This window comes from Chiloscyllium plagiosum, unplaced genomic scaffold (genome assembly GCF_037043375.1).
Source record: "Chiloscyllium plagiosum isolate Xiang-an unplaced genomic scaffold, Cpla_swu_hap1 HiC_scaffold_8, whole genome shotgun sequence".
Taxonomy (NCBI): domain Eukaryota; kingdom Metazoa; phylum Chordata; class Chondrichthyes; order Orectolobiformes; family Hemiscylliidae; genus Chiloscyllium; species Chiloscyllium plagiosum.
In genome coordinates this window covers 45,783,166-45,855,254 of record NW_028270146.1, presented here as the reverse complement: position 1 = coordinate 45,855,254, position 72,089 = coordinate 45,783,166, and the positions used below count along the sequence as shown (strand labels likewise).

At 40.0% G+C, this 72,089-nt stretch overlaps 2 protein-coding genes across 2 annotated transcripts in view; one reads left to right on the top strand and one right to left on the bottom strand.

The window, feature by feature from the left end:
• The window catches only part of yy1a (YY1 transcription factor a), a 48,317-nt gene extending 42,731 nt beyond the window's left edge, over positions 1-5,586 (top strand). Inside the window, exons 4-5 of the mRNA XM_043697421.2 lie at positions 2,805-2,963; positions 4,476-5,586. Of these exons, the coding sequence (XP_043553356.1) occupies positions 2,805-2,963; positions 4,476-4,658 (342 nt within the window). The 3' untranslated portion in view covers positions 4,659-5,586. The remainder of the gene's footprint in view (positions 1-2,804; positions 2,964-4,475) is intronic.
• Positions 5,587-22,560: 16,974 nt separating this feature from the next.
• slc25a29l (solute carrier family 25 member 29-like) lies at positions 22,561-70,495 on the bottom strand. Its single transcript, XM_043697416.2, has 4 exons — positions 70,195-70,495; positions 37,041-37,084; positions 34,496-34,579; positions 22,561-25,696 (listed from the first exon to the last, which is right to left on the bottom strand). Exons 1-4 carry the CDS (start codon positions 70,226-70,228, stop codon positions 24,953-24,955), a joined length of 906 nt encoding a protein of 301 aa, XP_043553351.1. The 5' UTR covers positions 70,229-70,495; the 3' UTR covers positions 22,561-24,952.
• Positions 70,496-72,089: the final 1,594 nt, after the last annotated feature.

Sequence of the window (72,089 nt, the reverse complement as noted above, 5' to 3'; positions counted from 1 at the left end):
AAGCCCACACCGGCCCTCTGAAGAGCAACCCACGCAGTCCCATTTCCCTCTGACTAATGAACCTAACACTATGGGCAATTTAGCACAGCCAATTCACCTGACCTGCACATCTTTGGACTGTGGGAGGAAACCAGAGCACACAGACACTTGGAGAACATGCAAACTCCACACAGTCGCCCAAGGCTGGATTCGAGCCTGGGGCGACAGCAGTGAGGCAGCAGTGTTAACCACTGAGCCACCTTACCTGTTAAAAGTAATAGAAGCTTGTGTTGCCATAAAGAAGAATTTGCATTGTCAACGCATCTATTCATCCTATTGGAACTTTGCAGGTCATCCTGGTTTTCTTTTAAAAGTAGCCTATTTTAGGCCCAAATGAGAGGTCGGATAGGGCACTGATACATTGACACCTGTAAGTCTAGCACTAACGTGAGCTTGGATTATGGCCACGGGTCTCTGAAGTGAGATGTGAAAGCACAACTATCTGATTCAGTAGGAAGAGTGCTGAAATGAAGCAAATCTGGGTCATAATTTTTGTTACTATAAGCATTCTTTGTTTTAGCCGGCACTCTTGATAAACTGACAAATTATAATTCTCATACCGTGAAGTTTACAGTATTATAGTTATTATAGTCTCCAGTTATTATAGTTTTTAAAGTTTAATTACCTCAATGTAAATATACTTGTAATTCAATTGAATATTCACACAAAATATCAACAGTTGATTCAATTTTGAGTCAACTTCTCAAATACTGTGATCTACCACAGGGTCTGGGTAGTCATTTGAGAGTACATGTGAGAAAGATCTCTGCCAGTAACTTTTATTTAAGGCATGGTTGCATTTTATTTGTGATTCATGCTATAAATAAACTATAACAGTGATGTATTACGTTTCCATTACTTAGCATGTCTTTTTACATTGATTATGTGCATCTCTTGATTGTCTAGAACATTTAATCAACTGGCACACTCCTAGTCCTATAGGTGCCAGTTAATTAAAAAGAAGGCAGTACTTTGGAATTATTACAAAAATGAAACAAAAGCATTTAATTTGTATCAAGTCTGAAGAATTTGAGTACAGTATTTTACATGTTTTTCTTGGTTTGAGAAATTCTGTTTACTATTCGCAGCCAGAGTGGAGTGATAGTATTGCAGTACAGTATCTAAGAATTAATATTGGCTTAATCTGCCTCAGATATTTAAAAAAATATATTTTGGGGAGAAGTTGAGAGGAGATGATGCCATAGTAGTAATGTTATAACCTAAAAGTTTAGGCTAATGATATAGGAACACTGATTCAAATCCCACTTTGGCAGCTGATAGAATATGAACTCAGTAAATAAATCTGGGGTACAAAGCTAACCTCAGTAATGATGATCGTGAAAGTATAATTATTGTTAAATTAAAACTATTCATTAATGTCCTTTTTTTGAAAGAGAGAAATTGGTCATTCTTACCTGGTGTAACATTTGTATGATTCCTGACCCAGCAATGTATGACTATTGTGCTTTCTGAAACCACCGAGCAAACCATTAAGCTTAAGGGGAATTATGGATAGGTGGTAAATGCTCACCTTGCCAGTGATGCCCAAATCCCATGAAAAATGGAGTTTAAAAAATGGAATGGACTTGAATGAGTATCATTATTAAGGATGTAATTTGAATCAAGTTACTGACGAGTCAGTTATTTGATGTAAATTAAACTAATATTACATTTGGGGGTAAAAACAGTTTATAATGTTTGCGTCCAATCTTTGAAAATGAACCTCTGGTGAAAGACTTGATTGCAGTAGGCCTACACAGTTGATTTTGCATTATTATGGAGCATCGAGCAAATTACAAGTATATTCAACTGGCCCGTGTATTAAACATCTGTTAAAATCTTTGTGCCATTCACAGCATTGCTTACCTTTTGTAAACTTTCCTCCTGGACTCATACCCCTCTATACTAGGATAAATGACTGCTTCCTGGAACAAACTTGAAGAGAATAGATAATTTAAATTGAGCCTGATAGGTGCTGGACCATTGAATGTCTGCAAGGTCGTAGTTTTCCCATAGCGTGTTACAAATTTCAATAATTCTGATTCAGCAAACTATGATCTTTTATCAGCAAGGAGCAGCACTGTCTTAGTGTGATCTGGAGGCAGAAGAGATGGTGCATGAATCACTTTTTTTAAAAAAATTAGGTGACTGTTGAATGCAAGTTGTTTGAAATTTCTATCAGCCGGTGCTTTTTCTGTTGTCTAGAAACACTGCCTTCTGTCATTGTAGCTTTGCAGGACACAAGTTACAAGTAAAAGCAAGGAGGGCTGGATCATAATGTTTTTATGGCCAACTTGGATCATTTTGTAATTTGTTCCTTTACTCAACTCCATTTAATTCAGTTTTAGAAGATTTATCCTTGCACTATACCTTGAATGTAATAATTTAGATATTGTAAAGTTATCTTGCTGGTAAATGATTATTATTTATCATGGACACACCTTCTTATTGTGATGTTTTTATGCATCACATTGACCAGTATTTTGGTTCTACATTTGTTGAATAATTTTACCCCTAGCACGAATGTACAGTTCTACACAACTAATCAGTTTTAGAATTTCGGGTGGACAATCCAGCTGTTAAGACTTGCTTGCAATATTGTATGTGGTAAATATATAATAGGAGAAAATTCAGTTCACTTGAGAAATAGCATGAGTATTATCAGCTTATTGGAAAACTGATCTCCATAGTCTTAGTACTTTGGTATCTTGGTTTAATTTGTTGTAGCTTATTACCAACAGTTAACAAATATGTTAAATTTTCAGGGTTGCACGAAAATGTTTAGAGATAACTCTGCCATGAGAAAGCATTTGCATACCCACGGCCCCCGAGTACATGTTTGTGCTGAGTGCGGAAAAGCTTTTGTGGAGAGTTCAAAACTGAAGCGACATCAGCTTGTTCATACTGGTGAAAAACCATTCCAGGTAAAACCTCTTAACTATTGTCAGCTTTCTTCTAACTGATAATTTAATTGTCAGTATAGAATTTTATGCATTGGTGGATATAGTGTTTAGAAATTGTGAAGAGATGTTATTCCTGATAATTACAAAAGTAAGCAATTCAACATTGCCTCTGTATTTGAACAACCTGAAGATTTCAAACAAGTAAAAGTTCAAACATATGATTTGTTCTGTTACACTGCGAAAGCTCCTGAAAGTTTTACTGATTTAGCAAATCAATACGTTGACAGAAATTGAACTAGACCATATAAATATTGAGACCACAAGATCAGGGCCGAGGCTCAAACGTCTGCAGTGAGTAACTCTGTTGCTGACTCGCCAAAGCCCATCCAGCATTTGCAAGGCACAAGTCAGGAGCATGATGAGATATTTCCCACTTGCTTGGATGAGTGCAGTTCTAACAGCACTTATGAAGCTTGACACGATCCACTGTCCCTGTACAACCGACGTTCAGTGGTAGCATTGTATGCAGTCTGCAAGATGTACCACAGAAATTCATCAAGGTTCCTTTACAGCATTTTTCAAGTTCATTACCATCGCAATCTAAAAGGACAAGATGTATGGAGCACTACCACCAGCAAGTTTCCCTCCAAGCCACTCAGTGACTTGAAAGTATGTCTGTGTTCCTTCAGTATCACTAATTCCAAACCAGGAAATTATTCCCTCACAGTATTGTTGATGTACATATGGCAAATAAATTGCAATGGTTTAAGAAGGCAGCTCACCGTCATCTTATCGAACAGATGAGCAACAAATGTTAGTCCAGCCAGGACATGAATGAATAAATATCATTTTAAACTTTTTTCAATATAAATCCAGTTCAATTCTAGTGACTTAACTGTAGATCATGCTAAAAAAGTTCTCCTCTGTCACAACTACTGGCTTGATGGACTTTGTGTAGCAAGGGCACTTTTTCTACTTTTAGATATCTTTTTCCCCACGTAGTAACAATATTAAGCTGAAAATGTCATTACCTCAGTATGTCAGAAATTTTAAATTGAATGTTGGATAATGCTGTGTATTTGAAGATCATTTTGTCACATCAAGAGACCTGGACATGGGCCTGTCAAAGATCGATGAGCCCAGTGTCTCTGCTCAGCAAAGGTCCTGTGACATTGACTTGCCCACTTTCAATTAATTTGTTAGTATGTGCAAATGCGTATGGTGGAACTTACAATCTGCTTGTGCAACACTCTGACTTGGGCATCAAATCTCAGAGGATTTGAAATGGCTGTACAGTTATAAGGTATTCTACAAGCATTTGTAACATAAAATAGAGAATTTTCCATTTAGGGTGTTCAACCCATGAAACAGTAATCCATACCTATCCTGTTTCTTCCTAGTCTGTCAAATTTAAGCCTGAGGTATAATTTATTTTTAATTTATGTTCTGTGTGTTTTCTTTTGTTTTAATAGAAACCATGCGAATCTCTTTCTGCCAGTAAAATGTAATTTTTTTTGTTTTCTTTTGAACCAGTGTACGTTTGAAGGATGTGGAAAGCGCTTCTCACTGGACTTCAATTTACGCACTCATGTGCGAATCCATACTGGAGACAGGCCCTATGTTTGTCCTTTTGATGGATGTAACAAGAAGTTTGCCCAGTCAACTAATCTGAAGTCTCACATCTTAACACATGCCAAGGCCAAAAACAACCAATAGATTTCTCCAGGAGGGAAGAACCTTGTCCTTAACAGGGCATTATATGACCATATTTGGGCATAATGTTGACCTTCCCTTTGTATATTTCTAGAGAAGAATTTTAAATAACTCTTGCATAATAAAAAAAAGACTTGTTTTGATAAAGTAGTCAAAAAGTTGGAGATGATGATGCTAGGATGCTCTTCCTGTTTTTGTCCTGTTTTCCTGTTTCAATAACACCTAGGTGTTTTCTAACCAACACATTTACTCGGGGGGGAGAAGATGCCCTGATGAACTTGCATTTATCAAACGTCTACCTGACAGTGCTAAAAATTGGACTTACTTCAGCATTCGTATATATATATATATGAGACACTCTCTCCCAGTGCTTAGAGCAATTCACATTTTTAATTTTGTATTTTCCAGGTGTGCATATTGTACACTCATTTGGATATGCTAGTAATGCAGATGCTATGTGATTTTTTTGAAATTTGAATTTTTTGCTTGCAATAGTTTCTTCAGAATCATAGAGTTGGCAGTAACTGTACTACATGCATATTTCAGAGTTATTTCCTGTATAAAGTTTTGAGATTTTTTTGTTTGCAATCTTAATTTGGTTGTATTCTTTGATGTTAACTCATTTTGTATAATTGTATTGTATACTGTAATGAAATCATGTAGTATAAAAATTATAGTACCGTGATTCAATGGTGTTAATCAACTTAAAACCGTTTTAGTCACACTGTTTATTTTTTGAAATGTACTGCCGGATGCTAAAGTCTAATGTAATTTCTATTAGAGCCTGTTTTCAGTTGTGTTATGCAAAAAAAAAGCAATGCTCGGTTCCATTAGTAGATGTATTGTGCAGGCACTGACCTTTTATTAACACCTGTTAATATGTACATCCCATGTACTAGATAAAGGCCAACAATAAAGTTGTGGTCCTGAAGCAAGCACTTGTTAGAAAGTGATTTGCAGAGCATTGTGATTCTCCTACTTTAAATCTAACATGAGAAGCTGTTTTTCATTAAATAATCTGTAAGAAAATGTAAACAGGACATACCTATAGTAAGAATTTGTGTGTAGAACACTAATGGAGATTATAGTTTCCTGTGCAACTTAATCCTGATCTTACTTAGCTTATCCACTTTGCTGCAAATGTTGGAGTGTTTTTGAAATTCTCAAACACTGGTAACTATATTCGGGTGGAAAAGGTGTGACTCCAGGTGAAACTCCTCTGTGCGGTTGAAATTGTAAGTGCTGTAGGTTGACTTTGAAAATAAATTGTTTCTGTTTTTAAGTGCTCGGGAAGGTTTTGTATTAGATATTAACTACATTTACGTCTTTTTATTAGTCATGATTCCATGTAAAACAAACAAAATTGTTGTAAGGTAACGTGATCAAGAACAACTATTTTCTTAACTTCCCAAGCAATTTGAGATATTGCTCTTTTAAAGAATTACATCCGTATAGAATATAAATTTATTTGGCTTCAGAATTTTTCTTTTAGGTGAAAAGATTATTTTAAAAAGTCACCGACATATTTCCCATCACATTGCTAATGTGGGTTAGTTTCTTTTTTCAAATGAGATGGAGTGTGCATCTTCTCTGAAAGAACTTGGAAGGAAGTTTGTAAGATCTCTTCTAGGGATGATGCACAAAGTCTATTTTAATGAACGAGGGTAAGTTACTAGTTTTAATAAGTCTCTACATAGAGAGGAGCAACTCTACTGTTTAGAAAAGACCAAGAAATAAATAGTGCCCAATATAATACAACTTTTTTCTCCTTTACTGAATCTTTTGCAAAAGTTGTTCTAAAAAAAAAAGTTCAAATTAAATATTTAATCAGAATTTTTATTTAAAATTTCTGTCCATATTTGAATATGGCACTTATTTCCAGGATTGCTACTATGGATAGATTAGCAATGATTAGTACCTTTATATATTATAAGAGCTGTTAATTTAGAAAAAAAAATGAAGAGCTGCTCCTTTCTCATGCTATTTTCATTATTGGTCGTGTCTGTGTGATTTCATTATCTTTGAGTGAATTGCTATGAAATTGACATGTATATAGTATGCATTTTTTACTTGCAGTTGCTTCAAAGAAATTGTTCATGTTCTACCATGAATTTGATATTTAATGTAAAATAAATAGCCATTTGTGCATCCAGGAGCAGACTTTTGTATGCAAGAATTTCCTAATTGATAAAAATAAATACAGGAACTTTTAAAAAGGAAGTCCTGATGAATTGGCCAGATAAGTCATTTAAAGAGCAGAAGGCATGCCTTACAAACCGCTCTGAATCAGCAGGAAAGATCATAAACTCCACTCTTAAGTTTCTTTCTTTGGCACAGGTGTTTGAAACGAGCAATATTCCATTGCATTGGTAAGCTTGATAACTTCTAGGTTTTTATATTCACTGTTACACAATATTTCTTAATGAGCTCTTAGAGAGTCATTCATAGAATTATTTTCAAATAACATTGATTTGATTTGCCTTGAATAAATTTGTACTTTCTTTAATTATTTGTGTTTTGTTCCTATTTGGTGCCTTCTGATTGGTATATTCCAGATGATTTGTTGGGCATGCTGCAGTCCATTTTTGCTCTTTTTGAAAGGTAAATAAGTAACAGGAAAACGATTGCGTTGGATGATTGGCAGAGCTGTTTATTGGAGTCTGCATGACATTACTGCCTCTGTTAAGAACCCTGATATCAGAGACCCCCACCCCCCTGCAATAATGCAGGGATTCGAACAAACAGCTCTGCCAACCATCCAACCCAAACTATGGGTACGTGGATGACACCTTCGTCATCACTAAACAAATTAGAGGAAACCTTCAAGACCATCAATAATACCCTTACTGGCATAAAATTCACTGAAGAGGAAAACGACAACAAACTGCCATTCCTAGATGTCAACAGTAGAGTGAACAGCTAATGGGGAACTTCAAACCAGCGTCTACAGGAAAACAACACATTGAACTACAGAAGCAATCATCCCAACATCCACAAACGAAGCTGCGTCAGAATATTATTTCAACAAGTCAACACACACTGCATTACAGAGGAACTACGCGGAGCAGAGGAAAATCACCTATACCGTGTATTCAAAAGAAATGGGTACCCAATGAACACAGTCTGCCGATTTCTCAGCAACAAACCCAAACAAACAGACAAAACACTTCCAGACACCCTAGCCACTCTTCCCTACATCAAAGACATCTCGGAAATGACTGCCAGACTACTTGGACCCCTTGGCATCATGGTAGCCCACAAACCCACCAACATACTAAAACAGCAGCTAAAGAACTTGAAAAACCCTATACACACAAGCAAACTAATGTCACTTACAAAATACCTTGCAAGAGCTGTAACAAATACTACATTGGACAAACAGACAGAAAACTAGCCACCAGGATACGGGAACACCAACTAGCAACAAAACGACATGACCCCACTCTCACTGGTATCCTTACATACAGATGAGGAAGGACACCACTGACTAGGACAACACCTCAATCCTAGGACAAGCCAAACAGCGAGACACACGAGAATTCCTAGAAGCATGGTATCCAACAAACACATCGAGTTAGACACCATCTACCACCCCCTGAGAAAAAGAACAGGAAATGACATCACCAACCCAAAGAAATCCAAACATTTAAATAGAAAGCAGGAATTATCAGCAGTGCTTCGCCTGGAGGTCCACTGAAGATGGTACCTAGTAGGGTGATGAAACATCTGGAAACGAACCTTCCAGTTCAGTGAGCAAACCTCCATCCACTGTAGTGACTCTTTACTTTCAACGTCTGTATGTTTTGTGCAATTAAAAGTGTATCTACAGTCAGTAGTGGAAAGTACCCACCCAGCAGAATTATGTAAATTGCAATTGATGGCTTTTATTTTACATCAAGGAACCGAGGGACTATTGGGCACAACAACACTAAAACTGAAAAGAATATTGAAAGACTTGATGAATCTAGCCTTTTTACCTTTTAATGATTGTTTCTTTAAAAATCTGACTAAAGATTTGTGGGAGTAAGATTTAAAATGTTGAGTTCCTATGAAAGAATTAGAGCCATAGAGACTATGTAATTACAATAAATAGAATTGTGCATGAGCATAAAGTGCAAATGCATTGACCATATTATTGCTAATAAATCTCTGCACAGAGAGGAGCAACTCTTTACTGTTTAGAAAAGACCAAGAAATAAATAGTGCTCAATATAATGCAACTTTTTTCTCCTTTACTGAATACTTTGCAAAAATTCATTATACAGTATTACATATACAGATAAGTAATACTGTAAGTAATAAGAAATATTTATTTGTTGTTATTTCTGGATAATTACCTATGGGAAGGGATCCCCAACCCCCATCCGTTGTCCAGGAACTGGCAATGCAAGCATTAAGTCAGTGAAAAGGAATTTGAAAACTTTGTGATATGATCTTAAGTTGAGGAATGTAGAATGTTTATCAGGAAGAATGGTTGAAGCAGAAGAATCGTTAAGGTGCAGGTTACTTATGAGATTGAATGAGAAAGCCGGATCCCTGAAGTTGGAGCAGTTCAAGAAATAAGTGGAAATCACTTTAATAAAGTGCGCTATGATAAAATATTGCTAGATGCTGCCATGAGTTTTGATTGTCAAACTACACATATCTCTTGTTACCTTGTTAATTTAACATAAGTATGCCAGACTTTTTGAGCTGGTGATTAGTATGAGATATTAAAATTCTGTACTGTTGAAGAAGGTATTACTAAGAATACATGAGAATTTCCAAGAAATTAAGAAAATACCTGGATTGGAGGTTAAAAAGTCAGGGATAATTTTGAGGAATACATATTGAAGATAGTGGGAAGGATATACTGTAATCAGGCTTGACGATCTTGCTGGGATTCAGAGTGGAAGATGCAATAAAGATTCAACTTGAATATAGACTTGTTCAGTGTAATTGTTGTCATAACAAAGTTAAAAATCACACAACACCAGATTATCGTCCAACAGATTTAATTGGAAGCACATTTCGGAGCAATGCTCCTTCATCTACCACCTGATGAAGGAGCATCGCTCCGAAAGCTAGTGTGCTTCCAATTAAACCTGTTGGACTATAACCTGGTGCTGTGTGATTTTTAACTTTGTACACCCCAGTCCAACACTGGCATCTCCAAATCATGGCTGTCATAACACATTGCATGGAAATATTGGGAAATGATTTTTTTAAACATAAAGCAGAGCAACAGAAAACCAAGTATAAGCTCCCATGTCAAGTTAGTAAGAGAACAGGTTGGGCTTATATAAAACTCTCGAACTCTTTGCTTCAAGGAGCAGTTTTAATTTTTCTTCCCCCTAATCAACCCGTTCAGTGAAGTTATTACACGTTCCTGGAACAGATAGGACTTGAATTGTCTTGGCTCAGTAGTAAACTCTACAGCTGTGCCAAAAGTGCCCCTAATGAGTAATTTAAATTCAGAAGTATTTACTAGTAGTCACTTTTTAATATAGTAACTAATTATTGAACAGCAAGCTTCCACAAACAATGGAACACATGACTATCATTTAGTAAAAATGTTGGCCAAGGCACCAGGAAGATTCCCTTTCTCTTTGAGACAGTGCAATATTCAGTTAATGGTAGCCAAGGGTTTAGTTAATTATGTGAAGAATGACAGTATAGTACTTAATCCATGTTGCAAGTTTAATATGTGCTTAAATCTCTGAAGTGGAACTTGAACATATTAGTTTAGGAGAAATTGTTTCAGCAGTTTTGCCACAAAAGAACTGAAGTTATCATTTAGGAATATGACCAGATATCAGGAGAGAGACCTTCACAATGAACAGGAAACAGTGGAGCAGAAAGACCAAAAGTTTCTGTTAACCTACTGAAGAGAAATAAATCTATGTAACTAGGAGGGACAGAGTCTGACATAATGAGGAACAACAATGATCATTTGGGATATTAACTACTAAGTTGATGTGAGCAAGTAGATTTTTAGGCATAAAGCCATGTGCCTAATATTTGCCACGCAGCAGCAGTGCAGAAATGGTGTTATGCATATATCAAGATTTCGAGTCTCTCACTGTAATTTAAGGTAACGAGTGATTTTCCAAGTGTTCATGATTTCAATGATTAAATCAGTTATAATGAGTGAATCTGAATTAATGTTGTCCTTGTTATATAGTGAAGTAGGTTCCATGCCCACACATTGCCTATGGTATTACCAAATCAAATAATTTGGTTAATACAATTGTTGGAAGGTATAATCCACTGAGGCCTTTTCAGTGTAGCTTGGAGGCAAATTGTAGTGATCCTCAACATGAACTGGAATGTTTTGTTCAAATGTTGCTGATATAGGTATGGATGGAGGAAATTGCAAGAAAATGACCTTTTACTGAGGATTGGTGTAAATTAAAGTGGATAACGTCTATTAGGTGGAAGATACTGGATTCACAAGGGGATATATTTGCGAATTTAAAGTTGATATTTGCAGGCATTAGCAATCGTTGATTTATTAGTTTGAGTATTTGGAAAAACATGTTTCATTGTTTTAAAAAACTGATTTTTGATGGTGTGGGAGAAGGAAGGCTCATTGTTACAGATGGAGATAATTAAGAATGGAACAGCAGGGAGATTTTCTGGGTTTTGGAAACCAGACATTAAATGGACACCAAAAGGATATGAAACTTAGACCACCAGCATCTTTGGTGTAGGGCAGGATATGGAAAGATTATTATGTAAGCGTAGAATATGTATCCTGTAATTTTGTACAAACTTTAGTGCTACTTGAAATTCAACTGATTGTATTCATGTTTTACTTTTGTGTCACACTAAAGTTATATATGATTCAAGCCAAGCACAGTGTTCTATAGTGTTCATTCAGCTCACATGGAGTAGAAAAATATAAAGTGTTTAAGTGACAATGACATGCAGTCCAGGTCAAAAGGAAATGCTGCTGTAGCATCTGATGAAGTTATGCTATTGTACAACTAGTTATAGAGTTGTGCATGTTCAAACTGCCAAAGCAAGCATCAGATGCCACTGAGGAAATATGAAAGACTCAATGTGGTATTAGTAAAGTCTGAAAAAATGGAGGTTAAATCAACAGATAGTCGACTCAGATTAAATAGTTTACAGGTCATTCAAACCATTTAAAGCCAGAGACTTGAATAATATAAAAGATCATTTGATTGAGGCAGTGAATTAAAGAGCAAATAGGTAAGAGGAAAATGACATGGGAAAGATGAAGTAGGTAGAAAAGAAGGCAGTTACAGGAGCTTTGAAATAAAATAGATATTGTGAAAGACAAGACTATAAGTAGAGTAGATTTCCATTTGGCCGTTTGGGTCTGTTTTGTCATTTGATTATGGCTGATGTGTTTTTAAATCATTATCCTGCCTTATGGTAACCTTTGATCCCCTTACTAATCAAGAGCCTATCTACCTTTGTCTTTAATACAATCAGTGACTTGGCCTCCACAGCTTCAGCAGCTGCTGGCAATGGAAGTTTCTCCTCAACTCAGTTGTAAAGGGTCATCCTTTCATTGCGGCTGTGCCCTCAGGTTCTAGACTTCTTCGAATGGAAACCTCTTAGACATTCTATCCAGGTGACTCAGTTTTTGAACAAAGACAACTGCTCTAATGAAGAGCCCACTTCTGGAATTTAAATTGCTTCACTTCTCCAATGCATTAATAGCACCCCCTGACACATGCATGGCACTTTAACATATGCTGTAATTGCAGCTTAAGGTCTGAACGTCATAAAGCTAGTGTTCAGGGCTAAAAGTAATACAGATTGAATTGTTGATGAAGTCTGATTGAGCTGCTGAAAGCAAATATCACACTTCATTCTCTTAAGTTATTGATGTTTCAAGAAGAATTTCTCCATTAAGCATCCTCAATAATAAAAAAAAGTTCAGCAGAGCCAAAATGTACTGCCTTTCTTCGTCACAAAGTTGTCAAATTTGTCAGTAATTTCTTTGGCAGTATTGCAGTGAGCACTTCGTGAAGGTGATGAATTCAAGTCCCAATTATTTTGTGGTTATTTCTAGTTCTTGGTCATTTATTTAAGAGATGACCAAAATTCATAGAAAACTGTCTCACATCTGAGAATATAATTTGGAATCTGCTAAATGTATTTTAATGTTTAAGTTAAAAAATGTGATTGCTGTTAGTCAAATAGGTGCTAGTGGTTTTTACTACTTCAAAGTGGCGAGTTATCTTTGCTAATGAGGTTACATCTCAGCAGAAATATTGTCTAAGTTATCATCAAACCCAACCCTAACCTTGTAAACTCCCTTATTTCTATTTGCACATTTATTTTCTAGTGTAGAATGCTGGTTGGCGATCAAAGTAGCAACATTGATAATTCATAGACAACAAACTACTTAATGAAATCAGGCATCAACCTATGCAACCAAAATTACAAGGGTGAACTCACCCCATTGACCCAGCAAAGTTCCCCGTCCTAATATATGCAGGCTGGTGCCAAAATTGGGAGAGCTGCTTTAGAGACGAGTTTAACATTACATCATCACGCTCATGGAATTGTTACTTTACAATGTCCCAGACATTGTTTCACCCTCCCCAATATATCTTGTTCCACTGGCACGATGGACCCAGCAGAGATGGTAGGTCATTGTTATGACCAATAGAGGGATTTTCCCTAAGAATTCTCAACATGGATGCTGGATCATGTGAACACTAATGCTATCAAAACATGGCTAAGGAAACCTGCTAATCACCACGTAATGGCTGAACATCAGCTGCAGGAAGCAGAGGGGCTAGAGTGCAATGGAGAATATCATGTCCATCACCATGAGTGTTCCCCTAGAACCACTACTTATTGAGCTAGTCAAGACATTGGTGCTAAAGAGGGTCTGTGCAGGTGGTGAGGGCACCAACAATCTGCCTGCTGCAGGTGCATCTCTCCATGATCATTATCAGTAAGAATTGACCACTGCATAGTCTTTGTGGATGTAAAGTCCAGTCTTCACATTGAGGATACTTCTTTTGTGGCATTAAAGATAAAGTCACTATTGTCCTGCTCTCTAATTCAAGGTATAACTTGTATGTCACCATGCCTCAGGTGAGGGGAGAGGTTGAAAGGAAGAATCTTTCATGGTAATCTTAGATGGTGCAGGAATTGAACTCTATTGGTATTACTCCACATCACAAACCAACCATCCAGCCAACTCAGCTATACTAGCATATCCTCAATGATGGGGGAGCCTAGCAAACCAGTGCAAAAGGTAAGAACTTTTGCAGAACCTTTCAACCAGAAAAGCTGAGTGGATAATTCATTTTAACTTCCTCTGGAAGTCTCCAGCATCCCAATGCCATTCTTCAGTCAATTCAATTCATGCCACGTGATTTAAGAAACAACTGAAGGGACCGGATACCACAAAGGCTATAGGCCTGACTACATGGTGGCAGTAGTCCTGAAGATTTGTACACCACTAACCAAACTGTTCCAGTTCAGCTGCAGTACTCACACTTACCCCAAAATATGGAAAGTTGCCTCAGTGTGAATTGTACACAAAAAGCTAGAGAAATCCAATCCAGCCAATTATTCCTGAAGAAGGGCTCATGCCCAAAACGTCGAATCTTCTGTTCCCTAGATGCTGTCTGACCTGCTGTGCTGTTCCAGCAATAAAGTTTCAGCTTTGATCTCCAGCGTCTGCAGACCTCACTTTCTCCTATTAGTGTTAACGACCCTTTTCGACAAAGCAAAACCTACTCATTAATAATATGCTCAACATTGCACAGTTTGGATTCCATCAGAGCCATTCAGGGTCTGACCTAATTACAGCCTTCATTCAAACATGGACAGAAGAGCTGAATTCCAGAGGTGAGGGTAGAGTGACTGTACTTGACAAATAGGCCATATTTGACTCAGTGTGGCATCAAGGAGCAATGAACAAAACCATCTTGTTTGCATTAATTCTAAAGTTGGAGGTATATCTGGCACAAAGGAAGGTGGCTGTGGTAATTGAACATCAGTCATCTCAGCTCCAGGACATCTCTACAGGAGTTCCTCAGGGTAGTGTCTTTAGCCCAACCATCTTCAGGTGCTTCATCTATGACCTTCCCTTCATTATAAGATCAAAAGTTGGAGTGGTAATTTTCACTGATGATTACAATATGTTCAACACCATTCACATCTCAGATACTAAAACAACCCATGGCCATATGCAGCTAGATCTGGACAATGGCTGAGGTTGGACTGACAAGTGGCAAGTAACATATGTGCTATACAGTGCCAGGTAGTGACCATCTCAAATAAGAGAAAATCTGACCATCACCCCATGACATTCAGTCACCTGCTAGCAACACCTTGGGGGTTTGCCATTGACCAGAAACTGTATACACACTATGGCTACAAGAGCAGTTCAAAGGCTAGAGCTTGCACCTCCTGAACTCCCAAAGCCTGTCCACTATCTCCAAAGGTAAATGTCAGGACTACAATGGATACTCTACACTTATCTGGATGAGAGCAGCTCCAAGAAGCTTGACACCATCTAGGACAAAGCAGCCTGCTTGATTGGCGCCATAGCTACAAAGATTAACACCATCCACCACAGATGCTCATATCAGTGTGTATCACCTACAAGCAGCCTTGCAGAAATTCACTGAGTTTCCTAAAATAGCATTTTCCAAGCCCATTATCACTACCATTTAGAAGGACAAAGGCAACAGATACATGGGATCACCTGCAAATTTTCTCCAAAGAATTCGCCATCTTGACTTGCAAACAACTGTCACTGAGCCAAAATTCTGGAAGTCCCTCCCAAACTATTGTTCCCGCCATCCTGCGGGTCTACCTTCACCAAATAGACTGCAGTGATTCAAGAAGGCAGCTCACCACTTCTACCTCAAAGACAACTAGGAATGGGCAATAAATGCAATATTGATATTCCAGAGAAGACTGAAATAAATCACCTGCAAGTTCCCTTCCAAATCACACACAACACTGATTCAAAAATGTATTGCTATTTTTCTGTCAGTGGATCAAAATCCTGGAACTTGTAAAACCCACTGTGGGTGTATCTACACCAGCTGGACAGTATTGCTTACCAACATCTCAAGGGCAGTTAGGGATTGGCAATAATGCTGGCTGTTCAGAGATGTTGACATTCTGTGACATGATATTTTTGAAAAATCCTGACTGAGCCTAGTCAAATATAGTTGAGACAGAAAAGCTGGCCACATTGGGTCATTGCTATTCTGAACAGAGATAATCTTAGAACACGTTTTTTTATAGCTGCTCATGTTTTGTGTGGGTGGAATTTACGTTCATGGAAAGGAATATTAAACACCAGTAAAATGGGTTTCTGGAACTTACTTGTGCCTGGTGTTCACTGTGCCGACAAAAGTAATTGGTGAAGCATGTCCTAGGACAAGGCTGACCAAAACTCCAGGCCAGAGCTAGGTGCAGGAAGATAAGACTTTTAACATCTGGACATTTTCGTTTTCTTTTGGAAGGGGATTTTAAGATCTGAAATTTTTCCTTTTTAGTTTTCCCTGGTTTCTTTCATTTCTTCAAAAATCTGGTTTTGTATTTGTATTTTAAAATGGCGCTGGAGAATGGTAACTTTGTATACTTTTCACAGGTACTCCTGTACTTGAGCACACACGATAATAAATCTAATTCCAATTCCAAAGTGAGCCAAGAACAACACACAAGGAAACCTCTTGCAACCTATCAACTAGGGAGCCAATCTATTTGTCTTAAATGTAATACTGCCACCATGAGGTGTTTAACTGTATTAACATTGCTCGAGTATAGTTTGTTCCTCAGTCCCACACAACAGTTTGTCTCATCTGTCTTGTCTTTCCTGTCCTTCATCCAATCTTTTGCCCTTTCTCCCTATTCCCCTGCCTAATAGCTCCTCTGCCTTACTACTCTGCAGTTGCCTCACTAAATTTGAATCTTCCTTAAATAGGCCCACAGCCACTTGTTTGTCTCAATATCCTCCAGATCACAATAAAGCAACTCATCCTAATCATTCTCATTACTTAAATGTGCAAAGTATTCAAACCAAAATTAATGAATTATTGGCACAAGTAATGATATGACTTAATAGGCATTAGGAAGAAATGGTTGCAAGGATGTCAAAGCTGGAAAATTACATATTCAGGAGTATATAACATTTTGAAAACATAAGCAGGATGGAAAGTGTGATGGGTTGGTATGGGATTGAATAAGTACAATTACAAGAAATGATCTTGAATTGGAAGATGTTGAATCCATTGGGGTGAGAGTAAGAAATAACAAAAAGAAGAAAGAACTGGTGGGAGTAACGTAAATGCTTCCTGACAGTAGCTATTCTGTAGGACAGGGAACAAATCAGGAGATAAAAGGGCATGCAAAAAAAGGGCACATTAATTATGGATGATTTTAATCTTATTGTAGATAAGGAAAACCAAATTGTCTTTGAACAAAGGCTGTGAGGAGGTCATGATTTGAGTGGCCTTGGCAGAACGCAAACTGAAGGTTATTTCTTAGCAAATACCACTAGACAGCATTGCCGACACCACTTCCAACACTTTGCTGTTGATTAAAATGAGGTTGATGGGGCAGTAATTGGCCGGATAGGGTGCGTCATTCTTTCTGTGTACAAGACATACCTGGGTAATTATTTACTTTGCGAGGTTGATGGCAGTATTGTGGCTGTATTGGAACAGCTGGGGCAGCAGTGCAACAAGTTCTGGAGCAGGAATTTTGAATACTATTGCTGGATATTGTCAGGGCCTGCAGCATTTGCAGTATCCTGTACCTCCAACTCTTTCTTGATATTGCATGGAGTGAATCAGGTTGGTTGAAGCTTGGTATGTAGAGCTCCAGAGAGGTCAAGATGATTCAACCCCCTGGTTGAAGGGTAGAGGAATGGGCATGGCACACAGTGGCAGGAACCCTCCAGATGTATGGCCACAAAGCAGTGAGAACAATAATGTGTGACGTTTGATGAAAGAGTGTGGTTAAAAGGACCTGGATATGGTTTAATGATCTCATGTGTAGTTGAGGTATTGCTCAGGAATATTTAACCAGTTAATGATGTTCCAGGATAATGTTGAAGAACATACATGTCATTTCTGCCTACAAAGAATAGGACCATGTATATAAGTATACATGCAGCTTCTAGTACATAGTGCATCACACTGAGAGTCCAACTAACAATCCTAAATTGGTTGCATATGATTAGTATAATTAATTAATTTACAGGGCCCTGTTCTTTGCAGACAGAACTAGCATGTATGTCCCTTTTTCAACAGCCTTTTGCTGATTTATTTCTCAGGGTAATGCATTGCCAAATTAGAGCCAACTTGTCTGGTTTGAAATATAAACCAGTTAACTATTGATGTTCATTAACTGATATGTGCTTTAGGCAACACATCTGCCAATCAGAGTAGATGCTGATCGCCAACTAATTAGCAGTCTCCTCTCACATGGTATGAATGATAGCTTATACCTTAAATTGGTATTCTTGTGAACTGTCCTGATGAGTGCAAGATCAAAAACTTTGTATCTTTTTTCAGAAATACTCAAGTACTGTACTACCATAGGGCAATTAAATAGATTTGTCAAATGTATATTTGCAATTAAAAGTAACTGATAAGAGCAAGGAACTGTTTATTAGTCACACAGAGTTGTACCAGTGGAGCAGGGACATTTTTTGGTGTGTTAATTGATCATCCAGAACTTCATGTGTCAGGTACTAAGTGACAGGAGTTGATTGCTTCTTAGAAAACAGAAAGAGCACAGAAGACAGAAAGAGCACAATATAAGATCAATCAATATCCTAGATCAACTTTGAGTATGGTATCAAAGCTAAAAACGCATGTGTTGCTTCATGGTAGCGATTGTAACATACCTTGTCAGCAAATAGGAAGTCATGTCTCACAAACTTGATTGAGGTTTTTTGAAGAACTAACGAAGAGGATTGATAAGGGCAGAGCAGTAGATATGATCTATATGGACTTCAATAAGGCGTTCAACAAGGTTCCTCTGGTTAGCAAGGTTAGATCTCATGAAATAGAGAGAGAACTAGCCTTTTAGATACAGAACTGACTCGAAGGTAGAAGACAGAGGGTGGTGGTGGACGGTTGCCTTCCAGACTGGAGGCCTGTGACCAGTGATGTGCCACAAGGTTCAATGATGGGTCCGCTGCTTTTCATAATTTATATAAATGATTTGGATGTAAACATTGGAGGTATAGTTAGTAAGTTTGCAGATGACACCAAAATTGGAGGTGTAGTGGACAGTGATGGAGGTTACCTCAGAGTACAATGGGATCTTGATCAGATGGGCCAAGGAGTGCCAGATGAAGTTTAGTTTAGATAAATGTGATTTATGCATTTTGGAAAGGCAAATCAAAGCAGGACTTGTACACTTAATGGTAAAGTCCTGCGGAGTGTTGCTGCACAAAGAAACCTTGGAGTGCAGGTTCATAGTTCCTTGAAAGTGGAATCGCGGGTAGGTAGGATTGTGAAGAAGGCATTAGGTATGCTTTCCTTATTTGGTCAGTGTATTGAGTATAGAAGTTGGGATGTCATGTTGTGGCTGTAGAGGACATTGATTAGGCCACTGTTTCAATATTGTGTGTAATTCTGGCCTCCCTCCTTTCAGAAAGATGTTGTGAAACTTGAACGGGTTCACAAAAGATTTACAAAAGTGTTGCCAAGGTTGGAGGATTTGAGCTGTGGGGGAGGCTGAATAGACTAGGGCTCTTTTCCCCGGAGTATTAGAGGCTGAGAGGGTTACAGAGGTTTATAAAATGATGAGGGAGGATGGATAGGGTAAATAGACATGGTCTTTTCCATGGGGTGGGGAGTCCAGAACTAGAGAGCATGGGTTTGAGATGAGTGGAGAGAAAAATTTAAAAGGGACCTAAGGGGCAACTTTTTCATGCAGAGGATAGTGCATGTTTGGAATAAGCTGCCTGAAGTGGTGGAGGCTGGTACAATAACTTTTTAAAAGTATCAGGATGGGTATATGAATAGCAAGCGTTTTAGAAGGATATGGCCCAATGCTGGCAAATGGGACTAGATTAGGTTAAAATATCTGGTCGGCGTGGACGATTTGGAATAAAGGGTCTGTTTCCATGCTGTACATGTCTATGACTCTATAAATAGATAACACAGTTTTCTGTTCAATGTAGGAGAAATTTGAGGGGAATTTCAAAGCAAGAGATCAGAGCATAATGAAGAATTTACAACATCCGTTGAGAATATTGTATATTGTTCAAAATGAACCTCTTCAGCTAATACATGCTCTTTCCTGTATCAACTACTCCAAAGTGAGAGTGTGTTCTGTGGCATATCAAAGCATTTTGGGAAGTGAACAAGTGATGCTGTTTTGACTCACTAATTCCAAAAATATTTGGTTTTAGCATTCCATGCCTAACCACAGGGGTTCGGTGTCATATTATCTCACACGACACAAAGTGGTGTGAAAAGCCTGTAGCATGTCCACATCAGTTAATGAAGTCAGGACCAAATTGCTCACAAGTTGAAAAGAAAGTGATCATATAGTGAAACAAAGTTTCTCAAGTCGTTGTATAATCGGAAATTCATTTTATTGACAGACTAATCATAGATAGTTGGTGCATTCCTACCTGCAGTGTGGCATCAGGTGAGGATATTAATTTTAATGGCCAGTCAAAATGAGATTAAATATCAGAAGTCAGCAGAATACTGATTCACTTTTAGCCTCAGAGCAGTAACATCCCAGTGTCTGCTAGAGAAATTAGTAAAGAAACTTGCAAATAATTGTTATTCACTAATATGTTTATTTATGTCACAAGTATCTGACCTAAATAGTGCAATGATGACAAATTATAGTATTTCACACAGAACTGAACTGAGTGTAGACCAACACAGTCTCTTATGGGTATAAATGTCATTATTCCATCAGTGGTTTAGAGAGATTGTTAAAATAATTTCATTGAGCTCACACAGGAAAGGGTTAGCAAGAAGCTATTTTTGGTATTTAAAGGTAGAGAGGGATATTAAAAAGTTGGCGAGATTTCGAGAGATATTTCAAAATGAGAAGTGACCTAACCAAAATCCCCTTCCTTGGTCAAAAACATGAAATCTACCAAAAAGAAGCCACATCAATTTCTTTGAAGTTGGAAGAGAGTGCTTCGTTTTGGTTAGTACCTATTTGATTAGATTCCCTACAGTGTTTTTTTAGATTAGATTAGATTAGATTAGATTACTTACAGTGTGGAAACAGGCCCTTCGGCCCAACAAGTCCACACCGCCCCGCCGAAGCGCAACCCACCCATACCCCTACATTTACCCCTTACCTAACACTACGGGCAATTTAGTATGGCCAATTCACCTGACCTGTACATCTTTGGACTGTGGGAGGAAGCCGGAGCACCCGGAGGAAACCCATGCAGACACGGGGAGAACGTGCAAACTCCACACAGTCAGTCGCCTGAGGCGGGAATTGAATCCGGGTCTCTGGCGCTGTGAGGCAGCAGTGCTAACCACTGTGCCACCGTGCCGTCCACTAACTTGTTGAAACAAGCCCTTCGGCCCAACAAGTCCACACCGACCCTCTGAAGAGCAACCCACCCAGACCTCTACATTTACCCCTGACTAATGCACCTAACACTACGGGCAATTTAGCATGGCCAATTTACCTAACCTGCACGTCTTTGGACTGTGAGAGGAAACCCACGCAGACACGGGGAGAATGTGCAAACTCCACACAGACAGTCACCCGAGGCTGGAATCGAACCTGGGACCCGGCTGCTGTGGGGAAGCAGTGATAACCACTGAGCCACCGTGTCACCCTTAGCAAAGGGATAACTGTTGAATCTACAGTCAAAAATACAAGTGACAAAAACTACTAAGGTTTTGAGAAGTTGGTTTGCAATTTATGGGTTGTCATATGTGTTTGTGTCAGAAGAGTTTGAAATATTCCAGAGTAAGATTGGAGAAAAATCCTTGGCATCAAGTAGTGCTGCACAAAGAACTGCAGTGTACAACTTTTGAAACTGCCTTTGCATAACTGTTTGCTATGTGACAAACTAGGCTGTAATTTTCATGTTCTCTTCAACATAGGTTAGTCAATTCTCTGTTCTCTTATAGAATATGCCCATTATGGATAACAGCTTTCTCACCTTATGAGTTAAATCTGTCCTTAAGACATGATTTAATTTGCTTAAGCACATCAATAGAAAAAAAGGTTTGACGAAGTGAAAATGAGTTATGATGTAACAGGCACGAAATTTAAGAGATTTTAGAGCTGTTAAGAAAGTTGTGGTGACAGACCACTGAGGTGATAAAGTATGTAAATTGAGTTGTTTTAAAATGACAAAATACATTCTTAAGTCTAGTATGGATCAGTAAGAGACTGTGTCATGCATATTGTTTGCCTGAAAGAGTAAATCTGACAAAAGAGCATAACGGACCTTATGTAGTCCATATTCTTCCAACGATTCCCAAGTGAAATTCAGGAAGAAAGCATTAAACACAAAAGAATTCAAAGTTTGCTGGTATTACAGAATTTGCTGGTAAACCAAAGTGAGCCAGAAACTGACCGCATTATGTCCACTCTCCATTTTTCTTACATTCTCTTCCCCCACAGCTGTGTCATATTTTTGTCTTGTTCACTTTGTACTTCTTTTTCTCTCTTTTCACATCTTAATTTGCACCTATTGTACATTTTCTTCTTTCTCCATTATTTGCAATCCCTTTGCCTCTATATTTGAAGTGAAATTGCCAGTCTGTTTTCAAACAACTTCAGTTTTGTGATATCTCATTTCGATGCAGAACAATGTGCAAAGGCGGGAATTAAATGTGACTCACAATAAACAGAGGGTTGAAATGCTGAGCTCAACAGAGGGAACAAATGTGAAACACTTAATTTTATCATCTTCAAACATACAAAGCAAAACAAAATTAACAAGAACTTGATCTTAATATGGATTTTATTTTCCCTTTTTCTCCTTACAATCTGCCTATGGTACTTTACATAGTAAGGTACATGATGTGAAACACATTGAAACAAGCAATACACAGTACAAACTGATTGACCGAAAAGTCAAAGCTGTACTGTACTGTTAATCAAGCATGCATTTTCAATTCAGATATGGAAATTGTTCAGATAATATATAGACATTCAAGGTTTCCAGATTCAAACACTCACTCACTTTGAAATTGCAATTTGCTTGATAGTGAGAAAGTTGATCATAGTGCTAGGAACAAACAAATGCTTTCTCTTTTCTCACATTGTGAAATAAAGTGTTCTGTGCCCATTAAAAAAAATCCTGGAAATGGTGCAAAATTGAGAATCATTGTTGATCAGCATCTCAGACCAATATCTATTGCACCTGTCCCAATTTACAGTGAAGTTTGGATTTCTGTAATCCCTACCCGTCATTAGTCATTTAATGCCACATAGCTACCTTGATTAAACAAGGCAGCGTATGTTTTCCAGAAATCGCATAATGATGGGCAGGTGGGAGTTCATGCAGAATCGTAATCTATTAAAAGGAGTGCTGGACCTTCAAACAAAAAACAAACCTCTATCCTTTGGTAGATGAAACTGGTAATGCTTTAAAATTTTACCTTAACAGTAAAGCATAAAACAGCTATACACTATACACCTTTATGTGAAATAACTTGCTTGGACTTATTTTTAAATTCCACCCAAATGGGAGAAACCTACTGACACAAAGGACCAACTGAATCAATAAGAGTGACTTCTAATTCCAAATATCATTAGATATGTGAATCTGAACATCCAATCTGTTTCGAGACACAATGATATCAATTCATACTAGCTCTATCAATCATTATGTATGTGGTGAACTGTCCCCAAGATGTCAACACTATGTGGCTCCCACTATGAGGCTTTCCAATACTGCAACCTCTGGAGAGGGGAGAAGCAACATACATTTCAGGAGCATGACAGCACATTCTGCACTCAAAACAGTGCAACACTGAAGAACCTACTTCAGTGTTAGGGAAGCTAAATAATATATATGGACCCTGATATAGTAACTTTCTATCCATCTGTGAATGGACTAACTCAGCAACCCGTAGGACTGGTGAGCTGCCACATTGGTTTATTCACAGTAACAATTCCTCATCAACACATTACACAACAAAAAAAACTCCATAGGTGTACTGCACATAAATCATAATTAAATGAACAAGGTGTCACAACATATTAAAATAACAGAGGTGTACAAATTCCTGAAAATTCAATTGTGATGTGATTGCTTCCAAGTAGAACTATTTGTATAAACTGTACTACCGAACTTTGTGATGAGGGAATAAGGGCTATGAAACCAATCAGTACAGTTAGAAAATTAACGGAGTTGTGAAAAAGACTAAAAATAATAATAAAATGTTACTGATTGGTTCGCAGCATAGCATAAAAAGTGTGGATTATTCAGGTTACATCAGGCCTTTGCAAAGGAATGGGCAGACATCTGCAAGATGTTGACTTTAAACAACAGTAATAACAGATAAATGTGCCACATAAGTGGTAAAATATTCAAGGTTCATGGCCATATGAGTACGGAGGTTAACATTATTGTTATTTAACATGGATGAAACACTAATACTCAATATGTCAGCTCAAGTACTGTTTTCTGAGAAAGCCTAACTCCTATTTAGTTCTTTGCATAAGAGCTTATTTCAATTCCGATCATTAATCACCAATAAACCTACCCCACTGTACTGAAAACATAGTCAAAAGGGAGTACAACTTGATTTAGCTGCATGCTTCTTCTTAATATTAAAGAGGTAAAATTTTTCTTTTACTTCCAGGTGGGTTGACTGCTAGTTTTACATATTTATTACCTGATTTGCCATTCACTTCCATAGAAATGAGAACACAGGTTAGGTGTAAATGGGTGGCCAGTCCCCTATTGCCCATCAACAACTCTTGAGAAAAAGTGAAAATCTACTGCAATTTCTTTAGAAATGTTCATTTTTCCAAACTTGGACCCTCTGTACTAACTCGGATTCTAAAGCCAGCCCTGTTAATTAGTTTCTGTACAGTACATGCCTACTACAATGGGCAAAAGTAATATTTTTCTTACTGTTTTTATAAACTAAAAAACAATATATACATTCATTTAATATAAGGCATGAAGCTGTAGTCTCACAAAACTGATGGAATTCTGTTAAATGTTAGACCCATGACTATATTTTATAAAGAATTAATTCTTACATGGAGCTTATTTACACCCTGAAACATTTTCATAACTTTACTGCACTTACAAAAATAGGATTGAATAAAATTGAGTTATCATAGCAGCTGCTCTGCACAGGTAACATGAGGAAGATACTTTAGAGGCTCGAATGCTGCTGGATTGCAGAGGCAGTCTCCAGCTCCTTGCAATCGTCATCAGCCCTTGTGTACATAAGGAAGAGTGTGACAGTAGCAAAAGTAGCAGCATTGACAGGAAATGCTCTGAGAAGAGTAGAAGTGAGCCCCTTTGTGAATACTTGCCATCCTTCCTTCTGGTAACTCTGACGGATACAGTCCATTATGCCACTGTACTGGTTTATTCCTCCAACTCCATCAGCTTGCAATCGGGATTTAATCACATCAATGGGATAGGTAGAAATCCAAGATGCAATCCCAGACATACCACCAGCAAACAGCAGTTTAGGAATTATGTAACTGTCATCGGGCTCACAGTGTAAGGCTCTGGTCAGACAATCATAAGTAAGGAAGTAGAAACCAAAAGCAGGTATTTCTCTGAAAATAGTGGTCACCATGCCTTTGTTGATTCCACAGATTCCTTGCTTTTTGTAAATTCTAATTAAGCAGTCGAGTGAATTCTTGTAGACTTTACTTTTAACTTGGTATTCACCCATGCCTTGAAGCTGCATCCTGGTTTTTGCCAGTTCCATGGGGCAACAAATAACACATTGGATACCCCCAGCTGCAGAACCTGCAAGGAACTGGTTTAGTGGTGTATCCTTTCCTAAGTAACGCATTGTATTTCCTTGGACACCAAAAACAATAGCATTGATGAAAGTCAAACCCATCATTGGTGAACCAATACCTTTGTACAGACCGAAGATCTAAAGCAAAAACAAAAAGGTGAAAATAAAAGGTTAACATTTTAGCAATGTGACCATTAGAATGTTCATAAACTTAGGACTGAATTTTACCGAAATTTGCTAAAGGTCAATTTTGACACGTTTAATAAAATGCTTCTCTCTATGAGGCCTAATGAGATTTCTCATGCTGCTATTTTCCCAAACTTGCTTCATTACCACACCTCTATGGCACCTTATTCATCATACTGTCCTACTTGCCAGGCGATTCTTGGCAGTGATCCCATATTTAAAAGCATAATTTTGCATAGGTATCTACTTTGCTTTGCTGACAGATCAAGCACTGTCAGTTCAGAGCTGCCCTACACAATTTATGTCAATTGCTCTAGAAATGGTAGAGAGAGGGGAAATTGGCAGCCAGCTTTGTTGAGGGGGACCTGGAGGTCCTGGTGGATGGAGTGGCACAGAGGAGGGCTGTCCTTGTCCACCAGGACTGACAAAGGAGAACACAACACTGGGCCTGACAGCCTGGCCAGAGATTACCACCCAGGTCAATGTGTATTCACCATCCAGAGGAGCATCCAGCTATTTCACAAAATGTCAGTGACTTCCTCCACTCCACCAGGGGAAATGCCACCATCTCCTCTCTGCTACATCACTCTCACACTAGCACAGTTCCTGCATCTGTCAAGACTCATGCTTTACCACATACATCTTCCCTTGCTTGCTCTCACCAAGTCAATCCGCCACTATTAATCCTGCATGCCCTCTGTACTGCATACACACTTGCCCACAATACCTTCCCCCTCCAGCACTAACAGTTGTGCCAGTCATTTTCAACTCAATCCCTCCCTTTCTCCCATTTCAGGTGGAATCAGATCACAATAGGGTGGAGAGAGTCAGGATGTGTGGTGCAATGTCCAACATTTAGCTCATAAAAATCTAGAAGCACCATCCTGGTCAGTCACATGCTGATGCTAAAACCACCATGCCCCAGCACCAAGTGAGAATCTGTCTATTGCTGTGGTGCTCTCCCATTCACACCACTTAATGTATTCTTAATCAACGTTCCTTGTAAGGTGTGCAGCCTCTCTGAGCTTTGCATTTGCTTTCACTTCTAGATGTCGCTGCAATGCAAGAATCTCAAGATCAGTGTAGAAGAATAAGTAATCAGACAGAACATAATTTTTAACATGCCAGAACCCCTAACCCTTGAGAGTGGCATTTCAATCCCCTTCTCTACATTGAAAGAAGAAGAGGATGCAGTAGCCATGTTGCCTCCCACGTTCCAGCAGCTCAGATAATGACACCCTTGATGGGAGTGTTAGCTTAATTCCAGTCAGGAACACATGCTGGTGAGCACCAACTATCTTGTTTCCACAGTTGATTGAAGAAGGAAAAGTCCAGGCCACGAGCACTTAGGTCCCTGCTCAGACCCAGGAAGGACAAGTCCCCACTGTGTCAACAATTAAGAACTTCATTGAAATGTACAAGGAGCAGCAGGCAGGTTTGTCTGAGGCAGCAGGCAAACTGGTTCGAACACTAGAGCACCCCAACCGCACTGTTTGTGCCATACTGTCTCTGGTATGCAAGTGTCTGTCTGCTTCCATTGTCAGATTAGCAGCTGCCATGGAGAGTCAGGTCCAGGACCCTCAGGATCTGCTGGATATATGCACACACCTGCACTGCATCATTCTGGGTTTAGCAAGGCAAGGGAACAGGGGGGACAAGGGATTTAGACCTCACTTCTTGACAAGGAGGCAGAGTGGTGCCAGGAGATACACAGCCAGTGGAGGAATCAAATCCAGGCCCACTGGAAAACTCCTGACAGGATACTTCAGAGGTGTCTGAGCCTTCCACTTCCAGCCCGCCTGGCACCATCAGCTTTGAGACGGTCTGAGGAGGGTGCACCTGTCTCTGGACTGGATATGTTCAGCATGTCTTGGCCCCTGGCTACAAACACTCCTGGAACCACCGGCCAAAACTCCAACACCCTCAGGCCCCAGTGCAGGGCAGGCTCTCTCTCCACCCCAGCTGCAGTGCCTGGGGTTACACTGAGACATGATTGGCGGCAAAGGAAGATCACCTTCTGAGGGCACATAGATGACATGGAGGAAGCTTCATTGTAAGTACATTTGTATATTTGTAAATATACACTTACTGCTCATCATCAGCTGTGTGAGCAAATGCCTTTCTCGCTGCAACTGGAATATTGAAGCTGTAGACCTTAGCCATCCTTAGCACTACATGAGGTTTAATGGTCCAAGGTGCCTTCCCAGACAAAATGTCCCCTCATCAGCCTTTTATTCTTAGGTAAAATGAAAATGGTCATGGAATATTGCAGTAATCTGATTGATATTAATACTGTTAAGGCATGGTGGATCATGCAGCAGGGGGAGGGTAATATGTCCAAAATGTCATTTCTTACCCCTATGGTGGATATGCTGGGTTTACGACTGGGGGTGATGGACCCCGGATTTAAGCTCTGGGCAACTAGGGAAATCTGTCTGTGCGATTTATTTGATGGTGAAATAATGATGGCCCTTGACTAAATAATTCATAAATATGGTCTATTTAGCAAAGACCTTTTCCGCTTTTTTCAGTTCAGAGATTTTTTTCAGAAAGGGTCCACGTTCTTGACCAACCTCTGCAATCTATTATGGAGAAGAGGATACTTTATGCTAAAAGTACTCTCTATTAGTACGCTTTATCATACACTGGGGGAGTAATCCTTCAGAAGACGTTGAGTGGCTTTGCGGGGTTTGGGAGAGGGAATTGGGGGTTGAGATTTCTATGGAGGCATGGGGCACATTTGCGAGAATACAAGGAAGATCTTGATTTGTAGTAGGGCCCATGCTATGCGTCTAAAGATTTTGCATAGAGTCCATCTGGCCCCAGGCAGTCTCTCAAAGTTTAAGGTGGGAGCATCCCTCTTTTGTCCTAAGTGTAAGATAAGTGTCGGTAATCTCACTCATTGTTTATGGTCTTGCCACAGGCTGCATACATATTGGAGTTCTGTGGCAGGGGTTATAGAGAGGGTCTTGAGGGCTAAGGTTAAGATGGACCCTATCTCTCCCCTCCTGGGCCTACACAATATACCCTCTTTAGGTGCTCATGGGAAAAAAAAAACTTTATAATATCCTCGCTTTCTGTGATAGGAACAATATTTTAATGTGTTGAGTTTCTGAACAAAGGCCCCCCCCTCTTCCCCCCACCCCGGGTCTGTTGGGTTGGTGTGGGCTTATTATGGAACATATCCCTCTGGACATTTTCATGAATGTGGTGCACTGGAAGACAGAAAATTTTTATAGGATATGGTAGCCCTTTCTGGATGACTTGGATGCAGATTTATCTGCCATTTTAACTAGGGTTTTCATGTAGCCATGACATTCTGATTTAGTGTACCTGATGTGCTTGAAGGGAGAATTCTGAATATTTTGAGTGCAATACTTAGTGCTCTAGGGGGTCGAGAGCTGTTTTGCTTGCTTATTTTTTCATTAACTATCTTTATTGATTTGTCCGTTTAGTTGGTTGTTGCTGTTGTGGCATTTTTCCCCCTTTTTTTCAGTTGTTATATGTAATAGAATAATGTTTGTTGGTGCTGTAAATTTATTTGCTTTTTTTTTAAAATGGTTTTGTAAAGAAAGAAAAGTTTAATAAAATATCTAAAAAAGGCCCAAGATGCAAAATGAGCAGCTCCTGCACCATGTTCAAACTATAAGACTTTGGAAGGTGATTGTTATTTTGGCAACTGCAGGGAATTTTTGTCGGCTGCAATACATTGTTTGATGTCACAGCCATTAATGAAACTGATTCCTGATGACACATGATGTGGTCAAGGTTGCTTAGGGCATGGATTTGGACTCCACAAAGTACATTACTGCCCAAGGTTCAAATAGGACATTGTGCTCACCTCTACTGCATACAACTGCCCTTTAAAGGGATTTATGTTGTTCAAAAGTGGAGCCTCTTCTATCATCGACTGAAGTCCGTGCCCTGCTCACTCTGGGAGTGCTGGCAGCTGTTTTCAGCTCCACTGTGCACTTGATATTTACATCATGATAGAACAAAACAGTGGTTGCACTTTGACGATTCTTTTAGTCAGCCTCTCAGTCTGGTTCACCCCCCACATTCTTCATGTTCCCTTCTCGGTTGCAATCCTGGTCAACCTCATTGGCTTTGATGTTTCCCAGGCTTGGAGGTTTGCCTCATTATGCCAGGTACTGTAGTGTACTGTCTCGTCCCCAATCAAAGCTGGATGCTGCTATCAATGAGTACCCCCACCTGTCTTTTCCCATTCCCTTCCATGATCTATCTTCTACCCCCACAACACCCACCTTATAAATGCACCCCAGCATGCTGCCTCCAGTCTCTATGATTGAGTTGTCAAGGCTCACTCCCACAGCAGGAGCCCACTGATAACCTCCCCACGCTTTTAAAGGACAGAGTCCCAGGGCTGACCTTAATCTATTACCTTGATCAACTTGGACAGCCAAATCTGACTGATGGCTGACTAACTCTGTGACCTATCTCTGTGCAGACCTTTACCTGACTTAACCACAATTCCCTGGACTGGTTATACTAGACCTACACTCCCTGGACCTGCTGAGGTATGGACCCTTGACCCTAGATGCCTCAAATAGCTCAGTGATAGTAACTGAGCCCTTGGTTGATACTGGAAGCTGCTTTCAATCACTGTGCTGGAAACCCCTGACTGGAGGGCGTGTCCCTTGATTTGATAGCGAGCTACTCCCCTTAGACTTTGAGACATGGCCATTTGGTGAATGTATATGCAGTGTGTTTGCTGCATAAGTTGCTGGTACATGGTGCATGTGTTAGACTGACATATCATAGTGATGTGCAGCAACATGTCCAGCCGCTTGACTGATGATAACCAAGACAGGCTGCCTGGCTTTGTATCTGGGCTAAAAAGGCAAGTACAGAAGTAATAAGAGTCTTTGCCTTCTGCCCTCTCAGCCAGACATTAAAGTGCAAAAAGGCAAGGCACAGAAAGGCAAGTCAGGTATGTTGTGAGCATCCAAGTTGGCACAAAGTAAGTTAGCACCAAGAGCTTGTGAGGAGCAACAAGATACCCCCAGTGCAAGCCATGAAATGGATGCCTGTGAAGTATCCTGGAAGCAGCACTACAATGAGACGTTCCAGTTTATTCCAAAATGCAGCCCTGAAGTGAAGAACTGCATTGTAAATGGGTCAGAAGTGTGGCATGATGATCCTTTGAGGATGGTACATATCTGATGCAAATGCTCCTGGACCGAAGGTGCATGTGGTAAAGCATGACCCGTGATGGCGGTGACTGCTGTCCAAAATGGAAGGCTGGAGGAATAACTTGTGAGTGGGCCCGATCTGACTTCCATGTTGGGAATCATTGCTGTTTAGTTTCTATCCAGCAGGTCTAAGAACAGGAAGTTCAAATGAGGGTGAGATTAAGTCTAACGACATGTTAATGCATGCAAATAGGCCTATCAGAACTCACTAACCAACGTTTAATCTCATCATGCAAGACGTGATTGGAAAATGGGACCTTTGGTCTCGACATCCCTACTTCTGATCTTATGCAACTTCCCTAACTTTCTTCAATGTTGTTTAATCTCTGAAGATTCTGGTCCCAGATACAGTAGTTCTGCCTCCATCTCCATTAACAATGGATAAAAAGTTGCTCATCAAAATTTTTCATTTTCTGTCACAAGCAATGGGTAAGGATCCCTTTTAAAGGGAAAACCAGTACATCTGAGAATGTGGTCTTTCTCCCCTCAGCCATATTTAAATATTTTGTATGCCTACTTTTCTAATTATATAGAAAATAGCAGCACAGCAACTCAGCAGCATAGTGTCAGGTAAAGAAATGCTGAAAAGGCTGGCAACATTCCGGGTAGAGAAGCTTCCGGGCCCGGATGGGATGCATTCTACATTGCTGAGAGAGTCAGGGGAACAAATCACAGAGCCATTGACAGAACTTGGTGGCTCTAAGAGCAAGTAAGAACTTGGGAATATTGCCATGAGTATCTTATCTCTTGATTTCTCAAAACTTGTCCACCATGTACAAGGTAAAGTCAGGAATATGACCGAATGTTCTCTACTAGCCTGGATGATTACAGCTTAAAAAAAAGCTGTCAGCAAGTTCAATGTCATGCAGGATAAAGCAGCCCACTTGAACGGCATCCCATTTAACAGCTTCAAGATTCACTCCCTCTGGCACAGGGACAATCTACAAAATGCACTGCAACTTCTCACTAATGGTCCTCAACAGCACATTTTAAAATCCATGCTATGTACCACTTAGCTGTTCAAGCTAACCCCACAACCTGCAAGTTTTCTTCCAAGCTATTTGCCATTCATGCTTAGAAAGACAGTTCTCATCCTTCAGTATTTGTGGGTCAAAAAATCCTGCAACTTCCTCCCTAACAGCATTTTAGGAGTAGCTACACCAAATGGAATACAGCAATTCAAGAAGAAATATCAATGGCACCTTCTCAAAGGCCATTAAAATGGGCATTAAATGCTGGCTTAGCCAGTGATGGCCACAGCCTGCATATAAATTAAAAAAACCTTAGGATCCAGATACCAGTTCTTCAAAAATTGGCAACCGATGCATACCTTTTGGCAACCCTTAAAAGGAAACCCGAATGGCTGCTCAAATATGCCCGAATTACTTTGAATTTTACTTTTGAATTTCACCAGATTTCCTCCCAAAAAACAAACGTATACTGTCAATCCTTGTGTGGCAAACTCCCAGCCCAGTGTGAGCTGACTGATTTTCCAGCAGGCTGTGCCTCATTTGCTGCTTGTGCATCAACCACCACAACAGCTTTGGCTTCTCATTATGAGCAGTATCATCATAACACTTACAACCCACTAGGTTTCCTTGAGCTAGTGCTCTCCACTGGAAACCTCAATTAGGACTTATAATGAGATGCTTGGTCAGGATGAGAGTGTGTTTAATTGTTGAAGGGGAATAGGGATGGATAAGGGAGGTCTCCCTTCAGGTTCAGTTGAAACCACTTTGGAGCTGGTACTCCAAACATAAAGACTGTCAGAAAAGCAGAAACCTTTTCAATGATTCTTCCATTGGAAGTGGCTCACCTAGCACATCATGGTTTGGACAAACAAGGTTAATATCAGGGTATTTAGACAAATAAATCTACAGTTTGATGTTAATGTTGCAAAATGCTGAACAAATGACAATAACAAGATTCACATTTTACTATAAAGTAAAGGGGTAAAAAGGTGCCTTGCCGGGGAGGGACTGTTAGCAAATAAAATTTTGCACTGAGCCACATATTGAGTATTTAATGGTGGATGCTGGAAATCTGAAATAAAAACAAAAAATGCTAGAGAAACTCAGCAGGTCTGGCAGCATCTGTGGAGAGAGAAAAACAGAATAAGGTTTCAAATCCAAAAGACTCCTCAGTTCCAAATAAGTTACATCAAACTTGCAATGTTACCTCTGATATAACTCTTCTTTGGAAGTGAAGAATCTTGGATTTGAAACCTTATTCTGTTTCTCTTTCCACAGATTTTGCCAGACCTGCTGAGTTTCTCCAGCAATTTCTGTTTTTAATAGAGGCTGCTTACGTGTAATTAAAATTGGGAAAGATGGTCAGGCCTGAAATGGACGAGGACTGGAGATTACAAAGATTGGAGAGGGAATGAGAACATGAAAGGATTTCAAAACTAGCACTATGCAAGAATAATAGAAAAATCAAAAAATTTTGAGAATGCTCACAACACATTGTGAATATTATCTGTCCTTTCTGACTGCACACTCAATGGACCTTTGAAACCGAAACTGCATAATTAGATTTACAATGTGTTCCACCCTGGAAAATAAGCAGATTGTGAGATCAAAAGCTGTGGGAAAGGAATTTGAGGCTAAGCAAGATTTGTGTAAAAGAATGAGAGCCTGTGGGCCTGAAGCACAATAGGTGCCATCGCAAAGTGAAGCAGATTTGTTAAATGCAACATGAAAACAAGCAGGTTATCTGTATTCAGGGCAGCCCACCTGCACTACAGTTTAGAAAAACAAAAACATCAACTCCCTCCCCCACTGCCAGCTCATCTGGAAATGCATCAGTTTGCAACACAGATTACCAAGATTCCAACTCTGATCTCTGGGCTGTGTGAAGTTGGTTAAAATTGGTCAAGGCAATGATACAATTGACTCGCAGCTCAAACTCAACACAACTCCTGCCAGAAAGTTCAACTACGTGCATAGCTGGTGATTACACAAGGTTCTTGGTTATGAAGCTTCTCTTCATCAAAAAGCTAACATAAATGTGAGATGTGTATTAAAATGCTTGTGATAACCTATTAAATAGTCTTCAGGACAAAAAAAGAGAGGACAGAGGAAGAAAAGATCCACAAACGTGTCTTAAATCAGAGACCAAGCTGCTCACTGTATCTTGAATAATTCTGCAACTGTGTCCCATTCCACTGTCAATTCCTTATAAACAGATCTCCTAAAGATAACAGTAAACCAGCAGACCTAGATTTTTTATGCCAGACATCTGTGAAATTCAACACTAGTATCCTGAAAGCCCAACTCCTGAGAAAAAAAGAGGAATACTTCAAAACTGTAGGTAAAATACAAATAATCCTACCACAATCCTGGAATGTCTGCTTAAATTAAATGATGGAGAAAGAAACTGCCTTGAGAACACAGTTAACTTTTTAGTCCTCACCTACGCACAAAGAATTAGAGATGGCATGACAGCACTGGCATAACAGCCCAGAAAAACTTGAATCAAAGCTCCCCCAATAAACTGCTTCAAGTCAATCAACCCAGTTAATGCGCTTGCTACTTACAGACTCCTGTCGGATGATGGACCGGAAACAATGTACAGTCCCACGGTAACGTGGCTGGTTAGAATTTTGTACTTGAAGTCGAACCTACAAAACAAACACATTTCCAGTAAATGGAGACTTGGTTGGGCAGGAATGAAAATGACATTTTCTTCCACAATCACAGTTACAGGTTTAGCAGTAGCTTTTTGATATGAATTAACAATCATTTATTTCTACAGCTACTTTGAAGTCCTGCATTAAAAATTACGTGTTTACAAGAAGAAATAGAAATATGCTACATATTTTTAAAACGCCAGTTTTTTTCTGAAAAGTGATAATCACTTGGTATACGGTCAAACTGGAGAGAAGCTGAGAATGTATAAATTCACCTTTTCTGTAGGAATCCCGTGATGAGGCTTATCTCTCATCACAAAGTAACACTTTTGCTGTTAATGAGGACAGCCCCTAGCTCAGAAAGTAAAAGTAGTTAAACGAAACGCATTTCACACATTACATGAAAATAGCAAGAAAATTAAGCTCCTAAACCAACATAATTGTGTCAGTATCCTGGTTAAATATTTCTGGCAGCCATTAAACATAACACAACAGATAACGTTGATCTCTTGTTTACCTACACTGATATTGTGCCAGTTATAGTCACAGAGTAGACACAGTCATTTGAATTCCTAACCCAATGCCAAACTAAATTCTGTAACTGTTTGGGATATCTGTTGTCAGGTCTCAGACAATTGTCACCCTATCACAGATGCAGCGAAGCATGACGCAGCCCCGAGATGACTGTCTTTCATTATTCATCATCCTTTGTGAGGGCACACCCAGAATTTGCTCAGTACTTTTACTGCAGCTGATGCCTGCAAAGTTACAACACAGTAGAATAAGCCAGTGTCACTACCAAAGTGCTATACTTCAAATGCAGTGGTACAGCATGTTGGAGCACTGTCACAAACTAAGTGCTGTTCATGTGAAGAACCTACAATTAAATACAACCTGGGATAGTTCATTTGTTTCCACGTGCAGCCAGACCACCCAAAACATGCCAATGTTTCATTCCTTACGGACTGTATTCAAATGTCTTTTTTTTTTTAAAATGGTAGAAAGTTAGGGTTTCCTACATCTGCATTCCTACATTCCTGATGAAGGGCTTTTGCCCGAAATGTCTATTTTCCTCGGATGCTGCCTGACCTGCTGTGCTTTTCCAGCACCACTCTAATCTTGACTGATCTCCAGCATCTGCAGTCTTCATTTTTCGCCTTCGCATCCAAACAAGACCCAACCCAGTTCCGTAACTCTGCATGGGGTTTTTAAAATGGCTAACCCACCTAAACTGCATACCCTTGGACACTAAGGGGCAATTTTTAGAATGGACAATCCACCTAACCTACGCATCTTTCAACTTCATGAGTGACCAGAGCACCTTGACAAAATCCACATGGAGAGAACATACAAACTCTACATTGATAATCACTCAAGGCTGGAATCGAACCCAGGTCCCTAGCGCTATGAGGCAGCCAATAAGCATTTGCTTAAAGCCATTTCACTTGGGCACCACTAGTGGCCAAAACTTGTCATTAAAATAATGTATCCTGCCCTTTACCTTATGCTGCACTTACACTACAGTGCTGCTGCAAAAATAAGATGGTGCTATTGCTTCTGGGGAGAGAGACGTAGCTGAGGAGCTGATTTCCCCTTGGTCTGCTGAAAGCAAACATAAACAGGTGATGCAGGAAGCATCATATTCACATACCACTATGAAGAAGCCAGCAGTCTGGGTTCTGCAATACAGGCCATTGTGAGCTTTCCTCTGGTATCAACAGATCTGTGGCCAGAAACCTCAAGGTGCAATTAAAGTTTTAAACAATCTTTGACATACTCAATTCTTATACTATTCCCACTAATACCCTGAAATCCACTGCTCAAACTGAAGATGGAAATTTGTGGAAATTAGGAACCTGGTATAATATGGATTTGGTTTCTGTGTAAATGCAGCCTTTTATTCCAACTGACCCTTCATTCTAATTACCCACACATAAAAATAGCCCACTATAATCACAAAAATTATTTCTGTGAAAATAAATTAAAATGGCATATTTATCTTTTCCATAAACCACAATTCATTAAACAAAGAATCAAGAAATAACCATTTGGTTTATTTCAATGAAACTGCATGTTCTTTCATTCAATGACTTCCAATCTCCTCTGGTAAATTCTGAGGTCAAACTCCATCAAGAACAGTAGTTAAAAATTTATGAGTTTAAATTAGTTCTCAATGGCACAACGAATCAGATAAACATTTGGAATAGGCTGAAAGTATTTGAATAAAAGCCAACATTAATAAATGTTACAATTGAGTCGGAGGGAAAATATTAAATATGTTTGATTAGAAGGCTGTATCTGAAAATAAAGCTGTTGACTAGATTATCAAGATTGCATTTGAAAACATTTCCTTCCCTTTTTACAAAGAAACATTTTTAGAACTGGCACTTTAGATCGATCTCAGGTATGTTTAACATTATAGATATCAGCAAGAATGCATTAGCAACCTCACCTTGACTGTATCAAAGGGATGCCCAACAAGAACACCTGCAACACCTGCAAGAAGCAAATAAAACCAAATTAACATATTTGCTTAACTCATGCTGGTCAGCTGTAGAATACAAAATGTGCCAAACAAAGGTCTATATCAAATAATTGAAAGTAACAGGGCTTTAAAATGGCTTGGAAAACTCATTATGAATTGTACCTTTGATGTCAAAAATAAATATGATGACTTGCATTCTTTCGGGAGCTCTACGGGGTTCTGAACCCTAGTCAGCCAGGGTTTTGGAGCTGAGAATACTCTAGCTGCATTGACGACAATCTGGTAGTGGGATGTGGTACAAACAACACCACCAGCAGATTGTACCTGAGCATTGAAATTAGCACACAATGGGTACAACTTTCTCTTCCCTGGATGAAGAAGAACGGCAAATGATTGAGCAAGTTGGCCATGGAGAGATACTAGCCCACTTCTCATCACCTTTGCAAATAAGTGCTGCACAAGAAAATCCATTTCGACCTTTAAGTGGTCAACTAATGACCAATTAAGGGCCTGAACTTCCACCTCAGGTTTAGAAAGAAGCTGCTTTTAAAATTTACTCAGAATTTGGGCTTTGCTGGCCGGTCAGCATTTATTAGATGAAAGTGAGGACTGCAGATGCTGGAAACCAGAGTTTAGATCAGAGTGGTGCTGGAAAAACACAGCAGGTCAGGCAGCATCCGAGGAGCAGGAAAATTGATATTTCGGGCAAAAGCCCTTCATCAGGAATAGAGGCAGGAAGCCTCCAGAGTGGAGAGCATGGGGGGGGGAGAAGGTCAGCATTTATTGACCATTTCTAAATGCCTTTTAGAAAGTGGCAGTGGGTTTGCTCCTTATTGAAACCAATAAGTGGCAAAGATGGGGGAAATGACAGCTGCTGAAAGATAGTCCCCCATCTAGCCCTTTCTCCAAGCCCACTGTCCCAATGGCCCTCTACTTATTAAAAAAGGCCTACTTTCTTACCATTTATCTCCTGAAAATTAGACCTTCAGAAAAGGACTCTTGGACACAATCTGTGACCTCTGATGGTTGGGTGATTCTGTTGAGCTGGGACTTCAGCATCAAGGATCTACATTCACTGGGAAGTTTGACAGTTAGCTGTTAACCACCTGATTGGAGCTGGATTTCAGAAACTTTGTTTGTGGGTCCATTGCCACTCAACATGCCACACACCACACACACACACACCACAGCGATTTAGCACTCCAGACCATTACATTCTTTGCTTGATGTACCTAGAGAGTCCAGAAAGTGAATTCCAGCAATATCCCCCATGATACAGAAAAAACAATAAGTGATCTCCCAAACACTGGACGTGTGGCAAAGAGGACAACAAAAGATTTGTCAATTCTGTTATACCACACTTGAACAGCTGGCCATTATTCCTTATCATAGGTGATGTGATGTTAGATATCAAAAATGTCCATTGGGGTGAGATGCTAAAGGAGACACATCTTTGAGGTGCAGAATAAAAGAAACCTCACTTTGCTTTGACCGGAATGCATCCTTCATATTGCTGTAGCTTTACTTAAATTGCTCACTGAATGCACTACAGCACTAAACAAACAGCCTCAATTTCCCAGGACACAAACACTGGAGATATACAATGCAAGTATGAAATGAAATTTCCCATGGTAACTTTTCCATAACATTATTAACATGTTTGGAACAAACCCAAAAGGACATCACCGAATAAGCTAACCATCTGCTAACTACCAGGCTCTGTGAAGGATATGGAAACATGTTTTAAATATAATTTCACCCAGGAAAACCAACTTCAATGTTTTGGAAAAATATCTTGACTCATGTCACATTTTGTTGCAATGTATACCAAAAGCCAGAGAAGATTTGTAAACTGAACTACAATAACACAATCCACATTAAAATGAATGTTACAACTGACACTTTCCTAAAAGATTTGTTATTAAAATTGGGGCAGTCCTGTCTAAATCAGGCTACTTAAAGATAAATATTTTGAATATTGTACATTTACTTCCATTATTCAGCAAGAGCTCAGTGTAGATCTAAACAGTACACCACTATAGTAATTAAACCATTGGTTTCAGATTCTTGAAACTGTCATAGTATATTAACATTTCAACTTCATAAAATAACATAATAAGTGCGTATCTCACTAATCTTATCTCCTGTTTACCTCCAATGTTCTATCAAACCCCACCCACTGTTCCTCCTTTACAACTATACTTTACAATTATCCTAAAGGACTTGAACAAATTGAGCCCACTGATTTAGTCATATCTCAAATCTAAAGATGCACTAAATCCCAGGCTATCCACTGTTATAATGGTGACAATTTGAAAATATTGAATAAGGGCCCAGAATTTATGGTAAGATTAACAGCAAAGCGATAACAGTATTATTATACAGAAAATTACAAACAGCAAACTTCCTATGTCTGCACTACGCACCTATACATGGAAAGTACAAGCTTATAGAAGCAAAACAATGCAGTTGCTCGAAATCAGATATAAAAACAGGACATGCTGGAGAAACTCAGCAGATCTGGCAGCATCTGCAGAAAAAAACTGAGTTAATGCTGCTTCTTCCATTTTGAGGTAGAGTCATATCGGATTTCAAATCCTAACACTTTCTCTCTCCCCAAATGCAGCCAGACCTGCTGAGTTTCTCCAGCATTCTCTGCTTTGTGGAACCCCCTCCAGTTTGTAAGAAGGACGTTGATTTTTCAGTTGCTTGCCATTTCAATAAGCCATCTTGTTCCCATACCAATTGTTTACGTTCTGGATTTGCTATAGTGTTCCAATGAAGCTCAAAGCAAGTTTGAGGAAGAATACTTCATTTTTCCATACAAGTACATTACAGTCTCTCAGACTCAAGATTAAATTAAATTCTGTCTTCCATTTTGATTATAACCCCTTGTTTGAGTTTTCTTGGTTTCACTCTCAGCAACGTAGATCTATTTCCTCCTTTACACACCTATCATTTAAACCATTGCACAATTCTCTTCTTTAACACCAGTAGACCTTGTTTTGTCTTTTGCTTTGGGCACACAATCTGTTCAACTTGTTCATCCTCCCTTTCTGTCAATAGCATAAACCCCAACCCCCTCACCTTTTTCCAGTCCCATTCAGTTAAGAAGAAATGTCATATTGGATTTGAAACATTAATCCACAGATACTGCCACATCTGCGTTTCTCCAGCATTTTTTGTTTTTATTTCAGATTACCATCATCTGAAGCATTTTGCTTTGTTTGTTACAGGTCATCCTCCTCATGCTGGCTCAGCGAAGGATCAGATGGTGTTTGACATTCATGACATCTTTACGAGACCTTTATCCCCATGCAGCATCAAATGATGTACCTCTCTGGTCAGTATTACATTCCTCCCATCACCTTTTCTCTCTATGGCCTCCTCCTGCCTGGGGTTCTGTACTTCCACCAGAGGGTGCTGTTACTGATCACAAGTGGTGTGCCACAAGGATCAGTGCTGGATCCTTGCTTTTCATCATTTATGTAATGATTTGGATGTGAACATATAAGCTATGGTTAGTGAGTTTGCAGATGACACCAAAATTGGAGGTGTAGTGGACAGCAAAGTTACCTCACAGTACAACAGGATCTTGATCAGATGGGCCAATGGGCCAAGGAGTGGCAGATAGAGTTTAATTTAAATAAATGCGAGGTGCTGCATTTTGGGAAAGCAAATCAGAACAGGTCTTATACACTTAATGGTAAGGTCCTGGGGAGTGTCGCTGAACAAAGAGACCTTGGAGTACAGGTTCATAGGTCTTTGAAAGTGGAGTCAGAGGAAAGTAGACAGGATAGTGAAGAAGGCATTTTGAATGCTTCCCCTTTATTGGTCATGCATTGAGTACAGGAGTTGCGAGGTCATGTTGCAGCTTGCTTAAACCATTTTTGAAATACTGCATGCAGTTGTGGTCTCTCTGATAGAGGAAGGATGATGTGAAACTTCAAAAGGTTCAGAAAAATTTTAGAAGGATATTACCAGGGTTGGAGGATTTGAGATATAGGAAGAGGCTGAATAAGCTGGGGTTGTTTTTTTCTGGAGAGTCAGAGGCAGAAGGGTGACCTTATGTAGGCTTGAAAAATCATGAGGGGCATGAATAGGATAAATAGATATGGCCTTTTACCCAGGATGGGCATAGGTTTAAGGTGAGATGAGAAAGACTTCAGAGACCTAAGGGGCAACCTTTTCATTGTGTGTGTGTGTGTGTTGTGTAGTGAGCTGCCAGAGGAAGTGTGGAGGCTGGTAGAATTACAACACTTAGAAAGCATCTGGATGGGTATATGAATAGGATTGGTTTAGAGGGATAGGGGCCAAATGGGATTACATTTATTTCGAATACCTGGTCGGCATGGATGACTTGGACCAAAGGGTCTGTTTCCACGCTGTACATCCCTATGACTCTATGCCTAGTGGGCCCAAAATCTGAGAATGGTGTCCCTGTTGCTTGCTGCAGCCTTCCTTCTAAACATTCTGTTGTGATTGGCAGCCTTACCCCCCTGCTGTTTTCCTTGTCTTGTCCAGGGCAATGGTATGGCAATAACTCCTGCTCTCCCAGTCACCCCTTGTCTACATCACAGTTCTTTACAGAACCAAGTTAAACCCCTGAGGCAGTCAAGGCTGACTGATGTTTACCTGCCACCCTTCTTCAGGTGGTCAATGTCAGAAATTGCATTCTACTGGTGTATTTCAGTGAAAATTTCAACCTCCTCCTTCAACAAGCTAACAGTGAGCTCCTTAGTAACTTTAACTGGCCTTAATTCGGAAGCAAGCAAGTTTGTTGTCCCAGAGTCCCCCTGACCTGTTGACCAATGTTGGTGCTGGGAACAATGTCTCAAAACATGCAGGCAGTGGTATTTTTGAGACCGGATCTCAAATTCCCAACTTTACCAGGGTCTAAACATTTGATTCTTGGTCTCCATACTATAAAGAAGGGAACAGATGCTGTGGCGATTAAGATAAGGTCAGCCAGATAGACATCACAGAAAATAAGTTCCCTGACTAGGGCTGTCATTCTGGTCCTATCAGGGAGCCTGGCTGACAGATATAAACAGAAGTGTTAGAGGTTCTGTTTACTCTCAGAGCTGGCTCTGAGGAAGTTGGACCAGTGTCAAATACTATGCTTACGTAAATAAAGGATGACTGGGTGACAGGATACTGGCTTTTGTGGAATTATTTCAGTGGTGATAAGAGTAAAGAACCTTTTGAGTAGGGGTAAGCATTTCTGGCATCATGCTGCTATTTGGGAAGCTTGACTTATTTGACCTGGCCATTGAAGACAGGGCCCAGTATGTGGAAAGAATATATTTTTTCTCCCACCCCCACCCCATGCAAATGGCATTGGTAGATGAAAAGCTGGGAGTAATTCTCCTGACAGCTCGTGGACCTGTAGCTTTTTCAGTTCTAAGGAGCCTAATTTTCCCTGAGGCACCCGATACTAAAACCTTCCAAGAGTTGACGGATTTTGTTAAGGAATATTATAACTGCAAGTCTCTCCTAATTCTGAGATGCTATCAGTTTTACTCGGCAATTCGAGAACCAGGGGAATCCATGTCTGGATTTTTGAATAAGTTAAGACCACTGGCAAGAGGCATGTAACTTTGGTTTAACACTTTGAGATGCTGAGAGACTGGTTGGTACGTGGAATTAATAATATAACCATGCAAAAGCACACACAATCTGAAGCCCAGCTGGACTTAAAATAGGTACTACAACTAGCTTTGATTTTGACAAATGCTGAAAGTTGAACACGAGTTGCAGGGTATTCCGATCGAAGTGGACTTCCTTGTCAGTCCGATTTGGTTGGGGGACACCACTTGAGTGAAGGCAATTGCACAGCCACACTCAGGACATATCCTGAACAGAGGGCCTCTAAGACAGCTCACAGCAAAACTCCAAAACAAAGCCCAGCCTCGGCTGAAAGGTTAAAATTTTCTTCTGGTTAAATGGTCACCAGGTTCTAATGGACATCAGTATCGGCACGGCCGTTTCAGTCATAGCAGAACCAGCTTTTAACAAATTCACTCTGGACTCCAATCCTTAGGACTGCACAATACCTCAGCTAGACTGAGAACCCTTTACAGATTAAAGACAACTTTAGTTCCAGCCTCTTATGAAAAGCAATTATCAGTGACTGTGGTAAATAGCTCAGGCCTAAGCTTGATAGAGTAAAATTGATTCGAGAGATTCACCTAGATTGGCTCAATATTTTTCGATTACAGAATGGCTGTCTGAGTCAAGCTCTAATTAAGTACCCCGAAGTCTGAGGACTATCAAAAGGAGCCAAAGCCACTCATTCCTAATGAAAGGCTTACGCCCAAAATGTTGACTCTCCTGCTCGTCAGATGCTGCCTGACCGACTGTGCTTTTCCAGCACCATGCTCTCGACCCTCATCTCCAGCATCTATAGTCCTCACTTTCTCACCTTGCATAATTCCACGATTCTACAAGGCCTGCCCAGTGACATTTGCCTTGCAGGCAAAGGTAGAAGCTGAAATCAGAAGGCTGGAAAACAAATGTATCAAGCCAGCCCAGTTTGCAGAACGGGCAATTCTGGTCGTACTGATTGTGAACCCAGTCAGGTCAGTTCGCCTTTGTGGAGATTTTAAACAAACAGTAAACAGTTTTTCAAAGCTGGATAAGTAGCCAATCCCTCGCAAAGAGGATTCATATGCCAACTGAGCTGGACATGAGCCATGCATATTTGCAACTGTAGTTAGAGGAATATTCACAGAAGAATGCTACAATTAATTTCCATAAGGGTTTGTGCCAATACATGAAACTATACATCCTCTTCAATTTTTCAGCAGACAAAGGAAACAATTTTGCAAGGTCTGCCACAAATCACCATTTATCTAGATGATGTGCTAATAACAGGAAAGATCAGTAAGGAGCACTTAGGTGTATGCCCACCTGGGACAAATGTCTATGTCCAAGTTCTAAGGAGGGACAAATGTGTGTTCCAGGCACCCCAAGCAACTTACCTGGGCTACAGAGTAGACAAGACCAAAGCTGCCTTGGCTACCAAACCTATACCTTAGATCTTTCCTACGACTGGTGAATTATTATGGAATGTTTATACATAAGCTAACCTCTATCCTGGCACCTTTGCATTAACCTATCCAAAAAAAAGGGTCAGCCTTGGAAGTGGTTACGTAGCCCTAGCTTTCAGGGAAGTAAAGAAACAGCAATCCTTCCTTTAAGTTGTTGCCACACTATGATCCCACGTGAGATCTGGTATTGATGTGCAATGCCTCCCTGAAGAGTAGTGGGCTAGTTTTGACTCATAGGTGGCCCAATGGAGAGGTACACCCAATAGCGAGTGCATCCAGGATGTTGACAAATGTAGAACATAAACACACCCAAGATAGAGAAGGAAGGTTTAGCAATCATATTTGGAGTCAGGGAGTTCCACCAATACCTTTATTGATGTATATTTGTAATAATAATGTACCTAAGGCCCCGGTCAGGTCTGCTTCAAGAGGACAAGGCAGTGCCATCCATACCTTCAGGCGGAATTCAGCAGTTGGGTCTAATGACTACAATTATATATAATTACAAGTTGGAACATCGCCCAGGGAGGCCACTTAGTGAATGCAGATGCATTTAGCCACCTCCCATTGGCAGATACACCATCAGTGGTACCACCACTGGAAGAGTCCATAATGATTTCAAATTTCTGGGCACATGTCCAGTCACAACTGACAACATCAGACTTTAGACGCAAAACAAAAAGTCCTGGCAAAACTGAATCACAGCTGGTGATGGGCTATTACAACCAAAATTGAAAGCTTTTGGTTACACGTCAACTATGATTCTTTCATGGGCTCAATGATCTTAGTCATTTTAGATGCCCATTCAAAGTGGTTGGATTTGCATAGAGTTCATTCTTCAAACGCTGGGACAATGATAGAAAAATGTGCATCTTTTGCAATACACAGACTCCTGAAAGTGTTGGTCAAAAAAACAGGCCATCATTTACCAGCAAAGAATTTGAGCATCTCCTAAAATCAGATGGAATGCGATACACTATGACAGATTCTTATCATCCAGCATTAAGCAGGCCAGCAGAAAGACCAGCTCAAATTTGAAGAATTTGTTAGATATCAAACTGTCCTGGTTCCTATGACCAGTCTTCATGCAGCTACAGGCAGGGCTCCAGAGGAGTTTCTAATGGGGAGAAGGATGCCCCAGGTCAAATTTGATCTTCCTAAATACGGAGTGGGGAGGGTGTATTGGCATCAGCAACGCCAATGCCAGACACAAACTCTGGTAAATGAGATAGACATTTGATAAGAGGCAAAGTTTGGCATAGGCCCTGTATGGGTGGGAGACATGGTTGATGCAAGGTCAGGACCAGTGATGTATAAAATTCAATTAGGAGCAACAGTCTTGAACAAGCATGTGGACCATATGAAAACTGAACTCACAAATAGTGTAGGAGCGAAACATGCCCTGCCCCTCAGAACAGTGGAAAAGGCTATCTGAACCCATTGGTCCTCCCTTTCCATCAAGTGTTGAAGAGACGTCCAAATCTGAGATGGACATGGTGGATCTTGCCACATTAATGCCTTTGCTGCCGAAGAAGAGTGAATTTCTCCCAAGATTCTCCGAACGCAAAAGGCGAGCTTCTGTGTGTTACATGCTGCCCGTAGAGTTGAAGGAACCTAACCCAGCGCTGAAATGCCCCAGGAGACACGTATAGAAAAAGGAGCAGCCTATGTCCTCTGACTCAGAGGGGAAGGGATGTAGTGATTGTAACGAGGTCAGCCAGGTGTACCTCAGAAAAGATCCTCGGTTGGGCTAGTCCAATCAGACAGCTCTGGCTGACAGATAAAGAGGTGTGTCTGGTGGAAACTGAGTAAAGATTCGTGCATCTTGTAAAAGAAAAAAAGGAAAAAAATAAATAGGAGAAAAAAAAAGGTGTGTGTCGGATATTCTGACACTCTGAAAGCTGGCTCAGAGAGCTGGACCAGTGTCAAAGACTTTTCATGTAAATAAAGGATAACTTGGTGATGGGCTACTGGTCTCTATGGAGTTATTTCAGATGCACTGGGAAAAAGCGTTTAAAAAATTATGGTACTAGAACTGAGAGAAGATAGCTATTGGGAAAGATTGATCATGTTGGGGTTTTCTTCTTTAGAATAAAATCTTAGAGAGGATCTAATAACGGAAAGGCTTTTGAAATTAGAAATAGCTGATGGGATAGATGTGGCGAGACTTTCATTTGTAATGTTCCTAAGAGGGTAAATGAGTATAGATAACAGAAAATTTCTTTACTCAGTTAAATTCAATCCCTTGTGAACGATTAATGCAATTAACTGAAAGAGTGGAAAAGAAAAACATGCTGAAAGACTGAAATGAGGTAGGTGGAATAGAAGGAGATTATGAATCATGTATAAACTCCAGCATGAGTTAAAGAACTTAGCCTGTTCCTGTGCGAGACATCCAATCTTGTAAGTATTTGTATAATACAATACAATGTTCTTAATTGTGCAATCCTTTTCTTACTTATACTTCAGTTCAACAATGTTTGGGCTGTTATTTTCACATTCCTATAGTCCGATTCATTAGATGTCAAGTTGCTTGCCTGTTTTCCCTTATTGCAGTATGTATTTTCAGCAACTTGGCGTGCAGAAGATCCAAAACCTAAACGTGTAAGGACATGTCTAGCTAACAGCCTTTATAAAGATACTGTGTTATGTTAGCTTGCTGGAAAGGTGTCAAGGCACCAGATCTGACATTTGACTGCAAGGCCCATTCTCAGATTGAATTAAATATGTTCCTTCAATCAGGCACTTTGGAAAGCATTTTGGGCTTTTCTCTGAAAAGAAGTTCTAGAAGTGGAAATCTACTCAGCGAGAGCTGCTAGCCAATCAGAAGTTGGCAGCCCCACATGAAGGTTACGGCTACTGCTGGGAGTGCACTCAACATTGTGAGGACTAGGATATCAACTAAGTGCATTTTCTGGTAGGACGTTTCTGAGGTTTGGAATGCAGGGGAGTTGGAAGCAAGAGCAGAGGGTGATTCTCAACCGCTACCTCTGTTTTCTTCTGTACAGTCTCTCAACTAAGTGTGCAGATAAAGAAGCACTCCCAGCCAACTACCTGAATGCACTGGTTTACCAGTTAGATGGGTCAACTGTAGCCCAGGTGGAAACAGACCCTTGAGTGGTCATTAATCGACATGTTCTGGGACATCACCAACCCCTTTAATTAAGTTGCCTCCCCGTCTACAGGGCTACTGCATCTAGGTCTGGAAAATTCTGCCCTTAACTTTCTTTTTGGATTATTCAATTTGGCAGTTGGGGAAAACTAAATAAGCTGGAAATTCTGTACACTTTGTCAATGTTACAATTTTTCTTTTCCAAGAAGTTTTGGTATACTGAAATATCAGTTCAACTCTAGGGCTCAATACCTTAAAGGATAAATAGTTAAAGTTTTTATCGTTAAATAAATTTCCTAAACATGTAGCAATTGCTCATGTAAATTTAAGAAGTCTGTTTAACGATAATGGAATATACGCAGAAATGTGAGAACACAGAGCAGCAACAATCCCCTCAGGGATCTTATGACATAATGCTCATTATGATTTTATGCTTGCTGGAAGAAACACAAACATAACTTTCAGTTACTCATAAATGACAAATCCTGTACCATAACCACCATAGATGTCCAAACTGACAAGATGGGGGAGGGGCTATATATAGAAATATGTTCTAGGTGTGTAAAATCATATAAGAGATGTTATGTCCTGAAAGTATTACGAGGATCTATAAGGTTTCAACTATTATATTCAGTAGGAAAGCAAAGTTAGTTAACATTCTGTTAAACATATCTGTATTCAGGTTCAGTTAGTCTTATTTCTAACCGGTTTTTCTCATTATAAAATCAAAAACTTAAATGTATAAAGCCACAAGTCCAACTAAAATGTGAATTTCAAATATTATTGCAAGATTTACCATTATCATGTCTTAAAAAGGCAATCAAGGATTACAGTAAGAAACACAATGAAGCAATAACTTGAGGTGATGCTACTACAGCTTGACACTATCACTACAGACACACTGTTAAACGACAACACATGCTCAGTTCTCATTATCCATGAGGGATAGGGGCATGGATTTCACAAAAAAAAAACGCAAAAATCACTTTCTTCTTTACCACAGAGGGCAGTTGAGGCTGGGTCACTATGTAGTAAGGGAATTGAAGGTTATGGGAAAAGGATGAAATATGGCATTGAGGATGATCAGATCAGCCATGATCTTATTGAATGGCAGATCAGATTAAATAAGCTGAATGGCCTACTTCTGCTCTTATGTCTTGTGATCTCATGGTGATAACCTCAAGAACAGTACACATTGTATATTTGGGAACTTTGAATAATATGATAAACCTAAAAGTCAAACCACTTCGAGAGTCTGTAATTCCTTGGTATGCTAGAATCAGGTAAAATCATAGCAACATTCTGCTGGCAAATCAGCATTGTTCAACTCCGCCCACGAGTTGTTCATAGCTATTCTATTTCTTAGTTTAGCTTGCTAGCATTTCAAAGTAATTTCACAGCAGTGCACTCTGTCTGATTGGTAGTCGCCATCCCATTCTCCCAATTCCTTCGACTCCGCCGCATCTGCTCCCAGGAGGACCAGTTCCAAAAACGCACAACCCAGATGGCCTCCTTCTTCAAGGACCGCAATTTCCCCCCCGACGTGGTCGACGATGCCCTCCATCGCATCTCTTCCACTTCCCGATCCTCCGCCCTTGAACCCCGCCCCTCCAACCGCCACCAGGACAGAACCCCACTGGTCCTCACCTACCACCCCACTAACCTCCATGTACAGCGCATCATCCGCCGCCATTTCCGCCACCTCCAAACGGACCCCACCACCAAGGATATATTTCCCTCCCCTCCCCTATCGGCATTCCGTAAAGACCACTCCCTCCGTGACTCCCTCGTCAGATCCACACCCCCCACCAACCCAACCTCCACTCCCGGCACCTTCCCCTGCAACCGCAGGAGGTGCAAGACTTGCGCCCACACCTCCCCCCTCACCTCCCTCCAAGGCCCCAAAGGAAACTTCCATATCCGCCACAGATTCACCTGTACCTCCACAGATATCATCTATTGCATCCTTTGCACCCGATGTGGCCTCCTCTATACTGGGGAGACGGGCCGCCTACTTGCGGAGCGTTTCAGGGAACACCTCTGGGACACCCGGACCAACCAACCCAACCACCCTGTAGCTCAACATTTCAATTCCCCCTCCCACTCCACCAAGGATATGCAGGTCTTTGGACTCCTCCATCGTCAGACCACAGCGAAACGACGGTTGGAGGAAGATCGCCTCATCTTCCGGCTAGGAACCCTCCAACCACAAGGGATGAACTCGGATTTCACCAGTTTCCTCATTTCCCCTCCCCCCAGCCTGTCTCAGTCAAATCCATCAAATTCAGCACCGCCTTCCTAACCTGCAATCTTCTTCCCGACCTCTCCGCCCCCACCCCAGTCTGACCTATCACCCTCACCTTGACCTCTTTCCACCTATCACATTTCCGACGCCCCTCCCCCAAGTCCCTCCTCCCTATCTTTTATCTTAGCCTGCTGGACCAACTTTCCTCATTCCTGAAGAAGGGCTAATGCCTGAAACGTCGATTCTCCTGTTCCCTAGATGCTGCCTGACCTGCTGCGCTTTTCCAGCAACACATTTCCATAAGTGCTACCCTGAATGGAAGGTGCCATTATCTGCTGTAGCATTTTAAGAGGAGAACCAGTTGAGCTGAACCCTCTCCCTTGAAGAGTCCAATACTCGTGGTTTGCCATGACGTTTTTGCAAGTCTTGCTGCTAGGCTCAAGTGTGAGCACTTGGACCATGCAAAAATGATCCAGATGTCTAAAGCACTAACTTGACTGCTATAGTCAGTTCTGTCTGCAAGCATAAACTGCTTTTGTTTTTCTACATTGTAAAGTCACTCCTGTTCTGGCTGGTACTCATTTTAGTTAGCACCTTGTAAAACAAATTTTACACAAATGAAGAGAAACAAAAAGCATATGAATTTTAAAAATACAAGTGCATAAAATAACATTGTGTGATGCACTTCTTTTTTAGTTGATACTGTGATTATTGGAATTTTGGGAATTACTATCATGAAGACATTAATATTTTCGCATTGCACTGAGAACATGTAGCTAGAATACCAGTGGTATTTTGTAATTAACAGCACTTCTTCCATTAAAATGGTATTCTATGAACTGAAGAAACAAAATGGCCTGACCTCTAGAACCAACATCAATATGTTCCAGTAATACAGCTATAGAGGAAATGGAGTGTTATTACATATTTCAACATACTATCATACAAATAGGCCATTCAGCCTGGTTAGTCATTCAAGATCACTGGTAATCTGATTGGTACATAAACTATATTTTCCTGCCTACCCCTGACACCCTTTAAATCCCAAGTTAGTCAAGAATCTACCTAAATAAGATTTAAAATTTTTCAGAACCCTCAAAAAGAAATCCCTTTGTATGTCTTAAATGGAAGATTCTGTACCTTTAAAACTGTGCCCCCAGTTCCAATCTTTTTCATAAAGGATAAATATCTTTTCAGTATTCATCTCATCAAGTCCTCTCAAGATCTGACATATTTTAATAAGACTGCCTCTCATTCCTCTAAACTCAATAGTTAGAAATCCAACCTTCCAACCCTCCCTTGTTGATTCCTGGATTAACAGAATTATCCAGTCAAGCAAGACTTTGCTGACCTATTTGTAATGCAATTATGCTGTTATTTTAATTAAGACTGAAACTGTATGGGATACTCGATATTTCACCAGTGGTGTACCCGATGCAACTACAGCAAAACATTCCTACTTTAATACTCCATTCCCCTTGCAATAAACAACACTCCATTTGTTTTCCTAATCACTTGCTATATCTGCATCTTAGCTTTGTGAAGCATGTACCAGGACACCCAGCTCCCTCGGTATCTCAGCTATGCAAGTTCTCCCCATTAGGCCATCTATTTTATGTATTCTTGCTGCCAAAATTAAGATGTTCACAATTTCCCATGTTGTACGCTGCCATTTTTTGCCCATGCACCCAACCTATTAATATCCCTTTACCGAGTCCTTATGTCCTCTTCACAACCCTTTTTTTAAAACTACCAACCTTAGTATCATCAGCAAATATAGCGACAATACATTTGGTCACATCACCTAAGCTGATTGTTAATAGTTAAAGCCCCAGTAGTGATCTCTCCAGCATCTGACTAGATGCAGTTTGCTGACATGAAAATTGGCCTACATGCCTAGTCTGTTGGCCAACAAATCCTCAAAAATCCATGACAAAAATAAAGAAACCATTTATATAATGCTGCATCCTGATGTGGGAACAACACAGGGGAAAGTGAGAGCTTATGCACTTTGGTAAAAAGAATAGTGACGCAGACTATTTTCTAAACAAGGAAAAACTTTGGAAATCTGAAGCACAAAGGGCCTTAGGAATACTATTAGGATTCTCTTAAGATTAACATGCAGATTTAGTTGGCAAATGCAATGTTAGCATTCATTTTGAGGGGGATTGAATACAAGACTATAGGTGTACTGCTGAGGCTGCATCAGATTCCAGTCAGACTATATTTGGAATAATATGAGCAGTTTTGGGCTTCATATCGAAGGAAGGTGTTGGAGAGGATCCAGAGATGGTTTATAAGAATGATCCCGGGGATGAAGAGCTGGTCCTATAAGGAGTGGTTGTGGACTCTGGGCCTGTACTTAAGAAATAAGAAGGATTAGGAGGGATCTGATTGAAACCTACTGAATATGAAGAGTCCTGGATAGAGTAGATGTGAGAAGATGTTGCCACTCGTAGGACAGACTAGGACCAGAGAATTTCAAAGTGTAGGGATGACCCTTTAGAACTGAGATGAGGAGGAATTTTTTCAGTCAGATGACGGTTAATCTGTGGAACCCATTGCTGCAGAAGATTGTGGAGACAAAGTCATTGAGTAAATTTAAGACAGAAACATGGGTTCTTGATTAGTAATGGGGATCAAGGGATACGGAGAGAAGGCAGGAGAATGGGGTTGAGAAATATGGTTGGAATGGCAGAGCAGATTCGATGAGTTGAGTAGCCTAATTCTGCTCATATCTTATGGTCTTACGATTTTCAAGTAATTATTGTTGATATATTCTTGTTGTTGCATAATCAAAGGCAAGAAAATTCAAGTCTGGATGTTTTGAGCTAAATTTCCCAATTGAAACCAAAAATAAATTGGCAGGCTACTATTGAAAATAGCACTAAATCTGGAAAATATATTCCATTTAACAAAATTAAAACTTTACAAATTGAGGTTTTAGAAATTTAACAACATGTTTAGGGAGAGCAGACATTAACAATATAATTTCAGGTTACTGAAATTTATGGTGGACTGAAGCTATTCAAACTGATGGAAAAATTATGAGAAGAGTACCAATGCATATCTGTAATAAGTTTAAAATCTACAATCAGGTAAGATTTTATACAAGGTGGCCAGGAATAGAGAAGAAACCAAGAGGAGTGAAACAATTGCAATTCAGAACAAACATATGCATAGGGGTGAGGGGTAGAAAACAGAAATGTTCTGAATCTTTTTCTTGCAAAGCTGAAAGAAAAATACAACCAAGTATACTGTTCCATTTAAGCTGGCAGTTCATAACAGGCATTATAGATTATGTTATCTGTCTTTGGCATTAAAGGACCAAGTTACGAATTGTACTCAAATGTTTTATTGTAGCAAAACACACCCAAATGCAGGAAACAAAGTAAGGTCACATACTTTCATGACAAATGTTAAGCTGAGCATTAGAATTTGGCAAACTATTTCATCATTAAAAAAAGATTATGCATGCCAAAAAACAGATCAAGCAAGTAGATTACATTAGCTTTACTAGCCTGAATCATACAATTTTCTTTATTCTTCTCTCCATACTATTGTTTGTAATACAAAGCAGAGTTTAGCCAATGGAAACCCAGAAGTTAATTAACAATGTTTATTTTATAGGAGAAAATTTCTATTTTCTACTCTATTTATATTTATGTTACTACGCCTTCAAATTAACAATTTAACACCAAATGAAAATCTCCATTTCGTCATATACTGAGATAAACATCATTTATTGTGGGTATTACAATACAGCGATGGCATTAATTTTAGTGCAGATTCCCAACTTAAACAAGAAGCCATGTAAATTGAACTTCTTCTACAAGAAAACTCTCAGAATGGAACCTGGATGTAACTATTCTGTTGATCTTTTAGACTCCAACTCAAATATCAGCAGAAATCACAATTTAGTCCAGAAGAAAGCCTCAACAAAGTTCTGCATCCATTGATTAAACGGTGGCTGAGAAATTTAATTCAGTATCACAAGTTTGAAGGACAAATTGCAAAGTTATTTAAATTAGAGTCAAACTGCACAGAAGCAGACTTTTTGGCCTAACTCATCCATGCCAAACAGATTTCCTAAACTGAAATACTCCCATTTGCCTGCATTTGACCCATATCACTCTGAACCTTTCCTATCCATGTATCTATCCTAAAGTCTTTTAAAATGTTGTACTCACTTTTACCACTTTTACCACTTTTTCTGGCAGCTTCTTCCATATATGTACCAACCTCTGTGTGAAAACATTGCCACGCAGGTCCCTTTGAAATCTTTTCCCCTCACCTTAAACCTATGCTCTCCAGTTTTTGGATTCCACGACCCTGAGGAAAAGACCCTGGCTATTCACCTCATCTGTGTGCCTCATGACTTTATAAACCTCAATAAAAGGTAACCCCCTGAGCCTCCTATGCTCCAAGGGAAAAACATCCCAGTCTATCCAGCCCCTCCTTATAACAGAAACCCTCCAGGCTCGGTAACATTCTTGTTAATTTTTTTTATGTACCTCTCCAGTTTAATAATATACTTTCTAAAGCAAGGCGACCAGAATTGTACACAGGACTCCAAATGTGGCATTACTGATGTCTTGTACAGCCTAAAATGATGTTCCGCTTCTGTACTCAATGCTCTGACCGATGAAGGCAATTGTGCCAAATGCCTTCTTTACCACAGTCTACTGGTGACATCATTTTCCAGGAACTATGTATCTGCACCCCTAGATCTTTCAGTTCAACAACACTCCCCCAGGCCTTACCATTAACAATATAAGTCCTGCCAGGTTTGTCTTTTTAAAAGACTTTAGGATAGATACATGGATAGGAAAGATTCAGAGTGATATGGGTCAAATGCAGGCAATTGGAAGTATTTCAGTTTAGGAAATCTGTTTGGCATGGATGAGTTAGGCCAAAAAGTCTGCTTCTGTGCAGTTTGACTCTAATTTAAATAATTTTGCAATTTGTCCTTCAAACTTGTGATACTGAATTAAATGTAGCACCTTGCATACATCTCAATTAAACTCTAACTGCCCTTCCTTGGCTCACTGGACCAGTTGATCAAGATCCTATTGTTCCCTTAGATAACCTTCTTCACTATCCAGTATATCACCAATTTTGGTGTTACCTACAGACGTATTAACCATCTCCTATATTCTAATCCAAATCATTTTTATAAATGACAAACAGTGACCCAGCATCGATCCTTGCAGCACACTGCTGGTCATCCAGGCCTCCAGTCTGAACAACCCTCTGCAACCACCCTCTGGCTCCCACCACCATGAAGCCAATTTTGTATCCAGTTGGCTAGGTCTCCCTGGATCCCATGCAATTTATCCTTCCTAACCAGTCTAGTACGCGGAACCTTTTTGAAAGCCTTGCTGAAGACCATGTAGACAATGTCTACCGCTTTGCCTTCATCTATCTTCTTGGTCACCTCTAAAAAATTCACTCAAATTTGAGACACGCTTTCCCAACACAAAACCATGCTGACTACCTCTAATCAGTCCATGCCTTTTCAAATGCATGTAGATGCTGTCTCTCAGAATCCCCCCAAACAACTTACTTACCATTGACTCAGGTTGACCAGTCTGTAGTTCCCTGGTTTTTCCTTGCAGCCTTAAGTAATGGCACAACATTAGCCACCCTCCAGTCTTCTAGCATCTGACCCATGCCTGTCAATGGTACAAGTATCTCTGCTAGAGGACCCACAATTTCTTCCTTAGCTTCTCAAAATGTCCTGGGGGACAGGTCGCACAAAATTCATCTACCTTTATGTGTTAAGACCTTCAGGACCTTCTCTTCTGTAATGTGAACTCTTTTTGCTATTTATTTCCCAGAGTCATTTCTGCTCTAATTCTGCTCTATTACATAGAGAAAGATACCGGTGAGCAACAGCCACCACTGCATTCAGCTAACGGTCATTAGCAAACCAAAATTCAAAATCTTTACTAAAAAGATTGGGATAGATTACACTACATAACTAATCAAGTGACATTATTTTGGAAATCATACTGTATTTTTTAGCCATGCACTTTTTGTTTTTGATGGTATGATATCCTGATAATTGTCAACTTCCCAGTCATTAGACCTACAGTTCAAATGCAAGTATAATTGCAAATAAATTATGGCACAACAGCAATTAACAACAATACTTAACTGGGTAGGTCAGCTAAAGTTTAAAATAAATAAAACCGCCTCAAACCAATATGTACAAAAATATATCACCTGCAATCCTAAGATTAAACTCTAAACTGGAGACTCAGCACAGACAAACATTGTTTGTCACTAAGCAGAAGAATGTAAGAAACAGAAGCAGAGTCGGCAAGGGGCCAGTGTGGTCTGCTTCGCATAAGCAATAACCAAAATGGCCATACCATTCAGAGTAAAGTAAATTAGACAAACATTTGAAGGAAATGATGAAGCAAACATCTCAAAACACTGCAATATTAGTGATCAGTTCTTAAGACTAAAATTCATCTCAAAAGTTAAAGACGTCACAAAATCTTATGGTGTTAGGTCAGACATGGGCCAGGATACACTCTAATTATGCAGCTGATGAATCAGTGCTCATCTATTGTGAACACAGTTTGGAAGAAGCATTGAGGGTGCTTCAATGTCCAACACCAAGACTGACTCAGTAGCACCATGATTGACAAGGCCCTTAAGAAAAAATCTGCCCCAATCTGGCAGATACTAAGAAAATTCTAACTAAATCAATCTTTCACTGACACATCTGTTCACAACATTGGTTGGAGTCAGTCCTTGTGGAAACAACATTATACCTCAAAAGGAGGCCATCTTCAACTGTACTGCAGCACCACAGTGCTGAATGAGAAAGAACAGATCTTACAGCTCAACATTAGATATCTGGGCATCCATGAGTTGCTGCGGGCAGCATGGTGGCTCAGTGGTTAGCATTGCTGCCTCACAGCTCCAGGGTTTCAGGTTCAATTTCAGCCCCGGGTGACTGTCTGTGTGGAGTTTGCACATTCTCCCCATGTCTGCGTGGGTTTCCTCCGGGTGCTCTGGTTTCCTCCCACAGTCCAAATATGTGCTGGCCAGGTGAATTGGCCATGCTAAATTGCCCATAAGTCATTAGTCAAGAGGGAAATGGGTCTGGGTAGGTTACTCTTTGGAGGGTCAGTGTGGATCTGTTGGGCCGAAGGGTCTGTTTCCACACTGTAGGGATTCTCATCTAACCTAATTTCCTCTCATAAAACCTCAGTGTGTGGCATGTTCCTTGCTCCAGAAATAAGCAGCCGCCAGGGAATCACTCCTCGCTCAATGGTGAGTACAGGAGAGCATGCCAGGAGTAGCACATGCAAACCCAAAAACTGGCTGCAGGCTCAATGTGCTATCATGAATCTGGAATGTAAAGCTAACCTCATTTGGTGAACATGTCAACTATCTAGTTCACATGTCCTTTAGAGAAGGAAATCTGCCAGTCTTAACTAGTTTGGCCTACCTGCAACTCCTCACCAAAGCTTAGGTGATAATAAAATACACATCCTGATGAAGGGCTTTTGCCCAAAACGTCAATTTTCCTGCTCCTTGAATGCCCCCACGTATCTTTTTTTAGACGCTGGAAAGGTTCGGTGTTGGAGAGGTCTTTACTAAATGGGTTTCAGTATTATATAATGATCCCAAAGCAGTGGTGATCACCAACGGTTTAAGTTTGGATAGCTTTAGCGTTGGCAGGGGCTGTTGCCAGGGATGTCCTCTTTCACCATTACTATTTACGCTAGTGATTTAACCACTAGCGGAGGCTATACGAACTGACCCTAAGATAACGGCTCCGAGGGTTGGATTGAGCAAGCACAAAATTCCTCTCGACACGGATGATGTCCTCCTTTTCTTAAGTGATCCTTTGACGTCCGTGCCCCGCTTAATTCAAGTGGTCAATCTATTCGGTATGTCCTCAGGTTACAAAATCAATTTTATGAAATCGGAGGCCATGCCATTGGGAGGCTTTGCCAGTATATCCAATTTACTGGACGGATCTTGCTTTCCCTTTCATTGGTCACTAGAAGGTTTTCTGTACTTAGGTATTTTTATCACTCCAGTATTTGGTCAGCTATATAAAGCCAATTATGTACACTTAGAGAAAATAAGGTAGGACCTTCAACGCTGGGGAGATCTCCCAATATCCTGGCTAGGCAATTAAGATGAATATTCTACCTCATCTTCTATACCCTATGAGAATGCTCCCCTTGATGTTGCCGGGACAGGCTGGCTCGGCTCCTTATCAAATTAGAAAAGCGCAGCTCCCATAAGCAAGGGGAGGACTGGACTTTCCAGGTTTCAGGAGGTACCAAATGAGCTTCTTATTATCTAATGTAGCTGTTTGTGACCCACAAAAGAGACCCAATCAATCTGGTTAGATATTGAGACTTCCCAAGCAAAACATCCCCGCATCAATCTATTATTTATAGACAAGATGAGAGTGTTTATGGCCTTTTGTAAAAACCCTATTGTACTAAAAACAATTAAAGCCTGGAAAACAATGTGACAAGATGAGGGTAAACTTCAAAAAACCTCCCCTTATACGCCCATAGTGAGAGCATCGGGATTTCAACGAGGTAAAAACAATGACTGCAGGTGCTGGAAACCAGATTCTGGATTAGTGGTGCTGGAAGAGCACAGCAGTTCAGGCAGCATCCAAGGAGCTTCGAAATCGATGTTTCGGGCAAAAGCCCTTCATCAGGAATAAAGGCAGTGAGCCTGAAGGGTGGAGAGATAAGTTAGAGGAGGGTGGGGGTGGGGAGAAAGTAGCATAGAGTGCTACCATCTCTGACACCTCCGTCCCCTTCCTGGACCTCTCCATCTCCATTAATGACGACCGACTTGACACTGACATTTTTTACAAACCCACCAACTCCCACAGCTACCTGGATTACACCTCTTCCCACCCTACCTCTTGCAAAAATACGGGTTCTATTATGACTTGATGTAAATCTATTTTGAGCATGTATCTAGTTATTTAATCACTTTGGTGTTTACTGTTAGTAATGTATGATATCCTATTTTATGTTTTGGTTGTTTGTAGAATAGGTTAGTAGTTAGTTGGGTTTATTTATTTATTTAATTTTGTATTGGTGTTATTATATTGTAAGGTGGAATACACTAGTTTGTATTATTTTTGTAATTTTGTAAAAAAATCTTAAATTTTCTTTTATTCAATAAAAACACCTATTTAAAAAATCTGCAAAATATTTTAATTTCATCCCTTGTCTAGTTTGTCCATTTAAAATCTCAAGTTCATGTGTTTTTTAATCACCTAAGCTTTGGTGAGGAGTTGCAGGTAGAGAATGCTTCTAGTACAAATTTAAAAGGGTGTACCAGGGGACAATAAAGATTCAAAATCCCGCATTCCTCTCTGTATATTAGGGCTTTGATCAATATATACCGTCCAGACTCATCTTTTATCTGGCTTAACATTTGGAAAGGAAGATTCTTCCGAATAAGAATGGCTACTCCCCTACTTGTTGAGCTGAAAGATGAAAAGAATGCCTGACCAAACTCACCCTGTTGTAGCTTTGAGTGTTCCTTATCAAGTAAATGTGTCTCCTGTAAGAGAGCTAAGTCAACCCTTTTTTTTTATTAAAGACATGATAATATCTTTTTCCCTTCTGATTGGCGAATGGCTCCCCTTGACATTCCAGGTCAAGCGAATGGCCAGTCATGATCGTCCAGACAGGCCCGAGACCCCCCCAGGAGGAAGAACCCCGCCCAAAAGACATTGAATAAAGACCATAGAAAGTTTACATATAAAAAAACTCTTTAAAACATTTTAATCAACACAATTAAGAACTACTCCTAAGTAAAAATAACACAAAGCATCTTTGAAAAGGAGACTTTCCTCCTTGCTCCTGGGGGCATTACACCTGCCAATAACACCGCCATAATCTCTCCCAGCTTGGGCCCTGCCCTCGGCTTAAGCATTACAAAATGGAGTAAATAAATTCAAGTGTCTTATAAAACAGGAGTTAAAGTGAGTGACCTACCCCTCCCCCTACACTAACACCTGGATACATTTAATAAAACAATGCAGAATAAAAATATATAAAGTTACAAAATTGCAATCCCAGCAAGTATTAGGCAACTAAATAAGAAAAAAGAAAACCCCACTCTAGAAAAAACCTCCCCCACAAATCAAATAAGCCGCACGAGCTATAAAAAGAACAAGCCCCACCCCCCACCCCGGGAAAGCTGAGTAAAAATGAGATGGAGAAAGAAAGAAGGGTAAACAAAGGGGGGGGTGGGGCGGGGTGTGAAATAAAGTAATTATCCATACAGTTCAAGTCCCGCAGTGTTACTTCTTCCGGTGATCCAAAGTTATATACAGATCCTCCATAGCTGAAACGCAGCGTTGCCAGATATCGCATGGAGCATTGAATATTTAAGTCTCTCAAACGCTTCTTCGCCTCGTCGAATGCCCTCCTCTTGCGGACCACGACTGGAGAGAAGTCCTGAAATAGCATTATCTTGGAGCCCTTGTACATCATGGCCTGGGGATCCTTCCCCAGAACTCTGGAGGCCTCTAGGAGCATTTGTTTTTCCTTATTTCATTGAAGTCGGACTAGAACCGGGTGGTCCAACCTGGGTCTGTGCACAGCAAGTCGCTGGGCCCGCTCCACCCGCAACCGGCCCAGCTCAGACTCCAATTTCAATAATTGTGGGAGCCATTGCTCCAAGAAATCACAAGCTGGCCTTTCTCCTCCTGTTTGGGAAGGCTCAGCAACCAAATATTTTTCCCAATGTCTTGATTTTAGAGGTCGTCGATGTGCTCCTCCAGGGTCCAGACTCGCCAGTTCAGAGCCCAGACATGACCCATGGATGACTCAACAGCAGTCCGAGGCCGCGGTCTGTTGCTCCGCCCCTCCGACGTGCTGCTCGAGTTTTTCGATAGACTTCCACATGGACCAGGCCTCAATGGACGTGTCAATCTTCTCCTGGAGTTTGACGATGTCAGAGATCAGGCTCGCCTCTACAGGTAAGTCCCCTGAGGCGGCCGTAGACATCCCTGCTGCTGTGGGACGGGTCTCTGCTGCTGTGGGAGGGGGTGGGGGAGGGGTCCCTGCCTGTTGCGAGCTGCGGGAGTTCTTGCCTTTAGTCATTTTTTAAAAAGCACCAAATGGTGAAAGTTTGATGTAAAATGACTCAGTGCTGGGGCAAAAGCTATCCTGAATGATTTAAAAGGAGAGATGAAGGTGGGCACCCCACCTTGCCAGAGTCTTAGGCAGAGCACTGCAGACTCAGGTTTGCTGGGTCGCCGCCATCTTGGATCTCTATTTTGCAGATTTGAATAAAACACCCAGTGTTTATTTTATTTAACCCAGTGAGAGTTTAGAATAAAAAAATGTTAAAAATAAGAAGTTCCAGTGCGTTTATACAGGCAATTTGGGCAAAAACTGCTCAGTTACCTATTAACCTAAATTTAACAATCAATGTTATTCTCACACTTATTTCAAATTGGATAGGTTTTAAATTGTCTGCTACAGACCAATACCTGCTGCATCAATCAGGTTACTGTTCTAATGGATTATTTTTCATTTGAAATAAATTGCACATACAACTGTAGTTGTGGATAGTGTTGAAGGATGTTGCAGGTTACAGAGGGACATAGATAAGCTACAGAGCTGGGCTAAGAGGTGGCAAATGGAGTTTGAAGTGGAAAAGTGTGAGGTGGTTCCCTTTGGAAGGAGTAACAGGGACACAGTAATGGGCTAATGGTAAGATTCTTGGTAGTGTAAATGAGCAGAGAGATTTCAGTGTCCATGTATGTAGATTCTTGAAAGTTGCCACCCAGGTTGATAGGGTTGTTAAGAACATATACGGTTTGTTAGCTTTTATTGGTAGAGGGATTAAGTTTTGGAGCCATGAGGTCATGGTGCAGCTGTCCAAAACTTTGGTGCGGCTGCACTTGGGAGTACTGCGTACAGTTCTGGTCACCGCATTATAACAAGGAAATGGAAGCTTTGGAAAGGGTTCAGAGGAGATTTACTAACATATTCCTGGTAGGGAGGGGAGGTCTTATGAGGAATGGCTGGAGGACTGGAGGCTGTTTTCATCGAGTAATAGAGATGTACAGCATGGAAACAGACCCTTCTGTCCAACCTGTCCATGCCGACCAGATATCCCAACCCAATCTAGTCCCACCTGCCAGCACCCAGCCCACATCCCTCCAAACCCTTCCTATTCATATACCCATCCATATGCCTCTTAAATGTTGCAACTATACCAGCATCCACCACATTCTCTGGCAGCTCATTCCATACACGTACCACCCTCTGCGTGAAAAAGTTGCCCCTTAGGTCTCTTATATCTTTCCCCTCACCCTAAATCTATGCCCTCTAGTTCTGGACTCCCCGACCCCAGGGAAAAGACTTTGCCTATTTATCCTATCCATGCCCCACAATTTTGCAAACCTCTATAAGGTCACCCCTCCGCCTCTGATGCTCCAGGGAAAACAGCTTCAGCCTGTTCAGCCTCTCCCTATAGATCAAATCCTCCAACCCTGGCAACATCCTTGTAAATCTTTCCTGAACCCTATCAAGTTTAACAACATCTTTCCAATAGGAAGGAGACCAGAACTGCACACAATATTCCAACAGCGGCCTAACCAATGACCTGTACAGCCGCAACATTACCTCCCAAATCCTGTACTCAATACTCTGACCAATAAAAGAGAAGGAGGTTGATAGGTGACTTAATTGAGACATACAAGATAATCAGAGGGTTAGATACGGTGGACAATGAGAGGCTTTTTTCTCGGATGGTGATGGCTAGCACGAGGGGATATAGCTTTAAATGGAGGGGTGATGGATATAGGACAGATGTCAGAGGTAGTTTCTTTACTCAGGATAGTAGGGGCATGGAATACCCTGCCTGCAAAAGTAGTAGACTTGCCAACTTTAAAGGACATTCAAATGGTCGTTGGTTAGACATATCAACGAGAATGGAATAGTGTAGGTTAGATGGACTGCAGATTGGTTCCACAGGTCGGCGCAACATCAAGGGCCAAAGCACCTGCACTGTGCTGTAATGTTCCATGTACATTATTTATGGAAGATATGACTTAAAGGACAATGCTAACTGCAATCACAAGAACAGTGAAAATTATCTGAATTATTAACCAAATTGAAATGTGTTCATTTTGAACAATCTGTCAGGGGGAATAAAAAATCAGATCTTGAACATGTTACATTTCCTCTACCCAACGTTAAATTGAAAGCATGATCATGGAGCTGTTCTGAGTACACTGAAAATATCATACAGATACACAAGAATAATTTTATTTCACCTTTCATTCAGTCACTTATGATTAGCAATGCACAGTACTACTCCTACAATATGTACGCTGAAGATTTTACTAAAGTTAATTTTGCACTGTGGCCTAACTTACCCAGCTATTTTGGCAGCTGTTTGGTGACTGCTACATGGAAATGATTTCCAGATGAGATGGCACTTTGTGATGATGATATGTCATCATCTGTCTTCTTACAACTAAATACGATGCAGAGTTTGTAAACAATCTTGTGGACTCCCGAAATAAACTGCACATCTAAAAACTGATCTGCAGCTGCAGACTTCCACAGGTAACGGATTGAATTACTTTCTTTTATTATTTACTTGAAAGCTAACCATAACATGAACTCAGAAGCTTTCTTAATTAGTGAAGCCAGTAACATTCAGTTTGATTAGTATCTCCACCACCTTTGTCATTCTTTTTACAGCAGTTTTCCACTAACCACATTTTTAAAAGATTGCTCAAACAAGATGTTGAAATTGACTAAACATTGCTTCATGTCTGTGAGTTAAAGAAATTGAGATTGCATTTCCAGCAATGCAGTACTATCATTCAGATGAAATGATGAACCATAGTACCACTCAAGTGGATGCAAAAGATCCTACTTTAAATAGGAGCAGATGAGTTGTCTCCAAGAACCTGACCCAACATCTATCCCTCCAATCAGAGGAACATTCTAGTCATTATCACCTGACAGAGTTTACTGTACAAAAATCAGCTTCCACATTTTGTTTACTACAATAGTAATGGCACTTCATCCAACTATTGTACTAAGTTTTCAGATGTGCAGTGGATGTGAAAGGCACTACTTTTTGAACACACAGATACACCTCATAGCAAGGTTTTGTTTTCCTTTATTCTTCCATAGAAAATATACATTCCTGACCACATTGCTGCAGCTCTGGTAGCTCATTTATACCAGACCAGTTAAAGGTGGCAGAGTTCATTCTCAAAAAGGACATTACTGAATCAGATGGGATTTTGCAATAATTAACAATGATTTCATGGTGCTCTTTAATTAAGACTAGTTTTTATTTCCAGATTTATTTACTGAAGATAACTTTGACCAGTTACTATGATGATTTATGAATCAACATCCTGACTGCATTAGCCTCAGTATCTAGATTACTGGCCTAGTGACTACCACCTCCCTTAAGGCATAACTTTTTCAAGTTTTTTTTAAAATAGTAAGACTGAACACAAAAGTGAAAATTTTCATCATTTCACTGAATGATGATGAATGGTTGTTCATGGCTCACACTTTGGGAGATCTCAACAGCACAACCTCAAAACGCAGCACTGACAGCACTGGCTGGATTTCTGCATTATATGCATGTGCAGTTTTATAAAATTATTATACCTATTTTATTCAGTAACAATGATAAAGGAGGGCACCATTATCAAGATCAGAAATCCATACTCAACCATACTCTCTGGCACTGCATTATTCCTTCAGTACTGCAGGGTCAGGCTTGATTTCTTGTACTCAAATTCTGGAGTGGGGTTGAAACCCTTTGACTCAATAGTGATTATGCAACAAACGTATCCACTATTCTATCCTTTGGTGAGGCTGCTCAATAGCTGCTCCATTGTTAACAAAATAATTTAATCATTTATTTTACAGATCTTTTTGTTGTGGGACCTTGCTACCTGAAAATTACCTCTTATGTTCAGCCAAATAATAGACATGTACTGCAAGTAGTATTAATTGGAAGAATGTAAAAGAATTTGGGCCATCCTGAAAATTGTGATAAGCCACAGAAGAATTGCAGTGTTCTTCCTTTATGTTGAAATGCTTTAAGAGATTAACAATGTAAATAAAAGAAGTTTGTAGTGTACCAGTACAGAACATGTTGGTTGACACTTGTTCAATCAATCAATTCCCAGAGGCTCTGACTGCAACTGTTTCCAAATGGAGGTATCAGTAATACTAAACAGCAAATCCTTAAAAATAAAATTAAAGTTACTGAATATGAACAAATTAATGAAGCACAGTGATCTCTCAGAAAAAAAAAAGTTATCAGCTCAGCTATCACTATTTCATTTGTAGTGTCTATTCTGGATAATTTAGACTATTTTTATTCATGCAAGTTTTGTTATTTGGGGAATGCTTATTGTTTAGTATGGTCCTGCTCATAAGAATCAAAAGACAGCTGAAAATGTTTGTTGAGTTCAACAAAAATAGCTAACCATGTTAATTCCTGAATTTATTTCAGAGATTAAAAAAAAATTGGCTGGATATATTCTATCAAACTTATTTAAAATTCATTTGTGCGATGTCGGTGTCACTAGGCAGACCGGTATTTATTGCCCATCCCTAATTGTCCAGAGGGTAATTAAGAGCATTGCTGTGGGTCTGAAATCACATGTTGGCCACATCATTTGATTTGATTTAATTGTATTCAAGTATAACAAGTATTACAGTGAAAAATGTATAATGTTGCCACACAAGTCATCAAAGTACAGATACTCAAGAACAAGGTACAAAGAACAAAGTTAGAAGTTAAACATTGCAGTAATTATTGAATAGCACGAAACATACAAAATAAGGTTAAAAGTTTCACATTGCAGACCTTTTTAGTTTTAAGTAGAAGATAAAGATATAAAACTGACAGTTCAAAGATTACAGTCTTTACATGTTTAGCCCCAGTGGGACTGCGCTTCGAGGAAACATCTTGAGACTAGAAGATCATGCAGAGGCCACACTGGACCGAGAGACCACCATATACCACTGAAAGACCACCATGCTGGGCAGAAAGTTTGCCATGCCAGTTTGGGAGGCAACCACAAAGGTAGGAGGCTGCTATGGCAGGTCAGCACAGAGTCCAAAGGTGGCTGGGAGTTGGAGAAGGCCAGGCAAAGAGGGATTTAAAAAAACAGAAAAGAGAAAAAAAAAGGAAAATAGAGCAGATGAGCTCCATCTGAGGCATCCTACTCCTCTGCTACCTTGGTAAGGATAGCAGATTTTGTTTGCTGAAAGGACATTAGTGAACCAGATGTTTTTTCCTAACAATCAGCAATGGCTTCACGGTCATTATTAGGCTCTTATTCCAGCTTATTACTGAATTCAAATCCCATTATCTGCCATGGTGGGACTCAAACCCTGGTCCCAAGCAGTTTAGCTGGGTCTCTGGATTAACAGTGCAGCAATAATAATACTAAGCCATTACCTATCATTGGGTTAACAATATCCAAATGAATTCCTAAAATTAATGTTATTTTGAAACAAAAATTCAAATAAAGTTAAATCACATGGAATCCAGGGAGATCTAGCTATTTGGATACAAAATTAGCTCAAAACGAGGAGACAGAGTGGTAGGAGACAGTTGCTTTTCAGACTGTTACGTGCAGACTGCCACAAGGATTGGTGCTGGGCCCAATGCTTTTACTCATTTATATAAATGATTTGAATGTGAATATAGGAGGCATGGTTATTAAGTTTGCAGATGACACCAAAATTGATGGTGCAGTGGACAGCAAAGAAGGTTTTTTTCAGAGTACAACTGATCAGGTGGGCAAATGGTCTGAGGAGTGACAGATAGTGTTTACTTTTGGTTACCTGGCTATAGGAAGGACGTTATTAAACTGGAAAGAGTGCAGAAGAAATTTATATGGATGTTGCCAGGACTGAAGGGTTTGAGTTATAAGGAGAGGTTGGACAAGCTATGACTTTTTTTCTTTAGAGCACAGGAGACGGAGGGGGGATTGTATAGAAGTGTATAAGATCATGAGAGGCATGGACAGGGTGAATGCATTCAGTCTTTTTCCCTGGGGTTGGGGAACCGAAGACCAGAGGGCATCAGTTTAAGGTTAGAAGGGAAAGAAAAAGGAACCTGTGGGACAGCATTTTTTTTACACAGAGGGCGGGATGCATATGGAATGAGCTGCCAGCAGAAGTGGTTACATTAACATAATTTAAAAGAAATTTGGCCATGCTAAATTGCCCATCGTGTTCAGGGATGTGTAGATTAGGTGCATTAGTTAAGGGTAAATGTTGAGTAATAGGGTAGGGGAATGGGGCTGGATGGGTTTCTCTTCAGAGGGTCAGTGTGGGGGCAAATGGCCTGTTTCCACACTGTTGGGATTCTATGATTCTATAAATGTGAGGTGTTGGATTTTAAAAAGGCAAATCAGGACAGGACTTACACACTTAATGGTAAGATTCTGGGCAGTACTGCCAAACATAAAGGGTATGTTCATTGTTCCTTAGAAGTGGACAGGATAGTGAAGAATGTGCTTGATATGCTTGTTTTTACTCGTTAGTGCATTGAATAAAGGAATTGGGAGGTAATGTTGTGGCTGTCCAGGATATTGATTAAACCACTTTTAGAATATTGTATTCAATGCTGGTCTGCCTGCTGTAGGCAAGATGTTGTGACAATTGAAACAGTTCAGAAAAGATTTACAAGGATGCTGCCATGGTTAGAAGGTTTGAACCATAGAGAGGCTGAATAGGTTGGGGCTATTTTCCCTGGAGCGTCGGAGGCTGAGGAGTGACCTTGTAAAAGGTTCATAAAATCATGAAGAGCATGGACAGGGTGAATAGCCAAGATATTTTCCCCAGGGTGGGGAAGTCCAAAATTAGGGGCACAAGTTTAAGGTGAGAGGGGAAGGATTTAAAAGGGATTCAAGGGGTAACTTTTTCATGCAGAAGGTCATATGTGTATCGAATGAGCTGCCAGAGGTGGTGATGGAGTTTGGTACAATTATAACATTTAAAAGGCATCTGGATGGGTTCACGAATAGGAAGGATTTGGAGTGACATCAATCAAGTGCTGGCAAATGGAACTAGATTAATTTAGGAAATCTGGTCAACATGGGCGAGTTGGACTGAAGGGTCTGTTTCCGCGCTGTATACCTCTATGACCCTAAATAAATAAAACAATTCACAATATTCCAAAATGCAAAGTTTGTTCATTATAAATTATATAGTTTCTACTACAACTTGTCAATAACTAGCAAGGGAAATGGAAAGCAAAGATAAGAGAAACTCCTAAGTCAAATGGCATGTTATCAGTATTAAAAAAAAGGGGCATCCTGAGGAAATGGCATAATCAACATAAAATGATTGTGAAATGCCATGTATTTCTTTTCCTGGGATGGTATCAGATTTTGTCAGCACTGGCAAAGTAGTAGGTAAGTTTACAATTCCCTCTGTAGCTTTTTACATGTAATGGAAACCCTGATGAACACGATTTGTAACTGAAAATTAAAATATATTTGCATCTCTTATTGATATCAAATTAACATTAACTTTTATTAAGTCTCTGAACTCTTAATCACTACTTTAAATTATTAAAGCTAAACTGAGAAAGTGCTTTGACATTACACTATAACATTTACAAAATAGTGAATACCCTGACACATTGCAATAATTAATAGTCAGAGTAGCTGGGCAGCACAGTGGCTCAGTGGTTAGCACTGCTGCCTCACAGCACCAGGGACCCGGGTTCAACTCCCGCCTTGGGCAACTGTCTGTGTGGAGTTTGCGTATTCTCCCAGTGTCTGAGTGGGTTTCCTCCCACAGTCCAAAAATGTGCAGGTTAGGCGAATTGGCCATGCTAAATTGTCCATAGTGTGAGGTGAAGGGGTAAATGTAAGGAAATGGGGCTGGATGGGTTGCCCTTCAGAGGGTTGGTGTGGACTTGTTGGGCCGAAGGGCCTGTTCTACACTAAGTAATCTAGCTAATTTAAAGTCTGGCGTGACAGTGAAACTTCTTAAAAAGTGCAAAACTGAAATACTGTGTTCTTTACATGAAAATGCATTACACAGCTCATAGGACTCTGTACTGAACTGTTGTAACATACTTTAGAATTCAGATAGTTTTACATAGAAGCATATTGTAGAATGATATTATTCAGTTTGTGATGTCAACTAAATTGGATTGAAAAGTTTTACAAATATTGCATTATATCTCAAACTGTGTTTGCAGTTTTGTAGTCAATGATTGAAGATGACAGCCTCATTAAGTGGAATGCTCTCAGCATCCTGCACTGTTGCATCTATGTAAAAGTTTAATCAGCAAAACAACTGTAAAACCAGCCTTATTCAAACCACAAACTCTTTCTCCAAAACTTTAACTTTTGGAAAATACAAATCTGAATACTTTGAAGCCGACAGGACATATAGATAAAGTAGAAACTTACCCTGAGTGAAAACTGTGTAGCCACTGAGAGTTTGCTCTTAAGGTTTGACATTAGTTTATGATTTCCTCTTCCCCCTTCCCCCACCCCCGCAAACATGGGTAAATATAGTTGTGCATAAGAAGTAAGTGACTTTAATGTGTTTACTGGAAAAAGTCAAACTCCAATGTTTGTTTGTTTCTTCATATGCTACTGTACAGAAGCATACTGCTTTAGTGACTATGTATCTAAAAATATTTTATGAATAGAGTATATTTTTGAACTTTAAGAAATCAGTTATGACCTTTATTTGGTAACTTCACAAAAACTCCATCCTTAATTAGTTTTGTTTCCCCATACTCCTGCCCACCTTTATAACATTGTTCAATAAGGTGACTCCAGATTTAACCACCATGTTTCCAATCCCGTTCTTTAAGTCAATTCTTGATTTACACATGCATATCTGATTTCAATATATTACTGATCTGATAACAAGGCTAATGGAGTAAATAGTTTTCAGAGAGTGATCACTGAACAAATGGTAATTTTTGAACTTTAATTAAATATCAGCAAAAGAACGCAATGAACTCGATTGACTGACGCTGTGTACAATCAGCGATTACGAAAAGATTCACAATAAGGATGTGACCTAAAACAAACCATATCCGCTTTTGCTCAGGAATCTAGAGTTCGATGAAAATATGGAAAGATTAAGAAAAATGTTTTACTCAATGTGTTTTTTTAAAAAAAACCTTATTGCAAGAAACACTTGATCAACAGCTTGTTGCCAGGAATATATCAGCTAACGCTGTGGATTTTCACGTGTAGCAATGCTATTAATAGCGTCTGGGATGATCAACGCAGACAACTGGGTTTTTTCCAGTTCCATAGCAGGAGAGGAAAGGGAAATTTAGTTCAAGTCGTCCCTGCCAATTGCCAGGAAGAGACCGAGGGAGGGATGTACACGGTCCCTCAGCCCTTCAGCGCTGGTTTCTAATCTCCTTTGCCCTGCCCTGACCTTGAGCTGGCGCTGAGCAGAGACGGAGTGTTCGAGCCCCCTTTACCGTCACACGGAGGCGAGCGGAGCCCGGAGCCGACAGTGCCCCACCGATTTGCTTTAAAACAGATCGCTCTCCAGATACAGTACGTGGCACCCACAGGTTTATTATCTTCCCAGCGAGGCACACAGCGACCTGGCCGATCATCTCAGAATAAAACCCGATCGTCTGCCTACACAGTCTTTTTCTTCCCCCTCTCTGTTGATAAAAAATGCTCACCTCCCAGACATCCTGCAACGAAATCCAATGCCATTTCTCCTCCTAACACTCAATGAAAGGATGGCTGTCTTGTTGATCGAGCTGCTCACCGTGGCCGGGCCTTTTCTGTTCGGCTGTTGACTGCTTTAACACTTTATACAGTCAGCGGAATATTTACGGAGCTGCAATTCATCAATTAATTACGTTCTGGTACTCAATAGAGGTTTCTGCTTTTACTTCTAAAAGATCAACTTAACATACGTCTTTTATTTTACCGAACAACTGTTCCAAACCCTCTCTCCCTCATTTGCACTCCAGCTTTTCTATTTCGAAACCTTCTGAAGGTGGTTTATAACCTTTTTTAGCACAAGTTCCATCCAATCAACACAGCCACAAGTAAACACACCCCATCCGTCGGCCCACCCCTTCCTTTCATTGGATGTTTCCAATGCGGAATCAATGGACCAAACAGCTCTGTCCGCACTGTCAGGGTTCTATGAGATCCCCCTCATCCTTCTAAGTTCCATCGAGACCTCATCCACTCCTCTTATCTTCACCATCATTCGTGTAAACCTCCTCTGAATGGTCTCCAATGTGAGCACATTCTTCCTTAAAGGACCCGAGACTGCTCACAATATTCCAAATGCAGTCTGACCAAAGTCTTACACAGCCTCAGCATTATATCCTTACTCTTACATTCTAGCCCTCTCGAAATGAATAAAAGGTCTTTTTCAGGATGGCAGCCAGAGACTAGTGGAGATCCACAGGGGTCAATGTTGGGGCCACAACTACTCATGCTATACTTTAATGATCCAGACAAAGGAAGTGAGAGCATTGTTGCTAGTTTTGCAGATGGCACAAAGATAGGTGGAGGTTCAGGTATGTTGAAAATTTAGGAAGGCTGCAGAAGGAATTGAACAGGCTAAGAGAATGAGCAAAGAAATGGCAGATATAATACAATGTGGGAAAGTGTACAGGACTATTTTTCTGAATGGGGAAAGGCCTTGGAAATCTGAACAAAGGGACTTGGAACTCTGTTCCAGATTCTCTTGAGGTTACTGTGAGGGTTCAGCCCTGTGTTGACCACCCCTATTCTAGCAGTCCATTTATCTACTGTGCCTAAAGTTTGATTCCTGACCCTTTACATACACTATGACGTGTTCTGGAAACTTTAACAACCTCTCCTGAGCACTTCTCCCATTATACCTTTTCCACAATTTTCCATGCAACTGAAGCCACCATGCCACCATTTAGTTTAAAGGTTTAAAACCCTGTTCTGCGAGTTGCTAAGATTCTAGACCCAGCATGATACAGATGAACCCAAGCCATCGGGATAGCTCCCTCCTTCTCCATTACTGGTGCCAATGTCCCATGAATTCAAACCTATTTCTCTCGCACCAATCTTTGAACCTGTGTTTACCTCTATAATCCTTTCAGAATCCTGCTCTCAACATCTCTATTTAGTCTCTGCACATTTCTGCACCAAAAAGTAGGACAACAGCTTTCCAGTCCCTCCACATAATCTAAGTCCCTCATTCCTCTTCCTTTTCAAGTAAAATCTCTTTTACACCATCTGTAAGTCCTAACACCGCTTCTAAAAAGTGTGGTGCCCAGGACGGAACATAATATTCCATCTGAAATGTAACCATGTTTTATAAAAAGGTTATGTTTGTATTTCATCCCGACACAAAGGGGAAGAATGATATGCCTTTGTAACAACATTTTTTACTTGTCCTCCTATCTTCTAAGATTACATACAGGTATGTAATTACTATCTTTGATCTTAAATGTTAGGGCAGGGGCTCTTACCTATTATTATCTTATAATTTATACTTCAATAGATGTGCCACAGTAAATATCAGAAATGACCAATACATTAGCTTACAATAAAACAAATTTGAAGTTGCAGTATTTAT

What these genes read in the sequence shown, in the direction of transcription:
- slc25a29l (XM_043697416.2), bottom strand. Translation starts at nt 70,228, where the DNA reads ATGGCATTGGATTTCGTTGCAGGATGTCTGGGAG. An exon ending in ATCCCTTTGATACAGTCAAG is followed by an intron (nt 34,580 to 37,040) that starts GTGAGGTTGCTA and finishes TTTGTTTTGTAG; the next exon opens with GTTCGACTTCAAGTACAAAA. An exon ending in CCATCATCCGACAGGAGTCT is followed by an intron (nt 25,697 to 34,495) that starts GTAAGTAGCAAG and finishes TTTTTGCTTTAG; the next exon opens with ATCTTCGGTCTGTACAAAGG.